Source organism: Daphnia magna, linkage group LG6 (assembly GCF_020631705.1).
Source record: "Daphnia magna isolate NIES linkage group LG6, ASM2063170v1.1, whole genome shotgun sequence".
NCBI lineage: Eukaryota > Metazoa > Arthropoda > Branchiopoda > Diplostraca > Daphniidae > Daphnia > Daphnia magna.
Genome location: NC_059187.1, coordinates 6,624,942 through 6,685,889, shown reverse-complemented (window position 1 = coordinate 6,685,889; position 60,948 = coordinate 6,624,942). Strand labels below are relative to the sequence as shown.

At 42.4% G+C, this 60,948-nt stretch overlaps 4 protein-coding genes and 1 pseudogene across 4 annotated transcripts; 4 read left to right on the top strand and 1 right to left on the bottom strand.

Moving 5' to 3' along the window:
• Positions 1–2,776: 2,776 nt before the first annotated feature.
• LOC123473734 lies at positions 2,777–5,409 on the bottom strand (annotated as a pseudogene).
• A 3,507-nt stretch (positions 5,410–8,916) lies between these two features.
• On the top strand, positions 8,917–9,952 carry LOC123473933. The gene is made up of 4 exons (XM_045175574.1): positions 8,917–9,060; positions 9,128–9,481; positions 9,544–9,654; positions 9,723–9,952. Exons 2-4 carry the CDS (start codon positions 9,166–9,168, stop codon positions 9,950–9,952), a joined length of 657 nt encoding a protein of 218 aa, XP_045031509.1. The 5' UTR covers positions 8,917–9,060; positions 9,128–9,165.
• A 1,347-nt stretch (positions 9,953–11,299) lies between these two features.
• On the top strand, positions 11,300–19,570 carry LOC123473763. Its single transcript, XM_045175080.1, is given in 7 exon segments — positions 11,300–11,557; positions 11,619–12,171; positions 18,099–18,216; positions 18,303–18,394; positions 18,454–18,682; positions 18,749–18,931; positions 18,990–19,570. Coding segments are annotated over 7 exon segments (1,842 nt in total). The 5' UTR covers positions 11,300–11,327; the 3' UTR covers positions 19,427–19,570.
• Positions 19,571–20,242: 672 nt separating this feature from the next.
• On the top strand, positions 20,243–22,016 carry LOC123473762. Its single transcript, XM_045175079.1, has 6 exons — positions 20,243–20,491; positions 20,558–20,675; positions 20,762–20,853; positions 20,913–21,141; positions 21,208–21,390; positions 21,449–22,016. Exons 1-6 carry the CDS (start codon positions 20,276–20,278, stop codon positions 21,883–21,885), a joined length of 1,275 nt encoding a protein of 424 aa, XP_045031014.1. The 5' UTR covers positions 20,243–20,275; the 3' UTR covers positions 21,886–22,016.
• A 36,058-nt stretch (positions 22,017–58,074) lies between these two features.
• Positions 58,075–59,343, top strand: LOC116925331. The gene is made up of 2 exons (XM_032932006.2): positions 58,075–58,278; positions 58,333–59,343. The coding sequence occupies exons 1-2, from the start codon at positions 58,075–58,077 to the stop codon at positions 59,341–59,343; spliced, it is 1,215 nt and encodes a 404-aa protein (XP_032787897.2).
• The last annotated feature ends 1,605 nt before the right edge of the window (positions 59,344–60,948 follow it).

Sequence of the window (60,948 nt, the reverse complement as noted above, 5' to 3'; positions counted from 1 at the left end):
AGCGACTGCTGTCACCACAGATAGTTAGCTGTCAAAAAACTACTGGGCGAATACATCGCCCCTGGTGGAAAAAAATTAAACTAGTTTTGTCGGGTAACAAGATATGACCTTCCCTGTTTAAAAAAATTCTCCTTAATTAAATATTGATATTACACTATAGCCATTAACATAGAATATTAACGAAAGAGTTCTTTATGTCACGGAATAATTGTATTATGTACATAATGATTCCTTACATACGAAATCAATATCTATAAATAGGGCATGGTGCCATAAGACGCTATAGAAATTAGGGGCAGTGTTCGTTTATTTGTTGACCAGCATGCTGGTCAACAAATCCTATTAGAAAAAAAATTAAAAAATTAGTACCCTATAGCTTGTTATTTTGTCAGCAAAACTGTAAAATTTAATTGCTTTGCTGACATATTAGAGCCCGATTTCCCGGTCCGCGCTAGGTACCCGCCGCCGTAAGACTCAATGTAAAAAAGTCCAAAACAAGGCCCGCGTTCGGACACTTTTTGCGGGTACTGTATGTTAAGTTGAATGTTTTTTCGGCCTTACCATGAGTGCTGCTCCTGTTTGTTTTTTCTTCAGACATAGCCAAGTCTTAAGTTTTTTTCAATAGTTATTTAAAATTAAATATAAAATTATTTAGAAAATTTCAAATTAAATTTTACAATGCATAATTTTAAATAATTTGTGATTACAATTAATTTTTGAATGAATAATTGTTAATAATTTAATTTAATTTCATCATTTCATCATTAGAGTTTCCAATGGATAATTGTTTATTGTTTTTTTTTAAATAATTATTGGTTAAAGAATAATTGATAATAATTTGTTAATAGAAACGAAGCGAGCCTTAGATATGTTGTTTTTCTGAATAGAGGAAGTGACTGACGTGTACCCCTTTGGTTTCGGGGGGTTTAACGCACTCCTTTTGAATCCGCCAAGTTTCCCTCTAGTTCGTGTTTCTCTTTAGTAATTCGCATAGGGAAAAGAGGGTGTCGCAAACAAATATTCGCGAAACCTTTCCAGTTAACAGAATACAACTTGGAATAATGTAATGTGAAATATAATTGAACAAGCTTTATTTTAGTATAAATTTTTGTGACGTATTTAAAAGGAAATCTGTTAAATTTTTATGTTTCCCCTCTTGTTTACTGTTTTGGTTACCAAATCCAAAGAGAATCGGCCCAAGGGAAGAAAAGTGAGAAAAGGAAAGTATTAAAAAAAGGGTACCCATTCTTCTCCCTCTTCTTTCCTCAGGCCGATTACCTGTGGAATCCACAGGTATCCACAGGTTTGATTCAGTCTCTACAACCATAAAAATTACTGAGAAAATTAAAATTTGAAGGATTTTCATTTAAATACGTCACAACAATTTATACTAAAAAAACTTGTTCAATTACCTTTCACATTACATTATTTCAAGTCCCTTCCTCTATTAAAAACGTTGTTTTAATTTATTTTAAAATTTATGAACTAAATTGTTTGTCAAAAAAATAAAATGTATTGTAATATATATATATTGTGAAGGTTAAGTTATAAATATTGGAAACTGCAATTAACGTAGGACTATGAACTAAAAACGATCAAGACAAAGCTATGTCTTAAGTTGGTGAGCATACGTTGACGGTCATGAAAAAGATTGCTGGGTAGTTAAGTTAGAATGTATTGATACGGAGCTTGTCTTATTTACTTAAGAAATAGCAATGTGTTATGAACAAACACATGGTTTTCGATCAGTTCTAAAGAGTGGTTCGAGGTTGCCATCTTGGATAGGTCTTTCTCCCAGTTTGGTGCAACGACCAAATGGAAAACATTGACGTTGTCCATAATAAAAGTGTAGGAATGGAAAGACAAAGGGAAAGTGAAAAAAAGAGGGACCAACCCCTTTCTTCCCCACTCTATTCTTCCCTTCCTTTACTGTCCTTCCATTCGTACCCTTTTGTTATGGACAATGTAATGCTTTTTGGATGTGGTTGCACCAAACTGGGTGAAAGACCTATCCTAGATGGCAACCTCGAACTAGGGCTGTGGTACGGACGTTTTTTGGCGGTTTTTTAATGGTTTTTTTAGATGGGGTTTTCTTCTTCCGCGGGTCGGAGAGGGTTGGGCCAACTGAGTAAATGGGTTCGGCCCGGGCCAATGGGTCAATAAATTTTTACCGGCCGGGTAACGGCCCGGGTAAAAAATCGGGTCAAACACACTTTTTTGACAAACTTTAAAAAATTCCCTAATTTTCTTAATTATCTTCTTCTTCCAACATTGACACGACAATTATGTCTTCTGAACACGAACGCCCTTTTCTACCACTTATCCTACTTTTCATGCAACGAAATTCTCGTAGAGCATTTGGCGGCAATATTTTTAGGTCTTTCTTGAGGCCGCAGGCATAGTGAATAACGAGCTTCTCTATGTGACTACTAGATGGCGCCACCGCTCGGGTTGGCCCGCGAACCCGGCGGTTCAACCCCTCGCCCGGTCCGTACAAAATATTCCTCGGTGGGTCGAGTTGGGTTTATTTTTTTTTCTTCAGCCCGGGCTGTGGCCCGGGTTTTCATGGCCCGGCCCACAGCCCTACCTCGAACCACTCTATATATTTAAAAGGTGGTATGTTCATTTTTTAACTGTAATTTAAATTAAGGAAATAAAGAAGTGGTTTTCGACTATCATAGCGCAACAAATAAAAAAACGTTTCGATGCTTGGTAATTAACGCTTTTATATTATTACACTTCCATTGAAATACAAATCAGCGTATTGGAGAACAAATCAGACGAACTTCTGTTCTATAATTTTTTTCCTGCTGGGACCTTTCCTCGCCCTTTCGGTCTTCCAGGCAACCTTCCATTTCCTGGTCTTGTTCCTCTTGTTTTTACCTGTGTTTGGAAAGGCGCAGATAAACGTCTGACCTTTACGCATGGCTCAATTGCCAATTTGGGGTCTTTATTAAAAACGAGATATTTTATAAGAGAAGCAGCCGCAGTACCCGCCGTACCATCTGCCACCCGCTTCAATGTCGTTTGCGGAGGAATTCCAGAGTTGCTTGGCCCAAATATTTCCCCTTCTGATTGTACCGTAGAGAAGTAAATACTAAAATAATCAGAATTTTAGTTGAAAGAAGACTGATATAAATTATACCTTCGCGGTGTTGATAATTGGGAGACGAAGACCTTGTGCTGGACGGTGAAAGAGGAGCGGAGGAAAGAGGTGATAAATTATTTCTCTCATTTTGCAATGTCAGCAAACTGTCCACATCTGTACACACCATTGAAAAATCAATAATTTAAACACAACCTGAGTGGAAATAACATTATCTTTGTTGTTACCTTCGTGGCAATTTGGTGAAGGATATTGCTTTGCATTTTTCGACGGAGGAGTATATTTTGTACTACACTTCACCTGTTTCTCCATTTTGTTATTTTCTTCTTCTTCTTCTTCTTCTTCTTCTTCTTCTTGATCTTTTTTTCTTCTTCTTCTTTTCTTGATCTTCTTCTTTTTCTTGATCTTCTTCTTTTTCTTGATCTTTTTCTTCTTCTTGATCTTCTTCTTCTTCTTGATCTTCTTCTTCTTCTTTTTCTTCTTCTTCTTCTTCTCCTGCTCTCTCTTTAGATGATTTCATTTTATTGTTTCCTGTCCTTTCATCTTTTTTCTCTTTCGACTTTTTCTTTTTTCCTTTAAAATTTAAAAAATTTTTTAAGCACTAATAATTGCAAAATTTATTAGCATAATGCTTTTTCTACCTCTTTCAATGGAGTTTTTCTGCTCATGATTCTCGAGGAGTACTGATTCATTTTCATGTTCGATAGTTTTCTTCTTTGCTAAATTATATTATGAATGTTAGCACAGGTATAGAAGTAACTAGAAAACATGAAAACCTGTTCTATTTCTTTTGCTGGCTCCTTTTTCAATGAAGTTTCTCTGCTTTGGATTGTCATGAAGTAGTGATTCATTGTCTTGGTCGATTACTTTCTTCAGTCCTAAATTAGAATACAAATGTTAACACAGCTATAAAAATTTGTAGGAAACAAGAAATTACTCTTCTCTCTCTCTTGCTGGCTCTCTCTTGCCATATGCCCTTTTCTTCACACAACTTCTGTCTTTTCTCTGAAAAACATAATTTTAATTTAAAAACAATTTCTAATTTGAATACACTAGCAAAAAAGCAACCTTGTTTTTTGTTCCAATGTCGAACCCAAAGTTGATCTATAAGAATGCCATCTTCTGATTGGGCAAACTGAATTCCCCCACCACTGGCTAAAACATATTTGGTATGTTGGGTTCCGTTGGGATAACGAATTAAACATACAACTGAAGCATTGAAGTTCTCAGCCATTTCATCTATTTTGGTGTAGATACTCTTGTGGCAGTGGGACTTCCTCCTGTCAAGGTTGTTTTGTTCGTGGTTACCCAAAGAATTCCAATAGTTTTGCCATTCGATAGTTTTCCATGGTTTATTTCGATTAGGTACTTCCTTTTTTTCTTTAAAGGATTCCTGTAATAATATAACATAATTATTTTAAGTAGGCATACGTAACCAAATTAATGACAAATAAATTACTTTGAACTGAGAAATTCTGATTCGATCTTCTTTGTTCTTCTGTTTAATTTGTCTCCCCATTATATTTTTCATGTGTTGTAATTCTTTTTTCCTTTGTGCCATGGCTTCATTTAGCCTCTTTTCAGCTAGATCTGTTTCATCGTGAACAATTTCAGAATTGCTGAGTGAATGTGAATCTTCCATGTTTGACTGTGAATGCCAAAAAAATCTGCATATGAATCAAACATAAACAGTCAGTAAAAGTTACGAAATGATACAAAAACTGTATGTGTGTACTTACAGCTTGTTCAACGAGTTGCAGTCAAGAACTATGACAGGATCAATGTACTTTGTTCTGTGAGTAAATTTTCAAGAAGTGCAAGTCATATGACACAGATTATTGGCCCATCAGACATTACATTGAATAGGTAATCTAAAAGGTAGTATTTCAGCTCTGCAATGAGTAATCAGGAGTATTATTATTAGCTTTGTTTAAACTATGATGTAATGGGTTGTATGCATCAATATATAACTGGTCAGAATTTCTTTACTTTGTTATTTGATAAATGAAATATCATAATTAATATTTAATATCAGATGTGGTAAAATAACAAAAATTGGACTGGATAACCAGCTCCCCAACACGTCACATCAGTATTCAGAAAAAATGTCAAATTAAACAAAAGATGTGGCACAATAAAAAAATGGGACTGGATAACCAGCTCTACCCCAAAAATAACATTCGGTTCAATAAAAATAAATGAGACCGGATTACCTTCTTTAATGTAACGCATATTATTTAACACCAACGAAAAAGCCACGCGACTGCTTAAGCAAAAAAAGTGTAGCAGACAACTTTCCACATTTCTGTCACTAGGGGGCACAATGTAAGTTCGGGGTCGCTTAATTTTCCCTCCGCTAGATGTCAGCATAGCTTGACAAAGTAGCTTGAAAAAATAGCGCCGGAAAATAGATAGGTGCCGGGTTGAGGTTGAGGGTTGAGGTGCTGGGTTGAGGTTGAGGGTTCAGGTGCTGGGTTCAGGTGCTACTTATGGCACTAAAAACGTGCCATAGGCGACTGGTCACACGAGTAACGCGAGTCCGTTTTTTCAGCGCTTATCGCTGGTCCGTCCGCTATTTTTTGCGGCTCATTATAAGCGAAAAAAAAATCCATTGAAATTTGTTGCGCTACATCTAACGCTATCTAAGCGCGCGTGGCACTAGCGATTAGTTTGCGATAAAGTAGCACGCGATGCGCTATATTTAGCGCAATATTCGTATTTCATTGTATTATTTACGAAACGCGCAAGCGGTTCGTTAATTTTAAAAAAATCGACGAATAAAATGTTGTGAAAGGGAAAACGATTGCGGCCAATGGACGAGAAGAGCGTGCCTGTACATGATATAAGCGCTTGTCGCGAGTCCGTAACTATATTATATTATTAGCGCTAATCGTCGCCCTTCCACTGTTTTATACGGCTCGCTGCTCGCGGCCAAACATTTTAAATTGTTAGCGTTAGATCTAGCGTTCTCTATGCGCGCATTTCGCTAAAAATTAACTTAAGATTAACTTGCGCGAAATGCGTAAAATTTAGCACATTGAATTTCATTACATAATTTACAAACACAAATAAGCAGCAAAAATAAATATGTAGCGCGAAAAATAATTAAGTCAAATATTACGCGCTAGATCTAGCGCTGTGTAAGCGCGTATGGCACTAGTGATTTACCTGTGATAAACTACGAGGCGCTAAATTTAGCGCAATACCTTTTATAATATATACGCAAAAATAATAAGGTAAAATATTTTTCACTAGAACAAGCTTTACTAAGAGCGCAGGAGGGTGCTAATCATTAAGTTGCGCACGATAGTATCAATTGAGCGCAATTTATTTCATGGTATAATTTACGAAACGCGCAAGCCCTAAAATAAAAATTTAGCCCTTATTAAAGCGTATTGTTTTAAATTTAATTAACCGGGCGCATATCTAGCAAATATTTGGCTTAATATTATTGCGCTAGTTTTTCACCGTTTAATTCCGGGCTGGTCGGACTGCCCCTTGTCGACGACACCCAGAGTAGCTGATCGTTAGCGACCCGTCGTTCCTTTATAGCCGTATGCCCTTGCTGTCCAATAAATTGAACATGGCCCACCTCCAACACCGGCAGCGGCTACTGGCTCGCACCACATAGACGGAACATTTGAAAAACTCAGCGGCCACCGCTCGCAGCCATTTGCTATTGAGAGCGAAAAGAAGGCGCTTCCCAGTTCCCAGATACATCTGGCTAAAAAAAATATCCGCAAACCATGCTAAGTCACCTGAGTTTTTGATATTTTTCACCTCGTTGGCGCTGGCCAACAGCGGCTACTCCAGCTCGAACCGCTTCCGGTGTTGAAGGTGGGTCATCTTCAATTTATTTATTGAGCAGCGAAGGCATATATGCGTCCGTAAATAGGAAAAGCCGTCAAAGATGGGCCGCTGTTCATATGGGACAGATCAATCGCCAACAAATTCATCAGTTTATATTCTGGGTGTCGTCGACAAGGGGCAGTCCGGCCAGCCCGGAATTAAACGGCAAAATATAAACGCAATTTATTTCAGCCGAGAATTTTCCTTCAATCAAATTTTATGTGATGCGCATTATTCAGCGCTAAACATTTATTTTAGCGCTTGCGCGTTTCGTAAGTCATATGATAGAAAAAATTGGCCTAAAATCAACGCATCGTAGTCGAGTGATCTATAGATCACTAACGTCATACGCGCAACGATATCGCTATATCCAACGCAAACCATTTGACATTTTTCGCCAAACGAGCCGCCTAAACACTGGCCAAGCGACGATTAGCGCTAAGATAGAGAACGGACTCGATAGCGACTAGCGCTAATATAATAGACGGACGCGCGCAACTAGTCAAGTGGCCGCAATTGTTTTTTTGTCGCAACTCGTTAAATAACCGAAGCGCTGGCACGTTTTATAAATAATGCGATGAAGTGAATTGCGCTAAATATAGCGCTTCGCGCGCAAGTTTATCAAAACTACATCACTAGCGCCATGCGCGCTTAGATAGCGCTAGATCTAGCGTGAAACATTTAATATAATTATTTTTCGTGCGAGCCGCTAAAAACAACGGGCGATCGACAACGCAAAAATAACGCAAGGCGCCGCGATAAGTGCCGAAATAACGAAAGGGCACGCCCTACTCGCCCAACTAGTCGCCGCAATTGTTGGTTTACTTTGCACGTCCGTTTAATTAAATTTAGTGCAATGCGTGATATGTAGCGTTAAATATTGATTTTAGCGCTTGTTCTTTTCGTAAATTATATGATGGAATGAATTGCGCTAAATTGATCCTTTTTGCGCAATTTAATAAAAAGTGCCCTGCGCTCTTAGTAGAGCTTTTAGTGCGAAATATTTAACCTCATTATTTTCGCGTAGATACCCAACTGTTACAGCGGACGGGCTGCACTAAGCGATCAAATAGCGGACGGCGCGCGCTATTCGTCCAACCAGTCGCCGCAATGGTTTTTTTGTGTCTCAGTGATGTTATTTGTCTACGCATACGGCGTTTTGGCAGGCGATTTCCGTCGGTGAGCTGGTGTAGAATTTGCCGTTGCATTCAGACCCTACGTTTTGATCGTCTTCGCAATCGTAATGACGTGGGCCACGTCTGGTTGTGGTGAATGCTGTGGTCGTTGCCACATTCAGCTTCCCGTTCGTAATATGTTGCTCTACATTTGCCGGGATTTGTAGGAACCGGGCGAGAACGTCCTCGCTTCGTTTGAGATGATAGGGCTCAGCCGCTCAGCGCTTATCCCTAGCCATCTAGGGGGAGAGTGAATGTGGCTATGTTTTGGACCGCTAGGTGGCTATCCGTTTGAATAACTTTCATGGGTTTTATGTAAAAAAGGGGGGAAATGCAAAATAATATTAAAGAATAATTCTAATTATTTCGGTTGATTTATTTTGCAATTAAAAGGTAGCATTTTTCATTAAATTAAAAAAAGATCACAGCAAAAAAGAAAGCATAGCAACGGTGTTAAGCAGACGACGATAGCAGACTAAGGTTGGATTGACGAAAAAAGTATCTGTATTTCGCTGCTACAAACGGCGCACCAATGCACCATACATTTTTACGTAATTTGTCATGGCAGAAGTAAGTTCATTGAGTGAGTCGGAAAATTATGTGGAAAGTGATTTCGAAACCTCATCAACAGAAGAGAAAAAGAAGAAAAATGTTTATCCCAAGAGGAAAAGAAAGCATCATTTATCCGAGCATTTTTCCAAGTCGAAGAACAATGTAAAAGTAAAGTCTAGTTCCACTGCTGGAAAAACTTTTACTTATCTTGGAAAAACTAGGAAGAAAAAAAAAATTCAACTCTTAGTGGTGATTCCCTTCAACATTCTTCGCAATCCGTACAACAGCCACAAACTGTTTCATCATTCACTACCCATCATTCAGCACATGACATAGCGACTGATGAATTCCCATCAGCTATCAGCCTTGAAGATCTTGGTTACTATGAAAATCCAGTACAATTTTATTTTGGTTTTATAAATAAAGTGAAATTGTATCTTTGCAGATAAGCTAAGAAGAGAAGTGAAAAACGACTTAGAAAGCATGCAGGTAAGACAACATCGAACATGGCAAGAACGACAAACATTTGGTGCATGGGGACAGCATGCTAGAAGAAGAATTTTTACAGAATATGTATCAAGACAGCCACTATTTCATTCAAAATGTGACCAGTGTCATGGTGATTTGAACTTCTACGCTGTGAGATGTATGACCTGCAAAAGACACCTTTGCCATCAATGTGATGCAAACACACACTCCAGCATGCCATTTCATCGAAGACTATTGTGTTCTTGCGAAACCCTGGAAACATTACAGCCCCATCATTTTATCGATGAAGAAGGAAACATTATAACAAAAGGTATCTGTCTAAAAATAAAAATTCAGACACACGTGTTTCTCAACTATTATGCTCTTTTACAGATGTTTGTTTACCATGCTTTGTGCCTCTTAAATGCTGTGATGTAAACTGCCTTGGATCGATGTCGCTTACACCCAATCTCACAGAATCAATCGTGGTTGTCACTGAGCAAGGTAAAAATAACATTCAATGTAGACCGTATTCTAAAGACTATCTAATAATTTAAAAAATAATTGGACAGGTCGGTTTCTGTTAAAGGGAACTAATTTTGTTTGTGATAGTTGCCATACTGTTAGGAAAGCCACTATCGACGACTATATATTTTCTGGTTTTTTCCCTGCAAGTTTATCAGAGAAAGTTACATATCTTTTTTCAGATGAGGCACTTCTATTAGGGTATCACATTTCCCACAAGTGTCCAGGTTCTTCAAAGAACATGTACGCTCGCACTCTTGAAGACGTATCTTCCTAACTGTATTTTCCTAACTGTTGGAAAATATCGCGTACAGTCCCCATCTTTAAGAAAGGGGACACTAGCGATTATTCCAACTTTAGGCCAATTTCCCTTCTTCCGACCATCTACAAACTGTTCTCGGGAGTAATCAGTCAGAGACTCACAGAGGTCGCCTCAGATCTTGGCTGGTTATCTCCCGAGCAAAAGGGTTTCCTCCCGACCGGGTTCAGACCGGGTTCAGAAACGAGCATCCAGGAGTGTTGCCAGTTGGGGAATATCTTTCGGGATCCGTGGATGGGGGGCTCTACAGACTGAGGTACGCGGAGGCAGGGTCCAATCTTTGGACTCTTGCCCGCCAAGCTGCAAAACGACTGGGAGTGCGGATTGATGTATCCGGCGACGAAAATATAAGAATTGTCACCGATGACGTCTCCGTAAGCCCAGTCAAGGCAGTCCGCGGACTTCGGAAAGTAGCTCGGCAGCGCTATACCAGGGACCTAATTTCTGACAAGAGCCACCAGGGAGTAGTTGCCACTGGCCTCTCCCTGGAAGACAAGTCGAAAGACATGGCTCGCCTGGTATCCTGCCGTACGCCCCTCTCCTTCCGAGACTGGAGATATCTTCACAGGGCCCGGCTCGACATCCTTCCTCTTCGGGGGCACTCGTGGTTTTGCTCACAGGAGCAAGATACGAGTTGCCGCCGATGTGGAAAGGAAAACGAGACCGGGTTTCATGTGCTTAACCACTGTGAAGAAGGTCTCCAGCTCGCCACCAAGAGGCACAACACCATCCAGGATCTCTTGGAGTCGCTGCTAGTCAAGCAAGGACACGACGTCACGATCAACAATGCCATCCCCGGGCAGAGGTTAAAACCGGATGTTGAATTTCAACTATCCGGTTCCCGGGTGATGGTCGACGTCGTGGTCTGCTTTGACCAACCAGGGAGTATGGAGAATGCCTACCAGCGGAAATATGATAAATATTCTTCGCATGGGAGGATTCTCCCCCTGGTTGTCGGGTCTCTTGGATCATGGTACCCCAGGAACGACGAAATCCGTTCGATTCTTGGAATCAACGGAAGATCCTGGGGTGCCTTCCGATTCAGGGCCCGATTGGCAGCGATCCAGGGATCAATGGATATGGTGTGTGCCCATTTCCATCATGGTGCACCAAACCCCGAAGCTGAGGATATCCCCCCTCTTCCCGTAGAAATTCCCTACCCAGTAGATTAGTAGACTCTTTCCCATCTATTTTATTTATGTAATTTTAGCAATATTTTAAAATGCACCTACCCCATACATGTTTATTCCCCTTCCGGAAACCCCTCCATAAACTAAAGAATATGGACGGGTACGTGACACAAAGCAGTACAATTTATTCAATTGTTATAATTATGATTTGGTTGATTTGGAAGAATGGACCGATTAACGTACCGTTATTTACTACTGCGGAAAGAGAGTGGGAAACCTGTCGCCACTATATTGACCAAGAAGTGCTGAAAAGAGACAAAACTCATTGCCCAAGTTGTGGGAAAGAACCTTTAGTCAGATCTTCTGACGCTATCGTAAAATTGAGGCGCTTAAGCTCGGCTGGAAAAGTGCACAATCCAGAAAACGAAAGAACGTAAGATGCGTGTACAAGAAAACACGACAAAGACTGGTCTTAAGTTTTATTATTTCAATAGAATGGAACAGCCACAGGCGAGGTTTGGAAACTTTGTTATCAAATCCGATACAGAAGTTGAAAATTTCCGTCAAAGGATTTACAACAAAGTTTCTACTGTACGCAATTACATTTCATTTGAAACTACTAGATTTGACATGCTGGACTACGATATGATTAATCATAATTTAAAGTATTTTTAATTCCCATATCTTATTTTGTAGACAAAAAAGAAACAGATGTGTGGGGGATCGGCTTTTAAGGCCGCAAGAGAAGACTCCAATGAACAAAAGAAGTATGACGAGACTGGGCTCGTCGTTAGCTCTTGCAAGCACTGCGTTGTACCATACGCAATCAACATGTTTAAAGGTGAATCGTGGACCCATACTGCATTTATGCACAACGAAGCCATGAAAAGTAACGCCAAATTCTTCTGCTACGACGTGGTATGCCAATACTGGAAATGGATGAAAACAAAAGTGGCTCGTCATTTTCCTGAATACCGTAATCTAACAAGTGAAATGACAGGAATCTTGCCTATCATGCATAAGAATGCACATCAATTGCCATGCAAGGTATTAGAAGAAGGCTCTAAATCAACGGCGTCGTCACCTCCGGAGGCTGCTCCCAAGGGAAAACAACCGAAAACGGAGGAGAAAGCGGCCGAAAAGACTGACCAATGGAGGTGCCTAGCTTGTAACGGCAGGGCTCACAACTTGGCCAGCTGTAACCTGTTTATGTCTTTCACGCCCACGAAAAGGGCTGAAGTCGTATTTAAGTCCGGGAGGTGTCTACTATGCCTAACCGGCAAACATGAACGCAAGGAGTGTCCCAGGGACATCAAATGTACCATGGGTCGATGCACTGGATCAAGACACCATCCCTTGCTTCATGGGTCCGAGTTCATCCCACGGAGTAAACTATCGGATCAAATGTCTCCATCAGCGTCTACATCGACTGCATTCCTCGGGACACTAACCCAGAAGGAACCGGTAAAGCGACGTGTACGTTTCAAGATTGTACCCGTTCGTATTAGCGTCGGCACAAGATGGGTCGACACTTTCGGATTCCTGGATACCGGAAGTGACACCACACTGATCAGGAGAGATTTAGTAAAAAGGTTGGGACTCGTTGGTCAGCATAAACGTATCAACGTTGTCTCTTATGATGGAGCCACATCAAACGTCCAAGCTGCGGTTGTGGATTTCTCCCTCTCATCCGTCGATGGAACAAGCCGATTTGAAGTTAAACACGCCTACGCCGTCGACAATTTGAAGGTGACGCCGAACCCTCCAATCAACCCTCGTCAAATGGAGTCCTGGACACACCTACGCGGTCTTGATGTACCGAACATACAACCAGAAGACGTTGGAGTATTAATTGGAATTGACGTAGCAGAAGCCCACGATCACGTAGATTCCGTCAAGCCGCCGGCTGGAACAATTGGGCCTATCGCCTTCAAAACACCGTTTGGTTGGTGCCTGGGTGGTCAAACGGGCCCGCCACAAGATGGGCGTCCGTTCATCGCCCACATAGTAGCAGAGGAACGTCCCGAAGACCTCAACGAGTTAGTCAAGAAATTTTGGCAGATGGAGGCGAAAGACGTAGACATGGAGCAGCCTGTTCTCTCCGAAGACGATCTACGTGGGCAACGTATCCTCGAGTCAACAGTAAAGAATGTTGGTAACCGGTATCAAGTCGGCCTTATGTGGAAAACCGACAACGTAAACCTTCCGGACAATCGGGCAACTGCATTGAAGAGACTTTATTCTCTGGAGAGGCGATTTCAGCGAGATGTAGACTTCGCCGAGAAGTATGATGCAGTTGTTAAGGAGTACATCGGCCTGGATCACGCCAGACTCCTCACGACCGAAGAGTTGCGGAAGGGGTCAAGTAGAACGTGGTATTTACCGCACCACGGCGTCGTAAGCCCATCCAGCTCTACGACCAAAGTTCGAGTTGTATTCGACGGAGCTGCCGAGTATGGAGGAACGTCGATCAACCAGAACCTGTTACGTGGACCCAATCTTCTCGTTAGCCTACTCGGTGTCCTACTACGCTTCCGAAGGAACCTGGTACCAGTTGGCGCAGATATCGAGAAGATGTTTCACCAAGTGAAGGTCCCAGTAGAAGACCAGGTGGCCTACCGGTTTGTCTATCGTACGCCTGGCAGTAATCAAGCACCGTTAACGTACCAAATGACAGTCCACGTCTTTGGATCGGTATCTTCCCCAACGACCTGTATTTTCGCCCTAAATCGGACTGCAGACGATCATCGCGACCAGTATCCGGAGGCAGCAGAGAGCGTTCGAAGAAACTTTTACGTTGACAACTACCTCGATTCCTTTGATTCCGAAGACGGGGCAGTAAAACGGGCCCGCCAGATGAAGAAACTCTTACAACTAGGCGGTTTCAATCTAACGAAGTGGACGTCCTCATCAAGGAAGGTTATATCGGCTCTACGTGAGTTCGGTTTGGCTTCACCAACACTGGACCTTGATTTGGAGAAGTTGCCCATCGAGCGAACACTTGGAGTGATGTGGAACGGAGAAACGGATATGCTGACGTTCAAGATACGGAAGCAGCCTAGCCATGACGTTCTCACCAAAAGGAATTTCCTCAGTATAATCTCCAGTGTCTACGACCCGTTGGGACTCGTCGCTCCTGTTGTTTTCTTAATGAAGTCACTTCTGCAAGATATATGGACGTACGAGAAAAGGATCGGCTGGGATGACCCTATCCCCGAAGAATTAGGCCAACGCTTTCACTACTGGTACGAGCATCTGGATAACCTGGAGTTGTTAACAGTACCAAGATGTTTCCGGCATCAACGTGGTCGTTGGACGCAGCAGCACCTGCATGTATTTACGGATGCAAGCACAAAAGGATTTGGAGCTGTGGCGTACTTCCGTTTCATCTTCGAAGACCAGTCGATCAACGTATCCTTTGTCATGGCTAAAACACACGTAACACCAGTAAAAGGACTCACGATCCCAAGATTAGAGTTGCAGGCTGCTGTAGAAGGCTTAAATATCGCCCTAGTAATCTGTCGGGAGCTCGAAATCGATTTACGTGAAGTTACCTTCCACACCGACTCTCAAACCGTTTTACGTTGGATCCATTCTCGCACTTGCCGATTTGAAACCTTCGTGAACAATCGGATTGGCAGAATCCTCCGGAACACGAATCGAAGACAATGGCGTCACGTTTCCGGAATTAACAATCCAGCGGACCTGTGTAGTCGTGGCATTGACCCGAAGAACGTCGACGAGTTGGTGAAATTTCACGAGGGTCCATCGTTCCTGAAACTCGATCCGTCGGAGTGGGATATTTGGGAAGAGATCACAGAGCCGGAAGAAAGGGACGTTAACGTAATTCGAATCTTCGCAGTCAAAACGGAAGACGAAAATCACCCGATTGATGACTGTGTAAAAAGGTATTCCAGCTTACTCAAGATCCAAAGAGTTATCGCTTGGTGCAGAAGGTTCGCGACCAACGCCAGAGCTAAGATGGGAATTTACAAGCCCACCGTGGGGGAGTTGACGGCCGAAGAAATGATGACGGCCCTCACGCTTTGTGTTAAACGCACCCAAGGACTGGCATTTACGGAAGAAATCTACGCCTTGAAAAAGAGCTTGGAGTTGCCTCTGAAATCGAAACTACGCACGTTTAGGCCTTTTCTGGATGAAACAGGTCAGCTACGTGTAGGCGGACGTATACTTCAGGCTCCAGTTGATTATTCCACAAAGCATCCCATCCTGCTTCCAGCCGATCAACTCCTGACGCAGCGGATTGTATGGGATCATCACACACGGAATCTCCACATTAAATCTGAAAGATTGTTGGCGGATTTACGTTCACGTTACTGGATAATCTCTGGACGTAACGTCATCAAATCGGTTGTCAACACCTGCTGGCCTTGCAAGCGGAGATCATCGAAACCCATTCCGCCACTCATGGCATCGTTACCAGTTCACAGGCTTACTCCCTATCTTCCACCTTTCGCATATACGGGAATCGATTACTTCGGCCCTCTAACGGTACGAGTCGGTGGAAGAGGATGTAGACACGAGAAACGTTGGGTATGCCTGTTTACGTGCCTAACAACTAGAGCCGTTCACCTAGAAGTCTCCGACGGCCTCAGTCTCGAAGAATTCATGCTATGTTTCACTCGGTTCGTGAGTTTACGTGGAAAGCCGAACGTTGTTTACAGTGACAACGGAACAAATCTCGTAGCTGGGGAACAAGAACTCCGACAAGCTCTAACGGAGTTAGTCAAACAACACCAGGAGTTGCAGTCGAAGATGGCATGCCAACAAATAGAGTGGCATTTCTCTCCTCCTCACGGACCCCATTTCGGTGGAGTTTGGGAAAGGCTCGTGCAATCGTGCAAGCGAGCCATGAAGGTCAGCGTTGGGAATCGTTTAGTCACCGATCGGGTCCTAAGAACGGTGATCGCAGAAGTAGCAGCCCTTTTGAACGCTCGGCCACTAACCCACCTCAGCATGGATCCAGAAGATCCCGATCCGTTAACGCCGAATCACTTTCTTCATGGAGGAGCCCGTCCCTACGTGCCGCTAAAGTTGGGAGATGCTGAGAACATGGACGTCACAGCAAAACAATTTCTCCAAAGCCAGGCCATCATACAACATTTTTGGAACAGATGGCTTCGTGAATACGTTCCACACCTGACGGAACGGAGAAAATGGTCGGAAAATCGGCCAAACGTTACCGTCGGAGACCTAGTACTCGTCATTGAGCCGAATACTCTACGTGGACAATGGCCGTTGGGAAAAGTGATAGAGGTTCTCCCCAGTGACTCTGATAACGTTGTACGAGTGGTAAAAGTGCAAATCAGCAACCACAAAAACCCTTGTATTCGTCCAGTGACTAAGCTCTGTGTTATGGCTACGGCCAAAGAGCAGGACGTTTACGTAGAAAGTGAAAAAATTGGGTCAACTGAGTAAAAATCGAGATCGTTAGGTCAAAATGTAATGTAAATAGTAAATTCTTGTATAAAAGTAAAAAAAATGGGTATAAATTGTAAAATGGTAAAATTGTAAAATTGTGAAATGTCTAATGTCAAAATGTAAAATGTAAAACTGGTTTATATAGTTATATGTAACACTGTAAAAAGTGGGAACTCCAAAACCGCATTGTAAAATTCCGACGGCAACGCCACCTATACTTAGTTCAAAGGGCAAAGGCAAAATTAGGTCGCCTACTGTTTAACCCTTGACCGCTTAGGGAAACTGTTTAGTCCCTTACGAACAGCAGGCGACAGTTTACCCCTTGACTTGGTGTGTGCTACTTCATCATTGTGTGTGCTAATCATCTCTCGCCGTCAACGTTCACTATGGCCCAAAATCCAGCCGAATCCGCCGCATCCATCAAAAACAAGTTGAAGGAGTCCCGTGAAAAGGAAGAGGAGTGCGTGCGGAATCTAAATGAAAATCAACTTCATTTGGTTCAAGCCCGAAAGGAAGCCGTGGACGTCATTTACGCCCATCAGCGCGTGGTCCTTCGCCTGAACGAAGAAATCGCTCAGGGAGCTGAAGATCTCGTCAACGTCCAGGTCCACTACCGAGCTGAGAGGGAGAAAATGTTGAGTGGGTTTGTTGGAGACCTGCTGCGCAACATTCGGGAAAAGGAGGTAACCGAAAACGTCAACGTAACGGTTCCAATTCCCGACGCCCCGAAGTACGTTGTGCCCCGTCACACCCCGACCATCCGCTGTTTCTTGCCCGAGCATTTGGAGAAGCCGGGATCTTACCGCTGCACGTTGAAGATTGCGGAATGTGAGGAGTTTATGACTCTCACCAATCAAGATCGCCTGGAGCTTCTTTTCACGCAGCATCGTTGCTTCGGGTGTTTTTTGCCCACCTCTGTTGCTGGCCACACCACCCTGGTCGATTGCCCGCATCCTCGGTGCTGCAATCTCTGCAAGGTGGGAGACCATCACCAGATCCTCTGTGGCCCTCGGAGCTCCTACAAGAGGCTCCTGCCGAAAGAAAATTGAACGTCGACGTGCCTTTTTTGGGGGTGGTAATTTTGTCTTCCTAAAAACTGTTTTGTTCTTTTTTTGTTTTGTTCCCTTTTGTTTGTACCTGTGGACAGGTGGGCCCGCTGTCACCTACGGTGCTGCCCTCACGGGCAGGATTGTAGGTGGCAAGGGCCCTTTAAATTTATGTTAACGTTAAGAAGCCCTTGCCCCCTTTTTTAGTTCAGTTGTTTTTCAGTACTACCGTAACGGTCGTAAAACGAGCATCTCTCGTTTACCTCCCCCGTAATCCAGTATAAACTTTAAGTTCCCAGTCTCTCTCTCTCTCTCTTTGTTCTCCCCCCTTTTTTCACAGAAATACAGTGTGCTTAAATTCCCCCCAAGTAAACTCTCTTATCTTTTCTCTGCAACGCGCCTGCAAGCACGTCAGGTGCGTTACAATATCAATAAATTATGAAGCAAAGTCTTCTCTCAAGCTTGAAATATATATGTACAAAACAGATTTTATGGAATCCCCGCTGGACAACTGGAATGGGCTTAACTGGAGGAGAAGAGCACGAGCAAGTTTTCTCCAAATTGTATCTATATGCTTATGTGCTAAAGCATATGGCCAAACATAGTAATAGAGCTTCTTACTGTATTTATTAGCAAACATTGTTGCATTGTTAACTATTAATTCAACGATTTTACTCTTACTTCATTTAGACAGAAACGATTTTTTAACATTAGCTATTCTTTATTGGAACTGGGGTAAAATTGAAAATATGCATTTCCTTCTACGCAAAAAGCTAGAAAAAGTAAACAACTTTGCAATACAGGTTGAATAATTATTTGAAAATAACGAAAATTTTCTTAGGCAAGAAAGGAAATCAAACAAGGCACTCCAAAACTCGAGAAATTGTTGGAAACCCATAACCTCGTATATAATGATCTTCCACTGATTCACAAGGAGCTGGAGACAAAAGCTAAGGCAACTCTTGACCAAAGAAAAACCAAAAAGACTACAGTTGATACACTGAGAAGAATGCTGGAGGGCTTACATGCTCATTTAAAGACTACTTCCATTTCTATCTCTAAAGAAGCAGGTATATTACAAAAAATAAATTGAGACCGCATTACTTACTCAGAGTATCAAACTTGTACTAAAAAAGAAAATTCGAGGAGTCGCACTAAATTAAGGCGGGTTTTGACGGAAACTAAACGAAAGGCTTTGGAAACGATTGAATTAATTAATTCTAAGGATACAACGCTTCCAATTTCTTACGAGGATTTCAATGAAGGTGTCTTTCCTTGGGAAACAGTTCTGGATCGGGATGACACGCACTTTCCCACACGTAAAAATAAAAAAATTGTACTTTTTTAAGTAAAAACTTCATTTCGTCATTTTTGCAGTTTCCCTTGCCGACAAATATAATATTGTTGATTGTTGGATGCTATTGAAAAGAGCAAGGGAGGAAATTACATTGAGTAAGAATGAAATGATAAACTACATGCGATTCCTCATTGATAAACGGTCATCACTACAACAACCAAGTCAAAAACATACCGGAGAAGACGAGAAATTTGCGAAAGGGAAATCCGTCATGAAAGTTTCTGAAGTTCATCATCTTAATTTAAAAATTCAAATGGCTCTAACAACATTTAATTTAAAGTGCAACCAGGATTTTTCAGATTTCGTATGTGAAACACAAACAAATCATTCTGAACCAGAATTTGAGTTTGACACATCTGATGAAGACAATTACGATTCTCTCTCAGAATCCGAATATTCTGATGAAGAAACAGAAAGCTCATCTAGCTATTCGGAAGATGATGAATCTGCAATATAATTTAGAATACAAATTGCATAATTCTTACTAAAAGTTATGAAAAATAAATGTTTGACTCTTTTAAAGCAATATTGTATTTAATAAAAGTAAGAGAACCTTTTCTCTGATCCGTCCCGTTGCAAAATTAAAATAATAACTAATTGTGGTGCTTGAGAGACGTCAACCGAACAAACGAATCGAAACACCAAGGTAATTCTTCTGAAAAGGCTTTGTCTGAAATTTTTAAATTTCTTTTTTGGCTTTTAATATTAAACAATAAATATCTTTTGACTAAAAAAGAAATAATTTGTGTTTTTCTTGATTAAATAAAACTTAAATTACAAAAAAAATAAGATTTTCCTTGTTTAGTTACATAATTTTTTCTACTTCGGTACTATTTAGAGTTAATTTAGATGCTTCCGATTGTGATTCCTTATGAAGATTGGCTTAGTTAATTAAAAAAATTCTTAGTCAGTAAAAATTTGCATAATCCCCAAAATTACATGGTAATAGCGTTTTCGTAAAAATAGATAAAATCTTAAGACGTTGCTTTGTCTGAAGTATTTTTTAAATGAAAGATTCTTGGATTTGAGAAGTTTTTAAAGAAATGCTAAGTTAAAAAGAAAAAAAATTCTCAAAATGTGTAACCCTCAACATATGCTCTGCGACTTAAGATAAGGCTGTGTCTGAAATTTTAAATGACACCCATACCATTAAAACAGAACATTTTTTAGAAAATTATGAAAGGGAATATAAACGTTTGGACGTTTATGCTGTGAATTGAAAAGGGATAAAATAAATGTATAACCCTCCCACCCTACTGAGACAAAAAGCTCTTGCAAGCACTGCGTTGTACCATACGCAATCAACATGTTTAAAGGTGAATCGTGGACCCATACTGCATTTATGCACAACGAAGCCATGAAAAGTAACGCCAAATTCTTCTGCTACGACGTGGTATGCCAATACTGGAAATGGATGAAAACAAAAGTGGCTCGTCATTTTCCTGAATACCGTAATCTAACAAGTGAAATGACAGGAATCTTGCCTATCATGCATAAGAATGCACATCAATTGCCATGCAAGGTATTATATCAATAAATTATGAAGCAAAGTCTTCTCTCAAGCTTGAAATATATATGTACAAAACAGATTTTATGGAATCCCCGCTGGACAACTGGAATGGGCTTAACTGGAGGAGAAGAGCACGAGCAAGTTTTCTCCAAATTGTATCTATATGCTTATGTGCTAAAGCATATGGCCAAACATAGTAATAGAGCTTCTTACTGTATTTATTAGCAAACATTGTTGCATTGTTAACTATTAATTCAACGATTTTACTCTTACTTCATTTAGACAGAAACGATTTTTTAACATTAGCTATTCTTTATTGGAACTGGGGTAAAATTGAAAATATGCATTTCCTTCTACGCAAAAAGCTAGAAAAAGTAAACCACTTTGCAATACAGGTTGAATAATTATTTGAAAATAACGAAAATTTTCTTAGGCAAGAAAGGAAATCAAACAAGGCACTCCAAAACTCGAGAAATTGTTGGAAACCCATAACCTCGTATATAATGATCTTCCACTGATTCACAAGGAGCTGGAGACAAAAGCTAAGGCAATTCTTGACCAAAGAAAAACCAAAAAGACTACAGTTGATACACTGAGAAGAATGCTGGAGGGCTTACATGCTCATTTAAAGACTACTTCCATTTCTATCTCTAAAGAAGCAGGTATATTACAAAAAATAAATTGAGACCGCATTACTTACTCAGAGTATCAAACTTGTACTAAAAAAGAAAATTCGAGGAGTCGCACTAAATTAAGGCGGGTTTTGACGGAAACTAAACGAAAGGCTTTGGAAACGATTGAATTAATTAATTCTAAGGATACAACGCTTCCAATTTCTTACGAGGATTTCAATGAAGGTGTCTTTCCTTGGGAAACAGTTCTGGATCGGGATGACACGCACTTTCCCACACGTAAAAATAAAAAAATTGTACTTTTTTAAGTAAAAACTTCATTTCGTCATTTTTGCAGTTTCCCTTGCCGACAAATATAATATTGTTGATTGTTGGATGCTATTGAAAAGAGCAAGGGAGGAAATTACATTGAGTAAGAATGAAATGATAAACTACATGCGATTCCTCATTGATAAACGGTCATCACTACAACAACCAAGTCAAAAACATACCGGAGAAGACGAGAAATTTGCGAAAGGGAAATCCGTCATGAAAGTTTCTGAAGTTCATCATCTTAATTTAAAAATTCAAATGGCTCTAACAACATTTAATTTAAAGTGCAACCAGGATTTTTCAGATTTCGTATGTGAAACACAAACAAATCATTCTGAACCAGAATTTGAGTTTGACACATCTGATGAAGACAATTACGATTCTCTCTCAGAATCCGAATATTCTGATGAAGAAACAGAAAGCTCATCTAGCTATTCGGAAGATGATGAATCTGCAATATAATTTAGAATACAAATTGCATAATTCTTACTAAAAGTTATGAAAAATAAATGTTTGACTCTTTTAAAGCAATATTGTATTTAATAAAAGTAAGAGAACCTTTTCTCTGATCCGTCCCGTTGCAAAATTAAAATAATAACTAATTGTGGTGCTTGAGAGACGTCAACCGAACAAACGAATCGAAACACCAAGGTAATTCTTCTGAAAAGGCTTTGTCTGAAATTTTTAAATTTCTTTTTTGGCTTTTAATATTAAACAATAAATATCTTTTGACTAAAAAAGAAATAATTTGTGTTTTTCTTGATTAAATAAAACTTAAATTACAAAAAAAATAAGATTTTCCTTGTTTAGTTACATAATTTTTTCTACTTCGGTACTATTTAGAGTTAATTTAGATGCTTCCGATTGTGATTCCTTATGAAGATTGGCTTAGTTAATTAAAAAAATTCTTAGTCAGTAAAAATTTGCATAATCCCCAAAATTACATGGTAATAGCGTTTTCGTAAAAATAGATAAAATCTTAAGACGTTGCTTTGTCTGAAGTATTTTTTAAATGAAAGATTCTTGGATTTGAGAAGTTTTTAAAGAAATGCTAAGTTAAAAAGAAAAAAATTCTCAAAATGTGTAACCCTCAACATATGCTCTGCGACTTAAGATAAGGCTGTGTCTGAAATTTTAAATGACACCCATACCATTAAAACAGAACATTTTTTAGAAAATTATGAAAGGGAATATAAACGTTTGGACGTTTATGCTGTGAATTGAAAAGGGATAAAATAAATGTATAACCCTCCCACCCTACTGAGACAAAAAGCTCTTATGGCGTTAGTCTACCTCTCCTGTTAGACCGTGTTTTGAACCATACTGCCCATACCGCCAAGTCGAGCAATGCTTCCGGAGCTCGCCGAAAGGATCAGCGCAGTCGAATTCGTCGTCTAGGGAGGGGAGGGGAAAAAATGTCGACTGCTTGACTTCACAAATTTATAATCATAAATTATTTCAAATTAATATTTGTAAAATTCCTTGATGAAATTGATAAATACTTTTAAAATTTAATTTTAAATAACTACTGAAAAAAACTTAAGACTTGCCTATGTCTGAAGAAAAAACAAACAGGAGCAGCACTCATGGTAAGGCCGAAAAAACATTCAACTTAACATATAATGACAAAAACATGAATTAGTTAACTTTATATACAGCTACCAATCACTAGCGCAAGGTATAATATCGTTTTTAAAACAGGCTAATCTTAAGACAATGCTTTGTCTTAAAAAAAAAGAGAGAATAAGCCCTCTTGGTAAGGCCGAAAAACCTTAGACTTAACATATAATGACAAAAACATGACAAATTAAACTTGAAATACAGTTACCAATCACTAGCGCGAGGAATAATATCGTATTTAAAACAGACAAATCTTAAGACAATGCTTTGTCTAAACAGAAGAAAGAATCAGCCCTCTTGGTAAGGCCGGCAAAAAAAAATTAAACTTAACATATAATGACAAAAATATGAATAAGTCAACTTTAAATACAGCTAACAATCACTAGCGGGAGGAATAATATCGTATTTAAAACAGACAAATCTTAAGACAATGCTTTGTCTAAACAAAAGAAAGAATCAGACCTCTTGGTAAGGCCAGCAAAAAAAAATTAAACTTAACATATAATGACAAAAATATGAATAAGTCAACTTTAAATACAGCTACCAATCACTAGCGGAAGGAATAATATCGTATTTAAAAAAGCCGAATCTTAAGACAATGCTTTGTCTGTTACTTTGAAAAAATGAAGACAAAGGTATGTCTTAAGTCGGTGAGCATATGTTGGTAGCTAAACAGCTTAAATGCAAACGGAATGCAAAAAGTGTATCCTTTGGGTCGTTTCACGGACAAGACCCTCAATTTCAATCAACTACGGTTAGTCTGACCGTTAAGGCTCGTGACAGAATCTTCGAAGCTGATTTAAAGCAGATTTCTACTGTACCCATTAAGTACTGCCCATGGGTGATTTAACAGTAGGAACGCAGCAACATGCTTCAGCGGTTTGTCGTTCAAACAAACCATTGCTTACGGTGCAAAAACTCTGCTGCAGTGTACCAGAATCACCGACGGAAGCGCTACTTTTGCGTCAAGTTGAGAAATTGTGGGAAACGGAAAGCTTTCCAATAGTAACTACAGCTCAACCGTTAGAATCAGCCGAGGATAAACTGGCGAGAAAGAAATTGAAAGCAACTATTCAATTCAGCGGAACCAAGTATGAAGAGGGACTACCATGGATTTCAGATGATATCATACTACCCGATAATTATAACAGTGCGTTGCGTCGACTTTTATCTATTGAAAACAAATTCGCACACAATTCCAACTTTGCTGAGAGATACAAAGCCGTGATCGATGACTATAAGGGCAAAGAGATTCGCTCGGCCTCTCAAAGAAAGTGAATTGAAGGGCACCTTTGGGAGAAATTGGTACCTTCCCCATCATGGAGCCGTAAATCCTCGGAAACCCGAAAAGGTTAGAGTGGTCTTTGATGCTTCGGCCAAGTATCTAGGAGTTGCACTCAACGAAATACTGTTAAAGGGTCCAAGCCTTATCAACGACATAGGTGCTACCCTTCTACTCTTTAAAGAAAGGCTGGTGTCCCTATCTGGGGATATTCAACAAATGTTTCTTCAAGTTGGCGTGAAGAAAGAAGATCACTCCACTCTACGATTTCTATGGCGTCCACCTGGCTCTGGAAAAAGACCCACTGTATATGAGATTCAGCGACAAATCTTTGGATCGGTTTCATCCCCTTTCATCTGCTCTCAAGTGCTCCGACATATTGCTGACCTACATCGTGAAGAATTTCCTGAAGCTGCTGAAAAAGTCTACAAAACCTTCTATGTGGATAACCTTCTGGATTCTTTTTACACCGAAGATGAGGCTAGTCGAGCAGCCAAAGATTCTACGGCATTGCAAAAAAAGGGAGGATTTCATCTAAATCAATGGCTCTCTTCATTTCGACGGGTATTGTCTCGCATTCCAGAAGGTGATCGTATTCAACCTCGCCTGAATTTGGATCTAGAAGATTTACCTACGGAGAGAACTTTAGGCGTTTTATATGACAGCGAAAGTGACAGCTTCATCTTCGATGTTAAAACCGACGTTGAAGCAAGTACTAAGCGTCGGATCTTGAGTGCAGTGTCTACCTTGTATGACCCACTGGGTTTTTTATCACCAGTGATCCTTAGCGCTAAAGGAATTCTACGAGAATTGTAGCTTGTAGTGGTTGACTGGGATGACCCCTGTCTGTACCGCCACAGTTGTCTTATAATTATGCGTGAGGATAGTACTGGTCTTACAAGATTCTATCTTTCAACTATATTACGTACTACTTTATTCGGCAGTTCTGAACATAGTTAGATGTGGTTAGATAGTTACCACACACGAACTTGGTGCTATACAGTCGCGGCTGTAAGTTTCTTTACATGTAGCTCAAAAACCCGCCCTTTTACTGTGTATTGGCGGATGGTATATGCCTATGGCAGGGGTTGAGATACCTTAGTCTGACTTTTATCTGATTTTTTTTACGTGTGTCCATTCATTTTCCATTGGAGTAAAAGTGTCAAGCCTGAGGTATCCTTCTCAACAGATTTGACGTGAAGAGGTGAAGGACTTTTTATCACAATAACAACACTACCAAGATTTTTATTACATTGCAGGGCTATTGTGGTAAGGAACTGTAAAATTTACTTTTCTGATCTTTGGTTTTGCTGATTTCCAGATAATCATTGATTAGGAACCGAGTAGAGGTAACGGGTGTACTGGTGGTCCTTGAGTCGTTAATAGTTTGATTTATTCTGAGATTAGATGCGGTACAAAGTCATTTATCTCAGTATTGGTATTGAAGAAAATTCCTTTCATACATGGGAGCTCCGTGTATGATACTTACTGGTTCCATACCTGCAGTATGATAAATTTTTTGAATCCTTTATCTAAGGGGTGCACCCCGAAATCTCATTAAATGAGATTCTTTATTGCTCTGTTCTGACAAATTCATTGCCTTTAAGGAGATTTTGATTTTATATGTATTGTTTCTTGAAAGTAAGACTTATTTGATGGTTTGGTACCTTTTAGTATTGAGTTGTTTTTACATCGCATAGTTTTTCGAGTGGAAAGTATGGTTTCACTTCATTTTCTCAATTTTAATCGAAAACGCCACCACCAAATAACCTTAATCCACACAAGATTAATCGATTGTTGATTTAAAAAATTAAGGAAATGCTATATCTTAAAATGCAACGTCAAGAATCAAAGATCTTTGTTTGATTGTAAGCGTTAATTGTACATCGCAATTGGTGAAATAACAGGGTTCTTCACCGCGGAAATCGCTGAAAAGAATGCAAATCACGCGTTCTGTATACACAAAAAATAAAATATTAGTAGACCGACAAGCCAGCTAAACTAGAGAAGTTTATATCATGGACCAGTCCCATCCAAACAACTATGAATTTCTGCCTAGTCTGTCAGCATTTGCTATACGTTGGAATGTCTTGGGAAAAGAAGCCAACATTCTTAGATTAGATTACCATAGGTGTGTTTTATTGTGCACTACTAACGGTTTGTCGCTAGGTGTTTTGATCTCGAATTTCCACTTGGCCACATCCACACGGTAGTCCGCGTTCGGCTGTTGGCTGCTGTTCCGTTTCTAGGTAGACACAGTACACGTTATTTGATTCGAACATCGTTTCTTCCACCTGAAAGGCCGAACTAAAGACATCTCAAATTTAAGTGTTTTAATTTCTAGAAAGTGTACGCTGAAACCATTCTTTGACGTCGAACAGATAAAGTTAAAGTAAATTATCTTCAGTTGTCCTTGCCGAATAACTATACATTTCAAACATTTTCTGATTGAAACAAACATGGTTACCCATGTTCATTTCATTTCAGAACACAGTGAGGGATATAAGTTTGTTTCATTTCAGATGCCAATAAGGTAAAGAAGTCCGACTAAATCAAACATGGTTACCCATGTTCGTTTCATTTCAGAACACAATAATGCAAATAAGTCTGAGTGAAACAAACATGGGTATTAAGTTAATTAAAAAATTATTTATTTACTTGAACTTAAAAACTGAATGTGATGAATAATAATAAATACGTATGATGGTAAACGCCGGGCGTCCATCCTCACAAAAACTTGCTCATGGCGTCACCACATGAAACATTTGAGTCAAAGAGAAACATGGATCACTCTTTAAAAAATTGAATTAAAATAGAAATACCTGGAGTCTGAATCATGATGACGGTGATGATGATGATGACGCCTAACTTGCTTTTGTTTTTCCGCCATTCTTATGTTATGCTAGAGTCAGAGTCATAGACCCCTGGTAGGGCTCAGCTCCGCCTCGATCGGGTAGGTAATTTCGGTTTTTGGAGCGGTTCTATCAGGTTTCCGGGGTCTTTTTTTTCTGCTCATGTGCATCTGGGTCGACTTCCCGGTGAAACCGGTGCAAGCAAAAGAAGCCAATCGTTTCCAAAAACTCGGTTACTTACCCCGATGACCCGACTATTCGGTCATTCTTACCCAGAAGTTTGATTTAAGTTCACAATTCAGGTAAATCATGTTGATTTTTCATGTTTTTGTAATTTGGCGCCACGTATCCTCCATTTTTTCCAGATAGCCCTGGGTCTATCGGTTTCACCGAGTGTTTTGAACAGAACCGAACCGCAGGAAAAGAACCTACCTGGGTTGCAACCGATCAGCCATTTTTCGGGAAGGTCGGTGCGGTAATTTTGGGGTTCAGGTAATCGGGGCCTAGCCCAAGAGCCACTTACGAAACATAAATAGTCCGGTCGGGCTAGGTTTTAACCCCAAACAAATTGTAATAAGTTGTTTTTTACATGAGCTGTGTTTATATCCCTTTGATCTATGCCCTGTTAAAAAGCTCCCGAAAAATATTAATATTTAGTGTACTTATTTTAATTTTTAAAATATGCGTGTTTTTGTGATTCGATTAAAACTATTAAAATACAAGAAAATAGAAATTTGAAAAAATGAACTTTGTTAGTTATTCCCTCATTTATATTCAGGCTAAATTTTGTTTACATAACCTTAAAAGTGTGAAATTCACAGCCACTTTTAGCTGGTCACCTCCTTTTTTTCCCCCTTAAAAACGCGTCCGTGTTTTACACGGCTCTTATGTAAAAATCATGACAACGAAAATCGTTGCCGATAGTGAACTAAAGTTCGCTCCTCATCCGTTAAGGTCTCATTTTAATCGGCGGTTTATCCTTTACCACCCCAATAAATGATTTCCGGGAGCTAGTTTTACTTTTCAAGTTATTTCATGAAATATAAACCAAATTTTCCCCAAATTTTCTTACTACACGTTCTAGTTTCCGCCACACCCGCAGTGAGCGCTGTGGCGTTCTGTTATATTGTTTACATGTATCCAACAGTGGCCATCCAGTGGCGGAAATTAATTTTGGACTTATAGTTTTCGCGTAAGGAATTATTAAAACTTTAAACACATATCGGTTAGGTCGGTGCGGTTTAGCGGGTATCAGGTAATCCCCATACCAAAGCAATAAATGAAATTTAAATTACCCTTTGCAAAGAGCTAATCATTTATGTAAAAGTTATTAGTTTTATTCTTATATTAGCTTTCCTGTGGAAAAATACCTAAAAGTTACGTATTGCTGGGGAGATTACCTGAGACCCACTAAACCGCACTGACCTACCCGATATGTGTTAAAATTTAAATAATTCGTTAAGAGAAAACTATAGGTCCAAAATTAATAAGTTTTACAGAAATATATAGCTCTTGGTAAGGGCTATCCATTTTTGTATAATTTGTGAGCAAATATTTATAGAAAAAAAGTTTGAAAAAGAAATAATACTTTTACATATATCTATTGAGGCGAGTATATTCATAGAGCGCAAAAACTACTACAACCTTTCTGTCAAAACTTTTTTGTTTATGTAAATTCATTTAATTGCTTTACAGAATGGATAGTCCTAATTAAGAGCTATCCATTTATATAAAATTTGTATAATTTGGAGTTATAGATTTGCCGCAAAAAAATTATTTACATTACATGATGTATTGAGAGATGGGGTGACCCGCCAAACCGCACCGAACTACCCGATAAATGGCAAATCGGTTTAGTACTCAAATCAGTACAGTATCCTGCACAAAAAGGTGAACACCGATTTATTTTGAAAAAGCCATCTGTGGGTAGAAAATATTAATAGTTTTCCTTTTTAAGGAGAGGTAGAGTGGTTTTGGCGCAAAATCATTATAAGGGGGGTTGGGTAATATCAGTCCAGACACCTTTTTTTTGCCCTAGGTATTAAATTTCTGGAAAAAGTGTAGACTGTATCATCGGTAGACTCCCCTACCCCCCGGCTAAGTAGAAAAATTTTTGCGATACAAAATAGAGTCTTTCCATTACTCGTTATTGTCATTATCGGGTCGGGTAATCGGGTAGCATATGGCAACACAAAATTATTTTTATCAGTATGCTAGTTATCTGTTAGTAAATTGTTAGTAGCTTATTGGACTGTTTCTTTTTGCATCCCTCAAACAGCCACCAATTCATTGTGTTGTTCACAGCTTCCTTGACTGCATTCCAACACATTTCAGAGACCGTTCCCTTCTGCATCCTTCAAACAACCACCAATTCTTTGAGTACTTACAATTAATTAAGAGACCGTTCCCTTTTGCATCCCTCAAACAAGTACCAATTCATTGTATTTTCAACAGCTCCATTGGCTGCAATTCCACACCCTTAAGAGACCATTTCCTTTTGCTTCCTTAAAACAACCACCATTACATTGTATTCCTAACAGCTTTTGACTGTGTTTCACCACCATGCAGAGACCGTTCCCTTTTGCATCCCTCAAACAAGCCCCAATTCGTTTTGTGTTCACCAGCTCCATTGCTTGCGTTCCAACACCTTTCAGAGACCGTTCCCTTCTGCATTCCTCAAACAACCATCAATTCTTTGAGTACTTACAACTAATAAAGAGACTGTTCCCATTTGAATCCCTCAAACAAGCCCCGATTCGTTCTGTTTTCAATAGCTCCATTGACTGCTTTCCAACACTCTTAAGAGACCGTTCCCCTTTACAGCCTTCAAACAACCACTATTGCATACTGTTCTCAACAGCTCCCCTGACTGCGTTCCAATACTTTTAAGAGACCGTTCCCTTTTGCATCCCTTAAACCAATCACCAATTCATTCTATTCACACCAGCTCCCTTGACTGCATTCCAACACCCCTAAGAGACTGTTCCCTTTTTCACCTCTCAAACAACCACCAATTCTTTGTCCTCAACAGCTGAATTGACTGCGTTCCAACACCATTGAGAGACCGTTCACTTTTGTATCCATCAAACAACAACCATCTCATTGGGTTTTCAACAGCCCCATTGGTTGCGTTCCAGCAATTTTCAGAGAATGTTCCCTTTTTTCTTACATCATTCAACCAAAAACTCATTTAGTTCTTTACAGCCCAATTGACTGTGTTCAACTCCCTTGAGAGACCGTTCCATTTTGCATCCCTCAAACAACCACCAATTCATTGGCTTCTCAACAGCTCCATGGACTGAGTTCCATTCCCTTAAGAGACGGTTAACTTTTGGATCCCTCAAACAACCATCAATTCATTTTGTTCTCAACAGCTTCACTGAATGTGTTCCAACACTTTTAAGAGACCATTCCCTTTTACAGCCCCCAAAAGTACCAATTTATTGTGTTTTCAACAGCTCCATTTGCTGCAATCCAAAACCCTTAAGCGATCGTTCCCTTTTGCTTCCCTCAAACAACCACCATTACATTGTATTCTTAACAGCTCCCTTGATTGTGTTTCACCACCCGTCAGAGACCGTTCCCTTTTGCATCTCTCAAACAGCAACCAATTCATTGTATTCCAACCAGCTCCATTGACTGCATTCTAACACCTTTCAGAGACCGCTCCCTTCTGCTTCCCTCAAACAACCACCAATTCATTGAGTACTTACAACTAATTAAGACACCGTTCCCTTTTGCATCCCTCAAACAAGTACCAATTCATTGTGCTTTCAACAGCTCCATTGGCAGCAATCCAACACATTACAGAGACCGTTCCCTTTTGCATCCCTCAAACAACCGCCTATTCTTTGAGTTTTCAAAAGCCCCCCACGCACGCTGCCATTGGTTGCAGGCAGGTCACGTGATTTTGACCTTTCCCCGTTTCCGCTTTTCGTGACTGTAGCTATTCCCAACACCGCATTTCGTAATTTATCTACACGTTTCCACCACCACCACCATTCCAACACATTTCAGAGACTGTTCCCTTCTGCTTCCCTCAAACAAGGACCAATTCATTGAGTACTTACAACTAATTGAGAGACCGTTCCCTTTTGCATCCCTCAAACAATTACCAATTCATTGTGTTTTCAACAGCTCCATTGGCTGCAATCCAACACGATTGAGAGACCGTTCCCTTTTACATCCCTCAAACAACCACCTATTCTTGGTGTTTTCAACAGCAGCATTGACTGCTTTCCAACACTCTTTAGAGACCGTTCCCTTTTGCATACCATAAAACAAGCACCAATTCATGGTGTTCTCACCAGCTCCATTGACTGTGTTCTAACCCTTTTAAGAGGCCGTTCCCTTTTGCAGCCCTGAAACAACCACTATCGCATACTGTTCTCAACAGCTCCACTGACTGCGTTCCAACACTTTTAAGAGACCGTTCCCTTTTGCAACCCTCAAATCACAGCTATTAGATACTGTTCTCAACAGCTACCCTGACTGCTGCTGATTTAAGAGACCGTTCCCTTTTGCACCTCTCAAACAACCACCTTTCATTTTGTTCTCAATAGCTCCACTGACAGCGTTCCAACACTTTTAAGAGACCGTTCCCTTTTGCAGCCCTCAAACAACCACTATGGCATACTGTTCTCAACAGCTCCACTGCCTGCGTTCTAAAACTTTTAAGAGACCGTTCCCTTTTGCAGCCCTCAAACCACAGCTATTGGATACTGTTCTCAACAGCTCCACTGACTGTGTTTCAACACTCTTAAGAGACTGTTCCCTTTTGCAGCTCTCAAACAACCACTATTACAGTGTGTTCTTGACAGCTCTTTTGACTGTGTTCCTTCAATATTAAGAGACTGTTGCCCTTTGCATCCCTTAAACCAAGCACCAATTCATTGTATTACCACCAGATCCATTGGCTGCATTCCAATACCTTTCAGAGACCGTTCCCTTCTGCATCCCTCAAACAACCACCAATTCATTGAGTACTTACAACTAATTAAGAGACCGGTCCCTTTTGCATCCCTTAAAAAAGTACCAATCATTGTGTTTTCAACAACTCCATTGGCTGCAATCCAACACCCTTAAGAGACCGTTCCCTTTTGCTTCCCTCAAACAACCACCATTACTTTGTATTCATAACAGCTCCATTGACTTGCTTCATCATCCTTCAGAGACCGTTCCCTTTTGAATCCTTCAAACAAGCCCCAATTTTTTGTGTTTTCAATAGCTCCTTTGACTGCTTTTCAACACCCTTAAGAGACTGTTCTCTATTGAATCCCTTAAACAACCACCAATTCTTTGTGTTTTGGACAGCTCCTTTGACTGCTTTCCAACACCCTTAAGAGACTGTTCATTTTTTCATTCCTCAAACAAGTACAAATTCCTTGACTGCTCTCGAACACCCTTCAGAGACTGTTCCCTTTTGCATCCCTTAAACAACCACTAATTCATTGGCTTCTCAACGGCTTCATTGACTGAGTTCCATCACCCTTAAGAGACCGTAAACTTTTGCATTTCTCAAATGGCCAACAATTCATTGGGTTCTGGACAGCTACGTTGACTATGTTCCAACACCATTAAGAAACCGTTTTTTTTTGCACCTCTCAAACAACCACCACTGCATTTTGTTCTCAACAGCTTCACTGACTGTGTTCCAACACTTTTAAGTGACCGTTCCCTTTTTCCCCTCTCAAACAACCACCACTGCAATTGGTTCTCAACAGATCCATTGGCTGCATTCCAACACATTTGAGAGATTGTTCCCTTTTGCATCCCTCAAACAACCACCAATTCATTGAGTTCGTTTAACTGCTTAACAGACCATTCCCTTTTGCATCCCTTCAACAAGCACCAAATCATGTTTTCTTAACAACTCTATTGCCTGCGTTTCAACACCCTTTGGACACCATTTCCTTTTTTCATCCCTCAAACAACCACCATTGCATTTGTTCTTGACAGCTCAATTGATAACGTTCAAACACCATTAAGAAATTTTTCCCTTTTATTCCAGTGCGCGCGCTGCCATTGGTTCGAGAAGGTTCACGTGAGTTTTTTCTACCTGGAAAAAGGTCGACTACCTGAAAAGGGATCGAACTTCCGCCGGTTAGGCATAATTTCTTTCTTTTGAATTTTCGCGGACAGGGCGGGTAAAAGGACGGAATGGGGAAAACGGCGGGCAGGTGTAGACCTACGGGAGGGCGGAAACAACGGACAGGTTGGACACGACGGGCAGGGGACGGGCCTTGGTAAGGCACTAAAATTGCAAGTAAAGGAACAAGTAAGGAGCACGGGCATGGACTTCGTGGCAGTTTCCAAGTGCGCTTTTCCTCCATTGTTTGTTACGTGTATGAGTAATACTTGACAATACGTGGATTAATAAGTTGTAAGTAGATTATGGGCCTTACGTGGATTCAGCGGCTTAACAAGGATTAAGAGGCTTAAAGTGGATTAAGGGGCTTTAAGTGGATTGAGGCGCTTTAGGTGGATTAAGGGGCTTTAGGTGGATTCAGGGGTTTTAGGACAGGTCCGACCTTCCACACCAACACTGAATACTAGACTTCACCTATTACCGTCCTGGGATGGGCCGCCGTATACTAGTCTCCATTTACTATAAAAGCGCAAGGGTTGTTTGTGGGTGGGATTTGTTTGTGTATCTCTCTGTTTGTCCGAGAAATTTCGTGTGTGCGCACGCTGCCATTGGTAGCAGGCAGGTCACGTGATTTTTCACTTTAGCCAATCCCAACACCGCTTTCCGCAATTTATCTACACGTCTTTGCCAACATAGCCGACGTCATAAGTGCATTTTTCTACGCCATCAACTATTACAATTCACTAATTTCAAGCAATTACATATGCAATAACAAACTGTAAAAGATTGTTTTTCTACTCCTTCAACTCCAGCCACCAATTCATTGTCTTCTTATCAGTTCCATTGACTGCATTCCAACAACCTTGAGAGACCGTTCCCTTTTGCATCCCTCAACCAACCTCATATTCTTTGTTTTTTCAACAGCTCCATTGACTGCATTCCAACATCTTTCAGAGACCGTTCCCTTTTGCATCCCTCAAACAACCACACAATTATTGTGTTCTTTACAACCCAATTGACTGTGTTCAACACCCTTCAGAGACCGTTCCCTTTTGCATCCCTTAAAACAAGCACCAATTCATTGTGTTCTCACCAGCTCCATTGACTGCATTCCAACAACATTAAAAGACCGATCCTTTTTGCATCCCATAAACAACCACCTATTCTTTGTGTTTTCAACAGCTCCATTGACTGCGTTCCAACACCCTTGAGAGCAGTGCTCCCACTCCTAAATTTTTCGTTTAGCCTCTGATGTTTTCAGATATGGCCAATGATGGCCAAATTTTCTTATCAAATTAGCCAAAATGAAATGGGTAAAAATGTCGAACACATTCATCACAGACTTTCTGTATTCAAAGCAAGTATTTCCTTTGAAACTGTTTAAACTATTTCCGAGTTTACATCAATAAATAAAGGTGCAGCCAGCTGCAGGTCCCACTTGGTAGAGCGAGCTGGAAACAAAATGTTTTGATCGCCGGGCCCATCCGGGCTATATTGTCAAAAAATGGGAAGAGATCGATTTCTAAAGCTTCGATCTCAAAACTAATAATGAACACAACCATTTATTAACAATTAAAAACGATTTTTAAAACTATAATTTATTTTATTTTTTTAATATTTTTATAAAACTCAATAAAAATAGACTCAAAACTTGCTCCCAAAATTAAGTCCCAAACAAACCACTCAAAACTGTCTCAAAGTTTTAAATTCTAAAAATGGGAAAAGATCGATTGAAAACACTTTATAAACAAATCAATATTTTGCGTTCAATGATAATTTGGGAAATTTCATTGCGGCAGATGTTAAGAATCGTATCGATTGTTAACATCTAACCATTGACATTAACCACTGACATTAACATTAACCACTGACTTCGTTCCAACACTTTTAAGAGACCGTTCCCTTTTGCAGCCCTCAAACAACCACTATTACACTGTGTTCTGGACAGTTTCTTTGACTGCGTTCCAACACCCTTAAGAGACCGTTCCCTTTTGCATCCCTTAAGCAGCCTCCAATTGAGGTCTTACAATTCCTTAAGAGACCGTTCCCCTTTGCATCCCTTAAAACAAGCACCAATTCATTGTGTTCTCACCAGATCCATTGACTGCATTCCAACACCATTGAAAGACCGTTCCCTTTTGCATCCCTCAAACAACCACTATTACATTGTGTTCCTGACAGCTCCTTTGACTGCGTTCCAACACCCTTTAGAGACCGTTCCCTTTTGAATCCCTTAAACCAAGAACCAATTCATTGTATTCCCACCAGCTCCATTGACTGCATTCCAACACCTTTGAAAGATCCTTCACTTTTGCATCCCTCAAACAACCACCAATTCCTTGAGTTCTTACAACCCCTTAAGAGACCATTCCCTTTTGCATTCCCCAAACAACCACCAATTCTTCGTCTGACTTTGTCTGACTGCGTTCCAACTGTTGAATTAAATAATGTCCAACCTAGAGGGCTCTGCTGCAAAACCTATTGTGCCAGTCGCTCAGACCGCTAGAGTCCTCTCAGCTGATCCATTCTTCATATATAACGTCATCTGCTCTACCTGTTTCTCTCTTACTCTTGATAGCGTCTACTGTTAAATGCCACGCCGTTTCACTGTTCTCTTTCTCTTTCTCAGTTCGCGGACTTAGTAAGTTGTGTATCAGGTACTGTGCAAATACAAATCCGTTAATAACATTACTAGATCACAGTTCGTCCTTTTACTTGAATCAATGAATACGAACAGGTTATGGGCCCAGAGTTCGCATAATTTCTGGTTTTGTTTCTTAGACTTAATTTATGAAATAGCCCCCAATTCAAACGACAACCACCTACGAGATGTAGGCCATGTCCCAAAATTTGATTGAAGTAACTTCAGCGAGTGGAACTATGAGCTACGCATGATGTTCCAACAACTAGGTCTACTTGGACTCGTGGAAGGAAAAGTTGGGCACACACTGCCCACCGAGGTAATCTATCAAGTCAATTAGTTTTTTACAGGCATACACATGTTCAATCCTCAACACATGTCAGACTAAACACATGTTCGGATCACAGGCATGTTAAACTGAAACTCATGCCAATTCTCACACATGTCCAACTGAAACGCATGTCAATTCAAACACATGTCCAACTGAAACGCATGTCAATTCAAACACATGTCCAACTAAAAACTCATGTCGCTTCACACACATGTAATTCTCAAATATCTTACAAAAATATTAATCATTCTTATCTCTTCCATAGACAAGAGACGACCAACAAGTCATAACCAATACAGCACAGATTAAAACCTGGCATCTGAAGGATGTGACTGCTAAAAATTAACATAATGGCCACCCTGGCAAAACCAATGAAAGAAAATCTTTACTCTTGTGGATCGGCAGCAGCCATGTGGACAAAATTGGACACACAATATAAACTAAAGACTGCAGAGAACCTACATCTGCTATGGCAAAGCTTTTATGATTTCAATTATCATCCTGGTACGCACCAGTGTAAAAAAAAACAAAAAAAAAAAACGTGTGTTTAATATTATCGTCTCAATCGTTCCACAAGTGACGACATGACAGTTCACATTCAGAAGCCATCAAGCATTGCTGACAAACTGAGAGAACTTGGCCAACCTCTAGACGATATGCTAGACGATATGCTTGTTACAAAAGCTTTAGCTACTGGAATGACCTGGCAATGATGTCTTCCCACGGGGGGCCCGAGGTAGGGGCAGTGTGCAGATCTCATGCGTATTATACGGTCTTGCTGGTGTCTTGTTCTCTCGTGATTACACACATTTGATCCCGACTTCTTTCCATGGCGCAGTTGGTAATCATCACCACCCCTCCTCCCGTGACTGTTTCCTTCGTAAGTCGACTAAACATTGTTCATATCGCCTTGTGAAGTTCTCGTGCACACTCTACCTGCCGACTTCCACCACGTGGTTGCGCACGGTACTACCAGCCTGCCACTCTAACTTAGCTGTAACGCACGGCACTACCCCGCGTTTCGCCATTTACACTGCGTACCCTTACCTGAAATGTGGACGTGAACTCTTCTCACTCGAACTCAGCCATAACTCGCATCACATTTTCTATACGCCATTTTCTTTTTGTTTGTTCTGTTTTCGTCTTTGCGCGTTCCCGCCTACGGCCATTCTTTGTGTGGTGCGCATCAGTGCTTCGTCATCCACCATGCCCCCAAAGCCATTCAAGCCCTACGACTCCCCGCCACCGTTCGATTTAGACGAATATAAAGACTCCTTTGAGCTTTGACTGCGGCAGTGGAATATATTTTTGGCCTTATCTACCATCGATACAGCCCTTCCTCAAACGGAGCGCGTGTCCTACAAGGCAAATATCCTCCTGTCCTGCTTATCAAAGCCCACGTTACAGGCCATTTGCACGATGGGCCTGTCTGACATCGAACTTGGGGACCCCGTTATTATTATCGATAAGCTTCGTGAACGGTGTAACGCTGGGAGGAATTGCCACGTTTGGCGTCATCAATTTGCCCTTCGTATCCAACGTGAAAAAGAATCCGTGGACAGTTGGGTTTGCGAGCCCGACGAGGATACCCGTTTGCTAGGCTAAATCGTTTATGGCGTCCACAGCGACGAAGTTCGGCGCAAATTATTGCAGGAAGGTGCTACGCTATCCCTCAACCAAGCTTTAGCAACACTGCGCACGGCCGAAGCAACACTGATGCAGGCAGATAACCTGCAGCAGAACGATTCACCATCTATCCAGCAAATAAAAAACAACACCACCAAAACCGACACAAAGTCCGCATCTCGTTCCCCACACCCAGCTCACCAACGCAACTTCCGGCGCGGCCCGCCAGCAGGTGCCCCACCGCACGGATGTTGGAACTGCGGAGCTGAATCGTTCCACCCAAAGTCTGAGTGCCCAGCTAATGGGAAAGAATGTGGCAGCTGTGGCATAATGGGCCACTTTCAGAAAGTCTGCTCAAGAAAATCTTCGAAACCCGAAACAGCGGGAAGCATTGTAATCGGATCCATTTTACCAGGAGAACTTATTGAAGCCAGCGTCTCACCCGCAGACAGCGACACGCCTACAGCAGTATTTTTCCTGCCCGACAAGGGCGCTTCAATCGATGCCGTGCCACGTGCACTCCACCAAACGCGGTTCACCGCGACACCACTTTGCCCTATCACTACGCGGGCAGTAACGGCGACTGGTGATGCCATAACGTCATATGGCACCTTTCAGGCAACTATCACCGTAGGACCCGTCAACGGAGGAACACCAGTACTTACCACCATTCACGTCCTTGAAAATCTCCAGCAACCGGTTCTATCAAAAGACACGCAAAAAAAACTCGGCATCCTTCCCCTGGATTACCCCCATTGGCGCGTTCAGCAAATCACAACCCATCCTACGGATTTGGAGAAAGCTAATAGGCTCAAATCCTTAATGGCTGCTCATCCCCTCATTTTTGACGGTATATGTCGTCCCATGGTAGGCCCACCGTGCCACTTCCAGTTAGCCGACGGAGCCATACCATCCGCGATGAGAGGATCGCGGCCAGTCTCCATCCCATTGCTCCCAAAACTCAAAAAAGAGCTGGATTCGCTCGAAGAGCAACAAATCATCCGCACAGTCATCGAGCCGACGGCATGGGTCCACCCTATAGTCATTGCTCCGAAAAAGGACGGCAGCATACGCGTGTGCGTTGATTTTACCCCTCTTAACGCCTTCATCGTCCGGCCAAAATTCGAAACGGCCACCCCGTTTCAGGCTCTCCGCTCGATTCCATCCGGGATGCGCTTCTTCACTGTCATCGACGCGTTAAAGGGATACCACCAGGTGCCGTTAGACGACGAGTCAGCGGCGATGACCACCTTCTCTACCCCGTTCGGCCGCTATATGTACCGCCGGTTGCCTTTCGGAGTTTGCCACGCCGGCGACGACTACAGCCGACGCGTTTCAGCTGTATTCGATGATATTCCCAATTGCCGTCGGATAATCGAAGACATCCTCATATTCTCCGAAACGTACGAGGAACACGTTTCTCTCGTCAAACAAGTGTTTCAGTGCGCTGCCGACAATCAAATCGCCATCAACACCAGTAAAATCAAATTTGCGCAGCCGTCCGTTCTGTTTGGCGGCTATATCCTGAGCAGCACCGGCTTCCGGCCCAACCCGGAACTCTTACCAGCCATAAGTCGGTTTCCTAACCCCACCAACATAACGGAAATGAGAGCATTCCACGGTCTATGCCAGCAGATGGGCAATTTCTCCGACAATTTAGCGGCAGCACTCGCTCCCCTTGCCCCCCTCCTAAAAAAGAGTTTCCATTGGGAATGGACATCACAGCACGAAGCCGCCTTCAACGCTGCCCGCTCAGAACTATCGTCTTCCGCCGAGCTGTCTTTTTACGACCCAGCGCTACCCACGGCCCTCCATGTCGATGCCCGCCTGAGAGGTCTCGGTTTCATCCTCCGTCAGCAAGGTCCAAATGGGAAATGGAACGTGGTCCAGGCCGGGTCCCGTTTTCTATCAGACGCGGAGACACGCTACGCCATGATCGAGCTGGAGTGCCTGGGCGCGGCATGGGCTATGCAGAAGTGCCGGCAATTTTTGGAAGGCCTCCCATCATTCCTCCTCCTCACGGATCATCGGCCGCTCATCCCGATCCTAAACGACTACAACTTAGACAAACTCGACAACCCGCGGATCCTGCGCCTGCGTCTAAAAATGCAGCGTTATGCGTTCACTGCCCGCTGGATCCCTGGAAATGAGAATTTAATGGCCGACGCCCTCTCGCGTTCCCCTATCCACCCCGCATATCCAGTGGATGAACTGGCGGAAGGCCCAGCATCATTCTCCACCCGTGTGGCGCTGGTATCCACCATCGACGGCTCAGACCCCTGCACAAGCGACCCGCTTTTAGACAAAGTGTCAGCGGCCGCCGCGGTTGATCCTGTCATGATTGCTTTACGTGACGTCATCCGATCCGGTTTTCCCAACGAGAAATGCAACTTACCGTTGCCCCTTCGTCCTTTCTGGTGCGTCAGAAGCCTTCTCGCCATCGACAAAGACGACGATATCATCGTGATGGGCTGTCGTGTCGTCATTCCGGAGGCCGTTCGTCGTGAGGTCCTCCAAAATCTCCTCTTGATGCACCAGGGTGCAACAAAACTACGGCAACGGGCCCGCCAGACCCTGTATTGGCCGTCCATGGATAGCGAGATCATTACCGCAGCCCGTGCTTGCCACACTTGCGCTGAACATCTTCCCTCACATCCACCGGAACCTTTGCTGCCACACCAGAAAGCGTCGCGGCCGTTCGAATTTGTCCACGCAGACCTAGGATGCCACAACGGTCGCGACTTCCTAATTCTCGTAGACCAATTCAGTGGATGGCCTCATGTCATCCCATTTCCGGACAAGAACACCTCTGCGCGCAAGGTGGTCGACGCTGTCCGCTCCTTTTTCTCCTTTGGCGCGGGTGCACCAATCAAATTTTGGTCGGATGGCGGAACCCAGTTTACTGCAGACGAATTTCAATCCTTCCTTTGTGAATGGGGCATCAGCCACGGCATTTCCTCCGCAGGATACCCTCAATCTAGCGGCTTTGCGGAAGTATCTGTTAAGAGCATGAAAAAGCTCATCCGCGGATCGTGGTCAGCGGGCTCCTTCGACATGGACCAGTTCAGCAAAGGCCTCCTACTCTACCACAACGCTCCGCTGTCTGGTGGAGCTTCTCCCGCCCAGCTAGTTTTTTATCGGCCCGTCAGAGATTGCCTTCCGGCCCACCGCCGCGCATTCGCACCCCAATGGCAAAAATCGGCTGTACAACTTGAGAAGCAGGCCTTGCGCCCCCGCACCCTTCGTGCTGCCCATTTCAACCTGCACGCGCACCCTCTTCCTCCGTTTTCCATCGGTGATTCCGTTGTCATCCAAAACCACCTAACTAAACGCTGGTCAACCCCTGGTATCATCATCGAAACCGGCCCATTTCGCGATTATTTAATCAAGACCCCAGCTGGTCGGCTCTTCCGCCGCAATCGTCGTCTTTTGCGTCGTCACTACCCCGCGGCGACACCAGGCCTGCCTGTTCATGGCCCACCGGATTCTCCCGCACCCCCACCCACCTCAACAACTTCCGCTCCCAATCCGCCAAAGCCGGATGGTCCAGCCACACCGGCAGCCGCCGCCCCTCGTCGTTCTACCCGGATCCGCAACAAGTTCAACAAAAAATAAATAGCATCGTGTTTATTGTCCACTTATTCTCTTTCTTTCCATCAATCCTCTGTTATGTCATGCTTGTCCCTTTTGCCATGTCAGAACTCAGCACACAGTCAAATTCAAAAAAAAAAAAAAAAAAAAAATCGAAAACAAAAAGACATGGAATGACCTGGCAATGATGTCTTCCACCGGGGGGCCCGAGGTGGGGCCAGTGTGCAGATCTCATGCGTATGATACGGTCTTGCTCGTGTCTTGTTCTCTCGTGATTACACAGATTTGATCCCGACTTCTTTCCAGCAACCATTCCAGAAAAGTTAAGAATCAGGAGATCAGTTTGGGCCAACGTTCCTCTCCATGAACGAACGATTGACAACCTACTACAATGCTTACGGCTAGAAGAAACCGTGGTCAAGTCGTATGAGAGCAACGATATCACAAATCACGCAGCTTTCTCAGCCCACTCTCACAGCATGGCAAGAGGAGGCTATGGCTCAAGAAAATTTGGAAACATGAGAGACAGCAACAGAAGACAACACCCAGTTCGAGATGTTTACCAGAACCAACACTTACATTCACGACGCAATGTAACGTTGTGGCTACTGCTACATCCGTGGCCATGAGACACAGGATTGCAGAAAGAAAAAGGGAGCAGAAGCAGAGAAAAACGCAAACCAAGACCACGCACTCGTGTCATCAAATTCATCGAACCCGAAAAGCGCTCTTGCTTTCTTTGGAGACTCTGGTGCAACGAAACATATGTCTGATGAGAAGAATCTATTTGAAGACTTCACACCAGTTGAAGCGGGGACTTGGTCCATCATCGGCATATAATAATACCATAACCATCTTGAAGTTCTTGGAAGAGGCAACATTAAAGCAATCATTGAGATCAATGGATCAAGACTGATACGGACCAACAACGACGTACTGTACGTGCCAGGTCTTGAAACAAACTTATTCTCAATTGTCGTTGCCACCGAAATTGGACTAGAGGCTCGATTCCGCGGCAATGAAGTTCTCTTCTATCACAAAGATTCACTCATTCTAAAGGGCAGGCGCACAGGTGACACCCTCTATCTTCTAGATCTCAAACCTCAGACCATAACAACCGAATCCAATACACCAAATCACACTGACACAGCCCTCCGCGCAAATCTTCGAACATCATTAACCATATGGCATCAGAGACTGTGACACAGAAATCACCAGACAATTCTTAAACGTAACTCAAGATCTGGCAAACGGATTAAATCTAACGGCTTAACGTTCAATCCCAACGACACTCTGCACCGCCTGTGAACTTGGAAAGTTTCATGGACGTCCATTGAACAGAGGAAGGACAAGAGCAAACAGTATTGGTGAACTCGTCCATTCAGACGTATGCGGACCCATGCGATCTCCAAGTTTTGGAAGCGCACGCTACTATGTACTATTTACCGTTGATTTCAGCGGATGGAGAGTAGTGCACTTCATGAAAAGTAAATCGGAGGTGCCCGCATTATTTCGTCTATTCATCGCATCTCTTCTTAATGAAACAGGGAACACAGTCCACACACTTCGGTCTGATAATGGAGGGGAATACGAAGGAAATGACTTCAAGAAATACCTCGGCGAAAAAGGTATCCGTCACGAAACGAGTGCAGCATATACACCAGGCCAAAATGGTGTTGCCGAAAGAGGAAATAGAACAATCATGGATGGCGCCCACAGCATGCTCCTAGCCAGCAGCTTACCTCCTTCACTTTGGGTCGAGGCAGTCGCTTATCTTGTGTTCATTCGCAATCGGTTTCTGTCCAGCACAGGAACAATAACACCCTTTGAAGCGTGGAACAATAGAAAGCCAGATGTCTCAAACATTCCTATTTTTGGATCAAGAGCCTTCGAGGGACGTCCAATCGTAAAAAACTCGACGCGAGATGTGTGAAAGGGGCAATTGTTGGAATCAGCAATACACAAAAGGCGTCTCGTGTCTACATTTCCTCTAAACCAACACGAATCGTTGTCAGCCACGATGTAAAAGTAGATGAAACAATCATGTATCAAAGCGGCCAAGCACCTGACTCATCGCCCGACCAAAATGAAAAATCAAAAACTAAAAGACGGAAATTGACGCGATTCAACCCACTACAGACCAACCAGCTGATGGCACGATGTACAACAATACAGTGCAACAGGAAGAAACTATTCGTCACCAAGAAAACAGTCATGATGAAAACAGCGGACAACACGACTCAAGAGAAAACACCACCGCTGATGCTGAAATTGACATAGTAGACATGACTCCCAATGAAGAGAATAGCATCGAATTTGTAGAAACTAACGCACGAAGATCTTCGCGGCGTCCACATTATTGTGACAGGTACTTGGAATATAGAAAATCTCTAGCACGTCAAGCCATCTCCTTTGGGATACCAGCCCAAATCCGAAACGCAAAGACAAACCAATCTCAGCCCTTTGAACCATCCAACTACATGGAAGCAATCACCTGCGAAGACGCTGAACACTGGATCCCAGCCATCTTTCATGAGTACGAGTCCCTCATCAAGAACAAGACTTGGACCCTATGTCAGCTGCCAGCAGGAAGAAAAGCTATTGAAAAAAGTGCCCGGACATAAGCAAGTTGCCCCAAGATTCAAAGCCCGCTTTGTTGTTAAAGGTTATTCTCAAATTTTTTGATTGGATTACGTTGACACATTTGCCCCTGTAGTGAAACATTACTCACTTCGAGTAATACTCGCAATCGCAGCCGCCAAGGATATTGAAATGATCCAACTGGATATTAGAACAGCCTTTCTTCATGGGAAACTCCAAGAAGAAATCTACATGGAGCAACCGGAAGGATTTGTTATTCCTGAAAAAGAAGGGCAAGTATGCCGTCTACTTAAAAGCATTTATGGTTTGAAAGAAGCTTCCAGAGCTTGGAACAAAAAATTCCATGGTTTCATTCTAAAATTTGGTCTAAATCAAAGCCTAGCGGATCCGTGCGTTTACTTCCGTCATCAACGGAAGGGAGAAATAGATGAAGAATTTACAGTTTTAATCATCTACGTGGATGACGGAATCATTTTCAGTAATAACCAACAAATTCTCACTAACATTCTAGAACATCTTGTAGCAGACGGCTCATCTATCCCTTACCCCTTTTTATGTCTGTACCCCGAGGCCCGTATGTAGACCGACTAGAGGGCGTAAGCGGCCCATGGAGAAAGAATTAGCAGACGGGGTGTGATCGTCGTGGTGTGCGTACTGACGTACTGTGTGAACGTCATCTCGTCTCACGTGTGTGAGACTGGTCCTAAGGGAGGGCTGTGCTGTTCGTGCTGGCAACCCCCGCGTAAGTGTTTTAAATATATTTGTGTAAACCCTAGTCATTTGTAAGTCTTATATTACTCTAGTAATAAGTAATTAGTTTAAGTCCCCTTTTCATTCGGTTTGTTCGGCTGAAACCGCTCGCCGGCCGACGAACCGCAACATTTGGTGTCAGAAGTCAGGCACGGGCCATTGAATAGTTTTGAATAGTTCTCATTTTTTTTTTATTTATTTCTTTGTGAGAGCTGCCCGTGCGATATTCACGTCGTTTTTCTTTCTTTTTTTTTGGTGTAAAGCCCGCTTGTTCCTTTCATTGACAAGCATAGTTGAGTTTTTTTTTAATGTTTTTTTTGTGTGTCCTGTGTGGCATTTTCGTTTTGAATTTGGCGATCAGTAATCGTCACCATTTTTTTTTGTCAACGTTATCAGCTCCTGCCCGAAATTTTTTTTTGGGGGAGAAATACGACCCAACCACCCCCCCCCCCCCTCTTACTTTTCGCGGGTAAAGCCTCGTGGCCAGTCGATGCTTTGGAATAATTCGTTTACATTTTGTGTATGTGGTATATACCTAAGTAAATTCGAAAAGGGCGTAATGTGTTGACCCCTGTCGGAAGTTCTTATGTAATTATATGCCGCCTAAACGTGGAGATTCTTCAGTACCATTTCAAATAGCAACACGTTCAAACACCAGATCCGTTGCCACACAACTGACATCCGCAAGGGTAGTACTGCTGACCACACCCGTAACGTTGCCGTCCCTGCGTGGTGACACGAGTTGGCTAACATTTAACTTACCAGTTTCAGCAACTGCAGTGTCAAGGGTACCAAACATGGCGCTGCCACAGGATCTAGTTGATGCCCTAAGGAATCTCACGACGGCAATGGACCAATATCGACTAGCTGCCCAAACTCAAGCAACGCTGCTCTTGAACGCCTTAGACCAGCAACGTGCACAATCGGCGAACTTGGTACAGCAGCTCACAAACAACGCCGCGGTTGCCCCAGCAGCAGCAGTACTAACGCCTCGTATAGCAGCTGCAGCCGTCGAGTCTATCTCGTGTTTTGAGGGTAAATTAGTGGATTTCCCCCAAGATTTTGTTGATTTTGTAGATAGAGTAGCAGTGGCAGAAGAATGGACGGACGCACAGCGTATTCAAGTTGCAGCAAGGCGTCTGTTGAAAACAGCGTTGGATTGGCATATTCACACAGGCGATACGCATGCGACCTGGAATGATTGGTCTGGAGCATTCACTACAAATTTTTCACCACAGTTACACGTTGGTGAATGGCTCAGGTTGGTAGAAGAGAGACGACAGAAAGTCGATGAATCAGGTATCGAGTACGCTTTAGATAAGCATAAATTATTGCGTGTTGCCCCTATTCCCCTTAACGGCGAGAAGATGGTAGCTTTTTTTATAGATGGTCTCGCGAATTGGCAACATGTGGCCGCCATGACAGCGAACCGACCAGCCAACGTCACGGAATTTATCCAGCGGATCCGTGCATTGGAGACCCTTGGTGTTGCATCACGTGTCTTCCCCCCACCAATAGCTCCACCAGTAGCTCCACCAACAGCTCCACCAGCAGCTGCACCCGGAACAACGAATACCCCTCCTGTTCCGGATTTAAACGAGACTCTAACAGCATTTGGCAACCAGCTAGTTAACCAACTGACTGCTCAGTTCAACAAGATGGCGATCGGAAGTCGTGGTGCCGGGCGCGGAGAAGGCGGAGTAAGCGGAGGTGATCGTGGGGAAGGAAGCGGAGGTGATCGCGGCGGAGGAGGATGGGTCGACCCTAGCAAACGGAAATGCTACAACTGCGGAGTGGTTGGCCACATCTCCCGCCACTGTCCAACAAAATCGGGAAAAGGTACAGCCGGAAGCTAGAAGCAGGGGAAGTGCTCACCGGCTACGCCCATCTACCCTGTCGACCCCATCTCCCGTTCGTAAAGGTATTTGTTGAGAATATTGGTGAAGTTATTGCAGTTGTTGATACCGGTGCAAGTATTTCTGCTATTAGAATAAGTACGGTAAGAAAATTGCCCCCCTCCAATAGAGTTAAGTCTTTGTTAAAATTAACGGGTGTTGATAATAAGAAAGTCGTAGTGGATTCATTTTTGCCTTTAAATGTTAAATGGGACAATCGTGTTGTAGAATTAAAAGAAGTTGCAGTTGTAAAATCGTGTCCATTTTCGTTGATTCTTGGATTGGATTGGATCATTAAAAGTAAAACAAATTTAATTGTAGAAAATGATAAAATCGTGTTAAAACCCAGCGACGTGTGCAAGTCGACAGTTTAAAAAGTTTTGCCGGGATTGAAAAGAATTTTTTTTTTGGGATGAGGAAGGAAATCCCTTGTTTGTTTCTGATGAGCTAATTGAATCACTTAAAAAAGAGTCTCAACCGGAGAGGCGCTCAATAGGCAAAACAGTGAAAATAGTGTTAAGAATCAAGCAACAGAAGATAACGGGTTGCCGAAACCCGTTGACGCAAGGATACGGACAGATACTGTTTAGACTTACTTATGTCCTCTCTACCACTCCAATATAGTGTCCTACTCCTCGTTCTAGAACTCTTACTCTATCTTGAATTATTCTTTTCCAAACTGCTGCAGCCTATGGTATGTTCTCTATATTATCCTACTGTATCCTGATTGTTACAATATAGTACACTAAAGTGTAACCCAATACTGTCGTAAGTTTATCTGTCAATATATTGTCGCCTTAACAGGTTATGGGCCCAGAAATACGTATTAACTGAATCTATGATAACAAATTTTTTTTTCCCGAATCACAGTACTTATCATGGCGAACAACGCCCCAGTTGGAAATTGTCTCAAAGACATGGCCCACATTGTGAAATTTGATGGCACCAACCACTTAGACTGGAAATACGAGTTTCTAGGGATTCTAGAACGGCATGGTCTCAAGCACTTGATTGAACCAACTGCTGGTGATGACGTTGTAGCCCGACCCAATGTGGTAAAGTTTTTTTTTTCCTTTTTCCCTCATATGCACATACTAAGGGAATGAAGATGAAACGACAGGAAGAGAACACATGGAGATCGATGAGCCAGCACAGCAGGTTAAAGTACCAACAAACCAACTACAACAGATCCAAACTGATTCAGAAGTAGGACTTCGACGATCGGCTCGTATGATCAACCCTAAATACATCAAGGTAAAAAGTTTCAAAGGGATGTCTGCCGTGGTCGACGACGAAACTGTTGACACAGTCACTGAAGAGGCATTCAGAGAACTTACACTGGACTACGACATCAACAGAGAATCATTCCAACCAACAAGCGCCTTATTTCTAGAACCATACGTCCCTATTAATTATAATAATGCCTTGACTTGCTCAGAATCTGAAAAGTGGAAAGCTGCGATCCAAGACGAATATGACTCTATCATGGACAACAAGACGTGGGAGATTTTTCCACTTCCGAAGAACCGTAAGGCCATCAAGGGAAAATGGGTCCTTGATTTCAAACCAGCCCACAAGGGAGCAGCAGCAAGGTACAAAGCCCGATTTGTAGCTTGTGGCTACGCACAACTTTACGGGATCGACTACTTTGCAACATATTCTCCGGTCGTGAAACAGTACTCAATTCGTCTCGTCCTGTCCATTGCAGCAGCCAAAGACCTTGAAATGGTTCAGCTGGATATCAAGACCGCATTTCTCTACGGGGAACTCAAAGAAGAGATATACATGCTACAGCCAGAGGGGTATGCACTGCCGGGTAGAGAAGATGAAGTCTGCAAATTACTCAAGTGCCTCTATGGGTTAAAGCAGTCTTCAAGATGTTGGTTTGAAAAATTTGACGACTTCATCACGAAATTTGGCTTCATCCACTGCAAATCCGACCCTTGTGTCTACTACCGTTCCGGATTTGATGAAGAATACACAATCCTTAACATCTATGTAGATGATGACCTCCTGTGCAGCAACAGAACCAGTGCTATTGACGCCATCTTACAGTATTTCCGCACCCACTTTCAAGTTAGAGATCTGCCGGCAAGCCGATTCATCGGCCTTGACATCACCCGCGATAGGCCGAACCGCTTCCTGTATATTAACCAAAGCGATTTTATTGCAAAGATGCTTAGACGATACAACAGGGCAGATTGCCACTCCTCGCCAATTCCCGCCAACAAAGACAATAGACCATCTCCAATGATGGCACCGAAATCAGAAGACGACCGCAACAAAATGGCTGCAACCCCAGTAAGAGAAGCCCTTTGTTTCTTTAATGTATCTGATGGCTATGAGTCGTCCTGATATAGCGCTGGCCGTTAACCAAGTTGCAGCTTATGTTTCCAACTCTGGACCAGGACATTGGGAAGCGGTAAAACAAATTTTTTCCTATCTTGCTGGGACCAGCAACTACGGCATCTGTTACGGAGGCGAGATGGCGATCAGAGAGCAGTCACCCCTACAAGGTTTTACCGACGCAAACTTTGCTATGGACCTCATTGCACGGAAATCAACCACCGGGATCTTATTCCAGCTCTTTGGTGGCCCAATCTCATGGGGAAGCAAGAGACAACGTGCTACGGCATTATCGACAACTGATGCTGAGATCTATGCTGCCTCAGAGGGATCCAGAGAAGCCATCTGGCTGAAGACAATTTTGGGCGAACTGAAAATTGATGTCGGCCAAATTCCCATCTACTGTGACAGCCGATGTGCGATCAGCATTATAGAAAATCCAGAAAACCATCAACGGGTAAAACATATTCACACCAAATATTTTGTCATCCGTGAGCAGCAGGAGCAGGGAACCCTTATTCTACGCAATGTTCCAACTGAAAATCAGTTGGCCGATATGTTCACAAAGCCTCTTGGAAAACAGGACTTTGAAAAATTTCGCAACCTGATTGGAGTGAAAGAAGTAATAGAGTAAGTAAACTCATTAAATCCATCCAGGCACAGACCACAAAGTCAGACCAGGTATAGATTGGACAACTCTCCACAGAACATTTACTAATCTTATTTTGAACTTATGTCATGTCACTGAAGTACAGTTGTGAAGAAAACTCCGTATTAAATATTCTTTTTTCTCTCTCATTGTCAACGGGACTTAAGATCTCAACTCCTTTAATCTTCCGTTAGACCAGGTGTTAAGAATCAAGCAACAGAAGATAACGGGTTGCCGAAACCCTTTGACGCAAGGATACTGACAGATACTGTTTAGACTTACTTATGTCCTCTCTACCATTCCAATATAGTGTCCTACTCCTCGTTCTAGAACTCTTACTCTATCTTGAATTATTCTTTTCCAAACTGCTGCAACCTATGGTATGTTATCTATATTATCCTACTGTATCCTGATTGTTACAATATAGTACACTAAAGTGTAACCCAATACTGTCGTAAGTTTATCTGTCAATATATTGTCGCCTTAACAAATAGTTCAATCAACAGTTATACCTCCCGAATCACTTTGTTTTGTACGAGCCAAGATGGCAAAAGATTTTTCTGGTGGCGTAATGATCAGGCCGAATTTGTGTGCCCAGCCGGGTAGTGAATGGGTTATCCCATGTTGTGTCGTTCAAGTAGAAGCAGGAAAGCTTAAAGTCCCTGTTCTTAATATGCAAACTTCTTCTTTCAATTTATGCCGTAAAGATTTGTTAGCGTTTGTAGACAGCATCGACGCCGATGCGGAGAAAACCATTATCATTCAAGAGAATCTGCCGGATATGCCAGCTTGTGCATTTTCTCACGCTGAGGAGGCGAATATGTGGAAGGATGCTCGTGTGGGTGAAAACTTATCACCAGCAGAGAAGAATGCGGTGTTTCGGCTTTTAACACGACGTTGACGGTGCTTCCCACCTGCGGATGGCAATTTAGGATCTACATTCATGACGGAGCATGCCATCGACACCGGCGACGCTCGTCCAATAAGCTGCGTGCCGTACCGTGTATCTGCCGCAGAAAGGAGAATCATCACAGAGAAGATAGCTGAAATGCTCAAGCAAGGCATCATTCGTCCTTCTTTTAGCCCTTGGGCTGCTCCGGTGGTATTAGTTAAAAAGAAATCAGGTGACTACAGGTTCTGTATAGACTACCGACGTCTTAACGCTATAACGAAGAGAGATATTTACCCTCTACCCCGTATGGATGATGTATTTGATCGTATCGCCAGTGCAAAGTTCTTCTCAAGTATAGACTTAATGTCTCGGTACTGGCAAGTACCGGTTGCAGAGGCCGACACATCCAAGACAGCTTTTGTAACTCCAGATGGCCTGTACGAATTTGTCCGTTTGCCCTTTGGATTAAACAATGCAACATCTACCTTTAAAAGGCTAATGGATCGTGTGCTGACCCGTCTCAAATGGCAGATATGCCTTGTGTATTTAGACGATGTTCTTGTATTTGGGAAATCTTTTGAGGAGCATCAAGATCGATTAAATTGTGTGTTAAAGGCTCTAGAAAAAGCCGGATTAACTTTAAACGTGTCAAAATGTATCTTCGCGACTAATGTTATTTTTCATTTAGGTCACATCATTAACGAAAACGGCATACGGCCAGACCCAGCGAAAATAAGTTCCCTTGTCAACTTTAAAGTTAACAACATCAAGTCGCTGAGAGCATTCCTTGGTCTCGCTTCATTCTACCGTCGGTTCGTCCCGGAATTCGTGTCGTTATCTCACCCATTGCACGTCCTATTGAAAAAGAACGCTGCATGGAAATGGACCGAAGCTCAAGAGGCCGCCGAAGAAGAGCTCGTGAGAAGACTAGTTTCAGCGCCTGTGCTATCTCATTTCATTGAAAACACTGATTTGATAGTGCAAACGGACGCAAGCCTGTTAGGCCTTGGAGCTGTCGTGATGCAAGACGCAGGAGACGGACTCCGACCAATTGCCTACGCCAGCCGGAAGCTGAATGATGTTGAAATGAAGTACCACGCAAACGAACTGGAGTGTCTAGCAATTGTTTGGGCTTTGAAAAAATTCAGATCGTATGTTTACGGACGCCGGTTTTCTGTGTTAACGGACAGCTCAGCTGTTCGGTAATTGTGGTCTAAGAAAGAAGTGAGTGGCAAATTTTCCAGATGGATTCTTGCTTTGCAACAATTTGATTTCGAAATCCGCCACGTTAAAGGAGTAAATAATTTGGTGGCTGATGCCCTCTCTCGTAACCCTGATGAATCCTATATTGGACCCAGTGGCTCCGAGATCGGTCATGTAGTTTGTGTTCTTGACAGTAGAAAGCCTACGGGCATGAATAGCACTGAATTGCCGCGTCAACAACAATTGGATAGCCAGTTGCGTCCCATAATCAATTGGTTGAAAGCTGATGCCCCTGGTGAAGTGTCAGAAAATTTTAAACTCTATCGTAAAGTTTTGTATAAAAGAAATCCCTCCTAGGGTCGTAAATTTCTTCTGTGTGTCCCGTCCATATTGCGTAGAAAAATCATTGAATTCTGTCATGATGTCCCCTCTTCCAGTCATATGGGTGTAGATAAGACAATCACCCGTGTTTTAGAACGTTATTGGTGGCCCAAGTTTCGAAAAGTGTACGGAAACATGTGTTATCGTGTAATTATTGTCAGTTTCATAAGTGTGTCCCTGGATTCCCTGCCGGACAGTTGCAACCTATTCCCCCACCTGATCATCCATTTCATACCGTCGGGATGGATCATCTTGGTCCCTTCAAAGCAACGAGTGGTGCAAAAAAGTACATTTTGATGTGCATAGACTACTTAACAAAATATGTGGAAGCAGCCTCTGTGGCAGACACTACAAGTGCACTAGTGGTCGAGTTTATAAACGAAAACATAAATTTCCGTCACGGTGGAACCACTAGAATCATCAGTGATCAAGGCACAGCATTTTCTTCTCACCTTATGGAAGAAAAGGTAAAAGAGTGGGGAACGCATCACGTGTTTGCAACGGCAGAACATCCTCAAACATCTGGATTGGTCGAGCGAGTAAACAGAACAATGGCTCAAGCTCTGGCAGCATACGTCAACACGGATCATGACGATTGGGATCGTCACCTGCCTGCAGCTGTATTCACGATCAACACAGCCCGACAAAGTACTGTCGAAATTTTGCCGTTTCAGCTCGTGTATGGCCGACTTCCCTTCACAGCATTGGAAAATCACTTTCCGTGGCCGAAAGAGCGTCCGAAACCTTTTGACATTTTTCTTGTCCGCGTCGGAGTGCTCAGAGAAGCTGCACGTCTCAACATTGTAAAAAAACAGGAAAAGTCAAAACGCCTGGTTGACGTGCGGTGTCGAATAGTTCGAGATCTCCGCCCTGGTGAGCTGGTGCTCGTTAGAAGAAAGTTGAAGAAGATAACCAAAACGAAAAAGTTCCTGTCAAAGTATGTTGGCCCATTTCAAGTAGTGAAGAAATTTTGCCCAACAACGTATTTAGTTGAAGACCTGCCAGCGAAACGTCATGTTTATATTCAAATTGAGTCAGGAAGGGCCGAATGTAGCAGACGGCTCTTCTATCCCCTTACCCCTTTTTATGTCTGTACCCCAAGGCCCGTATGTAGACCGACTAGAGGGCGTAAGCGGCCCATGGAGAAAGAGTTAGCAGACGGGGTGTGATTGTCGTGGTGTGCGTACTGACGTACTGTGTGAACGTCATCTCGTCTCACGTGTGTGAGACTGGTCCTAAGGGAGGGCTGTGCTGTTTGTGCTGGCTACCCCCGCGTAAGTGTTAAATATATTTGTGTAAACCCTAGTCATTTGTAAGTCTTATATTAATCTAGTAATAAGTAATTAGTTTAAGTCCCCTTTTCATTCGGTTTGTTCGGCTGAAACCGCTCGCTGGCCGACGAACCGCAACAATCTGAAGACTGTGTTGGAAATTCGATCTCTGCCTGCAGACCGCTTCATTGGTATTGATATTACCCGTAATAGAATCAAACACACAATACCCCTCTCTCAACCGGACTACATAAAAAAAATATCCGAAAAATACAACATGACAAACTGTAACCCAATGTCCTTTCCAGCGGATCCGTGCTGCCGATGCTCCCCTGAAATGTGTTCAAAAGATCAGGAAGAAGAAACAGAGATGCAGAACATTCCGCACAGGGAGGCTGTTGGATCGTTAATGCACATCACGGTGATGACCAGACCAGACATCTCGTATGCTTTGGGGCAAGTAGCCCAATATGTAGAAAGGCCGGGAAAACAGCACTGGCGAGCTGTAAAAAGGATTCTGGCATATCTTAAAAAGACATCCAACTTCAGTTTACGTTTCAACAAAAATGGCAGCTCACTTACTGGTTTCTGCGACTCGGACTACGGACTCTCTACCACTGAAGCGGAGTTTGTAGCCGCCGCAGAATCAACTAAGGAAGCTGTATGGATACAGCAACTACTATCCAAGCTCGGCATGGTTGAAAGGCCAACTCTGTTACACTGCAACAATCAGAGTGCAATAGCACTGGTAAAGAATCCTGCATTCCACCAGCGAATTTAACACATTGACGTCCGTCTCTTTTACATAAGAGAAGCTCAGGAGAACGGAACAATCAATGTAGTCTACGTGCCCACAGAACAACAACTGGCAGACATCTTCACCAAAGCTCTTGCAGTGTCAAGATTTGAACGACTTCTTGAAGCACTAGCCGTTGTACAGGTTCCAGTTTTGGAGTCCTTAGTTTGAGGGAGAATGTTGAATTAACTAATGTTCAACTTAGAGGGCTCTGCTGTATAACCTATTGTGCCAGTCGCTCAGACCGCTAGAGTCCTCTCAGCTGATCCATCCTTCATATATAACGTCATCTGCTCTACCTGTTTCTCTCTTACTCTTGATAGCGTCTACTGTTAAGTGCTACGCCGTTTCACTGTTCTCTGACTCTTTCTCAGTTCGCGGACTTAGTAAGTTTTATATCAGGAACAGTGCAAATACAAATCCGTTAATTAAATTACTAGATCACAGTTTTACTTGAATCAAAAAATACGAACACCAACACCCTTAAGAGACCGTTCCCTTTTGCTTCCCCCAAACAACCACCATTACAATGTATTCATAACAGCTCCTTTGACTGCGTTCCAACACCTTTCAGAGACCGTTCACTTTTTCATCCCTCAAACAACCACCTATTCTTTGTGTTTTCAAAAGCTCCATTGACTGCGTTCCAACACCCTTGAGAGACCGTTCCCTTTTGCATCCATCAAACAACAACTAATTCATTGGGTTCTCAACAGCTCCATTGACTGCGTTCCCAAACTTTTGAGAGACCGTTCCCTTTTCATCCCTCAAACAACCACATATTTTTTGTCTTTTTAACAGCTCCATTAATGTTTATTTTATGAGTCGATTTGACGTCATGTGTCACTTTGAAATAGGTAAACAAACAGACGTCGGTGTACCAGCCATGGAACATAGATTTCGTGTTGAACTGAGTTTACCTTCTACCTAACCACAAAAGTTAAGCTCTTTAATCTAAACGTCGTTTGATAATTTTTATTACAATATCGGAATGACGAAACGCGAATACACGTAAGACAATATCTATTTTTTGCCAGCACTATTGCTATTCTTCACTTTTTGCTCCTCCGCAACTCTCCTGCACCTCAGCATATGAAGATGTTGTCTTGCATCGGTCACGAGTTTGTCAATTGTTGTGGAATTTTTTCGTACCCTAATACAAAATAATAAATTTTTTACATTTTTTTCCATTTCAGTCCTACATAGGCAGGGTTTGTCAAAATCTCAGACACCATTTCCAATACTGCAATCGCAAAATTTCCACTTTAATATTGCAATTGGTTGTGTAAAAGGTAGTTTTTCTTTGAAAAGCTATGACTTTTTAATTTTTTTTATATTTTAGACAACATTCGATCTTTATCATTGGAATTGAAGGTGTAAAAGAAAATTGTTCTCTGAAAATTCAGTAACAAACAACCAATTACAATGCTAAACAGGGAATGGTGCCTTAAATTTTGGAAACGCAGTTCTTTGCGAATTGTAGGCAACAACAGAAGCCATAATTTTGTTTCTTATATTTTAACCAACATTCCTTCTTCAACATTGGAATTGATTTTGCATAAGAGAGCTGTTGTTTGGAAATATTGTCACGGGTGAAAAGGTTGATTGGTTATCTCTTCGCAGATATTAGTCATCCGCTCCTTGGACAACGCTGTGATCGTTGTGAAGAAATTATCGGGAGAAGTTCGCTCTAAGAAAGATACGCAGATACGCAGTCAGGAAGGGGACTAATTCCCGCGACGGTATAAAACGCTGCCCCGAATCTGCGTTAGATGAGTCTCTATCGGGTGAGCTCCCGGAGCTGCGCTCCGTTAAAGGAGTTCCCTGGTTTCCATAGAGGTCTTCAGACGCTTCTCCAACTTTTGGTAATGGTTATCCCCTTTTTGTTCGAGTAAAACCATTGTATAGATTTATGTCATCACTTGTTGTATTCGTTTGTGCTTGTTTAAATACAACCAGTGTGACAATATGTAACAAACAACCAATTACAATGCTGAACAGGGACGGTGCCTAAAATTTAGGAAGCGCAGTCCTTTGCCAATTGTTTCTATTGTTGCCTGCAATAATAGTAATAATACAATGGAATGCTAAAATTATAAGCTACATTTCCTTTTAAACATTTCCCTCTAGACTAACTGTTTTAAACCTGTTAAAATTAAAATAAATTCATGCAACAAAAAGGTTTAAAAAAAATTACTGAATAGCGGTGTACAAAGCTTCTTCGGCTCGTTTTCCAGCTACCTCAGCAAATCTGATGCTTTGTTTTCCGGATACTTTCGATACCGGAGCAATTCTGCCGCTTTTTTTTTCTCCATTTCCTCATTCTTCTTCTTCGTCAGTTCCCTTAGTTTCATTTCTATTTCTCTTCCTTCCATATCAATCTTTCTCTTCTTCTCTTTTTGCTCCCTTTCTACATTTTCCTGTTCTTCTTCCACCGTTTCTTTGCAATTTTTAATATTTATTATTTTCCTCTGTTCATCTTTTTCGCTTTGTAAATACTTAATCTCTTTTTCCGTTCTTTGTTTCATCTTTTCCTCTTCCTCTTCTATCATCGATTCTTCGGCGCAGTCAATTATGGTATATTTTCCCCCTGTCTCTAAAAGCGGTATTTGGGATAAAATAATGTCTATGTCTTCCACATTTTCGTCGCCGACAGAAATAGAGAGTAAATCAGACATGTCAAACTGCAGATTTTGTGCCGCCATGATGCATGAACCACAAACTCTCAAACATTGCGCTGCACAAGTTTCTAAGCTTAAGCGCCCTCTTTTCTTTGTCGTCAGCAGTATGAAAGTCAATATATTGACCGATAGACGGCCGATGAAAGAAAACGTCAAACCCAAATTAAAGCTGACCAAATTCTTATATAAGTTTTCCAAGAAAAATTACACACGTTGACAAACAGCACGCTCCGTCCACAGTTAAAAAAACAGAACAAACAGGTAGTAAATTATAAAAGAACTGGTGATTGACAAGATAATTGTTTTATGAAAATCTGTATCAAACAACCAATTGCAATGTTGAACAGAGAACGGTAGCAAGAATATTGAGAAACGCAGTCTTTTCACAATTGCAGGCCACAACAGAAGCAAGGACTTGATTTATTAAGTTGATAAGCTAAATTTTCCCATTTTACATTGGAATTGTTTGTGTATTTGAAAACTGATCCTGGAAAATTTGTGGCAAACCATTAATTCTTAAGTTGAAAAGGGAACAATACCTAAACTGTTTAAAACGCTGCCCTTTGCCAAATGTGGATACAATTTGAAACAAATACTGGATTTATTAAGTCTTATCCAACGTCGCTTCTTCAACATCGGATGTATGCCAAGATATTGAAAATCTGTAACAAAACCCCAACACTTTAATTCTGTGAATGTTATTTCAAACTGAAAAATTGCCTGCATTCCATGTTACACCATTCTAATAATTAATTTAGGTTAACTAAAGGAAATTCTTGATCAAAATCTTTCTAAGTAAACTGTGTTGGGATAAGATGTTTCATTGATTGATTGACTGCGTTCCAACTTTTTGAGAAAACCTGTTCTGTCACCTTCCAAACAATCGATTAAGGTTTTAAAAATAAAAAGGATCACCATAACGTTAGAACGCAGTTTTTTTAATTTGAATGACTTTTGCAAAAGAAAGATCTACTGTATAGAGGTTTTTCCATTTGGTTCGTGTAAGTAGAGGGAAAAGTCGGTGCGGCTAGTCGACTAGTGCGCACCATGGCGAGGGATAGCCGAAACTTGCTGCAGACTTTGCTTGATCCAACCAATAGACCCAACTGTGTCTATTGGTTGGATCTCCCCTTGGATCTCCCAAGACTTAATGAGATGCTGCGGCTAGAAAATGCACCAGTAGAAGCATTAGCTGGTGAGGAAGAGCTGGTGGAAGAACCAGAACCGGAACCAGAGGAGCAAATGGATGACGACGATAACGATCCCCATCGATTGAATCGTGGCGAAGGAAGACGAAAACAGATCACGCAGTGCGAATTTTACAGCTTTCTCATGTTGATTCGGGAATATTTCAACGACGTCTTGGCTGGCGGATCACTCACTCAGCAATAGACGGTCGATTCTTACGTCAAGATTGAAGCCAACCGCGTCAAGTACATCCGCGAACATCAGGCGGAGCTTTACGTGGCTCAATACGACGGTCTCTTGGACTACTTGCATAATCGGGCCGAACGAGTAAACCTTTCGGTCGGATCTTATCACGTCCTCCCATCGAGTTTCATCGGAAGCCCAAGGGCAATGAAGCAAGCGTACCAAGATGCAATGGCCATCTGTGGTAAATTCGGCAAGCCAGTATTCTTCCTGACTTTCACCTGCAACCAAAAGTGGAGGGAAACCACGGCCAGCATTCCCAGCCATCTGTCGGCACCAGATCGGCCCGATATAGTCACAAGAGTCTTCCAGCAAAAGAAAATTGAGTTGGTCAACGACATTGAAAAGCGCCAGGTGCTGGGATTTGCGACTGCATGGATAACTGTCATTGAATTTCAGAAGCGCGGATTGCCTCACTGTCACATGCTCATTTGGATCGACGAGCGTGACGCCCCTGCTGCAGCGGAAGATGTGGATGCAACCATATACGCGGAAATTCCCGATAGAACAACGCATCCGAGACTTTATAAGAGCGTCATGACCCACACGATTCACGGTCCGTGTGGGTTAATCAACAAAAAATCCCCTTGCATGGACGGCGACAAGTGCTCAAAGGCTTTCTCGAAGCCACATAGCCAAGAAACACTCCTAAACGATAACGGCTACCCCACTTACAGACGAAGAGATACGGGCGTTGTACACCGCTTGAAACGAGGACACACGCATTTTGAAGTTGACAACAGATGGGTCATTCCTTACAACCCTTGGTTATCCCTCAAATATGAATCCCACATCAACCTTGAATACTGCGCATCCATCGTCAGCGTAAAGTACATCTTCAAGTACGTCTACAAAGGGTACGATTGCCTGAAAATGGATCAAAAAGTGGGAACGTATCATCTGGTAGAAGGCGAAGAACCAAGGGTGGAGTGGGACGAAATCACGTGCCATCTTGATGCGCGTTACGTCAGCGCGCCGGAAGCCTGTTGGTGAAACTTCAAGTTTCCCCATTCCGACAGTTCGCATGCCATCTATCGCCTGGCCGTCCATTTGCCCCGAGAGCAGCCCGTCTTTTTCCAACCGGGAAACGAAATGCAAGCCGCCATCAATGCCGCTTCGAGAGACACCAACCTGACTGCTTTCTTCAAGTTGAATCGCGTCGACGAGAGCGCACGGCAATCTACAGAGAAATACCTCACCACTACGTTTTCATCAAGAAAATCTATTCGTGGAAGCCTCACGTGAAACGGGCCAAGATCATCGGTCGCCTATGAACGGTTGGCGTTCGATAGGTAAACGGCATTGCCTTCGTTTGCTTCTCATCAACGTTAAAAGGCCAACAAGCTTTGAAGATTTGCGAACAGTTGACCAGATTGTCCATGCCACTTTTGAAGCGGCAGCAATAGCACTGAATTTGCTGGAAAACGACACTGCTTGGGCTAGAGCCATGCAAGAAGTGGCAGCATTCCAAATGCCTCTTCAGCTGAGGCAGCTTTTTGTCGACATTTGCCCCTTCTGTAATCCCTCAGACGCTCTGCATCTGTTTGTAATCAACTTGAACCATCTGATATAAGACTACATTAGAAGCGGGCATGAAGCCAACGTGGCCAAGAACTTGACGTTGAAATGAATTCAGGACAAGCTACGTCTCCACAATCAGACGATGGAAGATCTCTCCTTGCCTGTCCCGGATTTCCATCTGATTAACCAACTGGTCGAGGCTCAGATGGAAGAGAACAACGAAACCAGTCAAAGAGAAAAGAGACTCATGGGCGAAATGATGTTGGCGCAACTCAACGACGGGCAACGCGCGATATCAACAACTCACATCCGCGGCAGTATTTCCTGAACGGTCCTGGAGGAACGGAAAGACCTTTATTCTCTACAACACCCTAATAACCGTCCTCCAAGGCAAAGGGAGACAAGTCATCGCAGTGGGTTCCATGGGGATCGCGTCCACTTTGTTACTGGACGGAACAACTTACCATTCGCAGTTCAAGATTTATCCTCCAATAACAGAGACGACACGATCGAAAATCGAAGAAGCTAGCTACAACTCGCAACTGATCAGAAACGCCAGTCTCATAATTTCCGACGAAGCCACCATGAAGACCAACCACGCCCTCGACGCGATCAATCATCTTTTCCAAACTCTCATGAAGAATCGCGTCGATCCCTACGGTGGCAAAGTTCTCTTGCTCGGCGGCGATTTTAGACAGTGCTTGCCCGTTGTGAGACACGGAAACAGGGTCAAAATCATTGAAGCGACCATCGCCAATAACGTGACTTGGCCTCTTTTTTTACAGCTTCGATTGGTGCAAAACATGCGCATCGCCGATGGTAGTCAAGATTTTGCTGATTGTCTGATTCAACTGGGAAACGGATCTTTGTCACAAACACCGAGGCTCAATGACCCAGATCTCATCGAAATCCCGCAAGACATTCTCAACATTCGAACTAACTTAATCGAACACGTCTTTGGCGATCCATCGGATCTACTAAACGAAGGCGTGAGAGAACAAGTTTGTAACCGGGCTATTCTATGTCCCAAGAATGAAGACTGTCTTAGGATCAACAACAAGATCATTGGCGAGATGC

What these genes read in the sequence shown, in the direction of transcription:
- LOC123473933 (XM_045175574.1), top strand. Translation starts at nt 9,166, where the DNA reads ATGCAGGTAAGACAACATCGAACATGGCAAGAACGACAAACATTTGGT. An exon ending in AGGAAACATTATAACAAAAG is followed by an intron (nt 9,482 to 9,543) that starts GTATCTGTCTAA and finishes GCTCTTTTACAG; the next exon opens with ATGTTTGTTTACCATGCTTT. An exon ending in CGTGGTTGTCACTGAGCAAG is followed by an intron (nt 9,655 to 9,722) that starts GTAAAAATAACA and finishes ATAATTGGACAG; the next exon opens with GTCGGTTTCTGTTAAAGGGA.
- LOC116925331 (XM_032932006.2), top strand. Translation starts at nt 58,075, where the DNA reads ATGCTGCGGCTAGAAAATGCACCAGTAGAAGCATTAGCTGGTGAGGAA. An exon ending in TTCGGGAATATTTCAACGAC is followed by an intron (nt 58,279 to 58,332) that starts GTCTTGGCTGGC and finishes TCTTACGTCAAG; the next exon opens with ATTGAAGCCAACCGCGTCAA.
- LOC123473762 (XM_045175079.1), top strand. Translation starts at nt 20,276, where the DNA reads ATGTTTAAAGGTGAATCGTGGACCCATACTGCATTTATGCACAACGAA. An exon ending in CACATCAATTGCCATGCAAG is followed by an intron (nt 20,492 to 20,557) that starts GTATTATATCAA and finishes TGTACAAAACAG; the next exon opens with ATTTTATGGAATCCCCGCTG. An exon ending in TACGCAAAAAGCTAGAAAAA is followed by an intron (nt 20,854 to 20,912) that starts GTAAACCACTTT and finishes AAATTTTCTTAG; the next exon opens with GCAAGAAAGGAAATCAAACA.